Raw genomic sequence first — 72,089 nt, 5'->3', positions numbered from 1 at the left:
GCATGGTTTTCCATTGGCGCGGTAGCATGAGAATTAGGATTTGGTACAGATGATGTCGGTCAATGCTAAGGGTTCTGTCGTGGAACATGACACATGTAGAAAAAAGGTACCCTGGTAATTCTTATGTAGGCATTCTAATTGGTTCAATAAATGCGCTAATGGTCATAGTGAATTCATGTCATATGTACGGTTTTACGATTTTAACCCTAAGCTAAAAACCACCATCAACATTATGTCCCCTGCTTAGCTCGGAATGGGAGCTTTGTTGCGAGGTAATCATAAGATGGTGAAGGGAAAGGAAAAAACAAAACTGATAAGGTGTGGGAAGATGATCAAGAAGACCCGGCTAACCTTTTTCGAAAGATACGGAGAGTTTGTGATTCTCGTGTTGGCGGCCTTGCATAGAGTCTACTTGTGGTGTTGCTGGATAGACCGTGAAATGGTAGAAACGGTTGCTAGTTGAGATGTAGACTATCGGCTTGGCTTGGTCGCGCGTCATCTTGGTCGGGCTGGGAAACGCGGAGGTGATGACTCAGCGAATAGTTGGCGTTAGTCGACTTGGAAGGGAACTGTTAGCGTAAACTTGGCGCGGTGTTGGCACGACGTGACTTGGGCGATGGCGTGGCGTCTTGATACCGTGAAGCTTGCCATTGCGGGCATGGTTGCCTCTTTCAATGCCTAGTTCGAATAAGAAATCATTTCCTCATTTAAATGCCAAAGTATCACCCCTCATGTTTCCTTTGTTTGGATTTCATTAGGGTTTTGGTGAGGGGTTTTGTTTGAGGCTGATTTCCCGGCCGTGATGCAATCACGTTCTATTTACTCAGCCTCTGTTTCTATTTCTTCCTTTAGAGTTTCCACGGTATTTATGCCGGTGAAGCTGCATCGTCTTCCCCGTTTTATAACAAAGATTTCCTCTTGTTGAGTTTGTATCTCTTCATCATGTCAATCAGAAGTGAATCATCCTCGAGCCAGCTAGATTCTTTAGTCAAACGCATAGGGCCTGACTTTTGCAATGATTCCCCCATCCGGATCATCCGAGTCAAGAAGATTATACCGATATGTTTTCATCGACCGACAGATGTTTTATTGTTTGAAGATGAATGACAAAAGTTTTCTTATGTGTAGAGATATCCCGTCGGAGGATGCGTCACCATCGTTAATGAGGATGATTTGGTTACCCCTTTTCCTTCGAGACCGATCCCGCCAACCGCTGCAGATCTGAAGAACGCCAACTTAGGAATTCCTTGTCATGAGTATCCCAATGCAGGTTTGTCGTTCGGAACTTGCATGAAGTGTCTTTCCTCTAACTACCGGAACGTCGGTGGGTTTCTGGTGCGGAAAGAATTCGTGACTTTTTACACAGAGATATGGAGGATATATGGCCACATCGCCACCAGGAGTGTGGTGCAATATTGTTCGTATGCCTTGGTTTCTACAGTGAATTGTCTCTTGTCGATGGTCGCCGAAATGGAAAGTATGTCTATCCGTGCTGTCGCGGAATCAACTATTTAAAAGTGGGAGAACATGTTGTCTACCTGTGAATCCATGAAGTTCAACGTTAGTTGGTTGCGGCATCGTCTTGATAGAGCCGGTATTCTTGCTGGCGTGGTTCCTGCTGCGAAAGCTATTCTGTAAGAGGAGAAAGCTCTGGCCATGGAGTCATAGAATGTGGAAGAGTCAATCCAGAACTTGAAGAGTAGGACTGAAAGGTATCAAAGCCGGTTAAAGATGACACTTTCGAGGGGTTACAATCTGTTGGATGGGATTTTCTGAGTTATGTAGTTGCGAGATGTTTGGTTTCTTTCAGGGTATTGAGCATTTTTTTTTTGAAAGAATAAGAGAATTTTTTTGATTTGCTTCAATCAAACAAAGGAAAAGAAACTTGATAATTGAGATGTGGAAGAAAAGTGGAAAGATACTTGGCTATCCGTGCTTGTGATATGGCGGGGCGCAAGGTGGCGGTCAGGCGTAGCATGCCTTAAGCCACTTTCCGTTGATGACCGCTTCCAGTTTTCCTCCGTCTTCTTAATGACCTTGTAGTACCCACTGATGTCGGTCAATGCTAAGGGTTCTGCCGTGGAACATGACACATGTAGAAAAAAGGTACCCTGGTAATTCTTACGCAGGCATGCTGATTGGTTCAATAAATGGGTTAATGGTCATAGTGACGTCATGTCAGATGTACGGTTTTACGATTTTAACCCTAAGTTAAAAACCACCATCAACACTTCGTTAATGCATAAACATAAAAACACTTTTTTTCCTGGTAACCTACTTTCATTTTAAACTCTTGTCTTCTCCTCGTGTTATTTCTTTCACTTTCATAATTTTTTTAAATCCAAATTTTAGAATTTTGTATATTATAAGATACTTTCCTCCTAGCCAATGTCTTCTTTATACATTTGTGATTGATAAATTAAGTAGTAATCATAAAAATGGAAGTTGCAGAGAGAAGTTCAGTTAGGACTTTGTGAAAAAACTTTAGTCGAACTAGCCGAAGCTGATGGAAATAAAGAACATGAAGAACAATTCGGTCGTTTTGGAAAGAAAAATTCGTAACCGAACTTTCTAGGTTCCTAGCCGAACTTTCTGTTAATGTATTTCGGCTATTTCGAAGAAAAAAAAAGGTTTTTATCCAAAATTTCTGTAAATGTGTGTTTTGTTTTTATCTTAGGTTCGGCTAGGAACATTGTGGTATCGACATGGTAGTCTTGTTTCCTAACCGAACATTCTATAAATGTACGTTTGGCAATTTTGAAAGAAAAAAAAAGGTTCCTAGTCGAACTTTTTAATTTACTTGCCGAACTTTCTAATTCTCAACCGAACATCTTAGTTTCCTAGCCGAATTTTCTGTAAATATACATTTTGGTTTTGTCTTAGCTTCGGCCAGGAACATGGTGGTCTCGACATTGCCGAACATAACTCTGTCAAACACAAAATGGGAATTCGGCTAGCTGCTTTTGAGTTTTCCAACCGGAACCTAGTCCACGCACCATTAAAGGGGATGTTCGGCTGTATTTCTGTTTTTCTAGCCGAACCTTCTCCCTAAATACGTCAAAGAGGATGTTCGACTAGCTGTACTTCCATTTTCCTAGTCGAAACTATAGCTGCTTTGTTGATCTACCCTTTAAAGGTTTCATTTTCATAAATCACTCATTACCGAATCATTATGAAGATTGAGGATTCGTATTCCTCAAAATTGGCTTTCAAGTCACTTATTAATCTCAAAACCTAGTTTAAAAAAAAATCCCCAAAAATTTTATTCTCGTTCTTCCCTTTCAAATGATATTTAATCTTGATTCTCTTGCACTAAATTAAATCAAATATGTAATCTAATCTTAATAACATAATCTATTACCTTAACTAACTTAGTTATTAGTAATAAATCTAAGAGGGTATTCTGGCCTTTAAGAAAAACATTTAGATAATGAGTATTTTCAAATTACTTCTAAATAACCTACTAACATGGGAAGAATAGTCCCCCAGAAACATAGGAAACTTGTTTTGAGGCATACTCACTTTTTTGAGGCATACCTAATGGTGCCAAAATAGGGTCACTAGATAAAAAAACATCATAACTGTTAGAGCACTGCTCGGTCGAACTCGCATGCGTTGCTATCTCAAGCATGTTTGTCAATTTTAGTGATCAAAACTATAAGTCTTGATTTCTAGCCTATTTATAGATGTCTTGGACGAGGATATAGTTTGTGTAGTTGAGCTTAGACTTCACGTCGCTTATCACTTGAAGACGAAGAACTACTAAGGAGAGCTTGTGGAACTTCATCGAAAAATTTTATGTGGAGACTTAAACTCATCTATCACTTGGAGAGTCTATTTCTACTTTATCTCCTATATTGAGACATAAGTCGTGTTACGGTATAGTTTTCTCTATACACATTTGAGATTTCGAGCTGAGTATATCTCGCTTACATATTTCTCGAAATATGTGTTGGTAAGCTTTCGCTTCGACTAAGTTCATCTTATATCATGAGAAAATTTCCGAGTAACATCTTACATGGTTTGTGTGATACAATCATTTGGTGTAAGACTTGGAATGTTTCGATAATGATTATTTCAATATCTTGAAAATTGCTTTGATGCTAACAGTGTGTGAAAACGGCTATTGTCATTATAAAAGAATGTTTCAATTATTGAAATAAAGAGTTTAGAATCTTGTAACCATCTTTGGATATAAGCATAGCGCGTTCGCGCATTAGTGTATAAGTCCAAAACCGGGAGCCTAAAGTATGCATACTTGTGTGTATACAAAAAAGTTGTAGGAGATTGGGTAAGTATGCGTACCCGTACGCATACTGGAGGAAGTTCACGTCCGTGAATTTCTGTTGAGTTTGAAAACCAAAACCAAACTCATCCGGTTACCTAAAGTACGCGTACCCGTACGCATACTGGTGGAAAGTTCACGTCCGTGAATTTCTGCTGAGTTTGAAAACTAAAACAAACTCAAATCCGGTTACTTAAGTATACATACCCGTACGCATACTTAAGTGGTTACTTTCTAAAATCGGTTGTACATGAACCTAAAACATTTATCAATAAGGAATGCAATCTTTACAAACCATGGCTATAATGTTTATGTATCGATTCGAGTGAATCAAACCGATTTTTCTCCAATTGTGTTCTTGTATAAATCCATGAGAATATCAATTGAAAAACTCTTTAACTAGTTTCATTTGAGTCATTTGAACTAGTTATAGTTAAGATGAATAAGGTTGATGTGAGAGTAATCATATGGATAACCTCGGTTAACTATTTGTGAACCAACATGGTGTACACGTTTGGGTACGGTTACATAAACCTAAATGAGGGTACATTTCATTTGTGTATAACAATCTAAGTTCGATCTAATGGTTGAAAGATATTAGCTTGGTTGAATCAGGATTTTCATCTAACGGTGAATATTGAATGCTTTGTTACCAAGTTAACTTGGATTGCAAACCCTGATTTGAAAACTATATAAAGGAGAACTCTAGCAACTGGGAAACCTAATCCCCACACCTCATGTGTGCTACTAGTTGCATAACTAGAGTCGATTCTCCTTTAACCTTAGGTTTCTTCTAGAGACCCTGTAGGTTAACGACTTGAAGACTTCATTGGGATTGTGAAGCCAGACCCAATGATTCTTTTTGTAGTTACATGATCTGATCTTGTTGTTTCTACGTGATTGAGTGCAATTGTAAAATTTGCTTGAGATTTATATCTCCGATAGGCAAAATAGAAAAGTAATCACAAACAACTTTGTCTCATCGTTTGTGATTCCACAATAACTTGTTTCGCTAGTCGATTAAGTTTATTGTGAGGTGATAGATAATACTAGGCTGTTCTTCGGGAATATAAGTCTGGTTTATCAGTTGGTTCCTATTCACCTTGATTTATCAAAAGACGGGACAAAAACTCTTGGGTATTTCTATGGGAGACAGATTTATTCAATCTTATAGACTTTTCTGTGTGAGACAGATTTGTTTATCAAGTCTTCGACTTTGGGTCGTAGCAACTCTTAGTTGTGGGTGAGATCATCTAAGGGAATCAAGTGCGTAGTATCCTGCTGGGATCAGAGACGTAAGGAGAGCAACTGTACCTTGAATCAGTATGAGATTGATTAGGGTTCAACTACAGTCCAGTCCGAAGTTAATTGGCAGTAGGATAGTGTCTGTAACGGCTTAATACAATGTGGTGTTCAATCTGGACTAGGTCTCCGAGTTTTTCTGCATTTGCGGTTTCCTCGTTAACAAAATTCTGGTGTCTGTGTTATTTCTTTTCCGCATTATATTTTTTTATATAATTGAAGTATCACAGGTTGTGCTTTAAGATCAATCAATTAGAATATCCAACCTTGGGTTGTTGATTTACATTCATTGACACTTGAACATTGGTCTTTGGTACCGTTCAAGTAATTCTTCTTATATTCAATCGGGCTCGCAGATTTCTATTTGTTGATTGCGTTTGAATCAAGAGTTAGAGATATTAAACTCTTTGATATACTTTATTCTAGATTGAGTTTGAATGTCTAGTTGATTTTCTAGAAAGTGTATTGGAGTAAGTCCTCTCAGATTGCCAAACGAATTGTTGGGTGCGGTTTTTGGACCCCCCGCATTTTCAATTACCCCTTATCCGCCCTTTTTTTATAATGACATAACTACCATTAATTAATTAGAGTTAATAATTATGATTAGATTTAATGACAATGATTTATTAGTAATGTTAAGTTGTTAGTATTATATTAGTAGAGAAATTAGATCTTTGCGAGAGAGTTTGGTTTTTTGAGAGCAAGAAGAAGTGAAAAAAACCTAGAATTTTGAGATTGTTGAAATTCAAGATGGGTGATTCAAATGACGAAGGAGAATCTTCATCTCGTAAACAAAATATAATATATAGGTATATTTAATGTCCTTTTATAGGTTGAATTCCTCAAAAAATTGATTGTTCACATGCAAGTTCGCCGAACCAGAGAGATTTTCGGCTGATAACCGGTATGATACATAGATGAACATTTCGGCTCATTCGAAATATAATACTTGTTAGCCGAACTTCTATCTTGAGAAGAAACACAAGTTAAAGGTTCGATATATAAACTAAATAACGAATCATCCAAACCATTTATAAATAAAAAGTTCGGTTTATAAAGTAAATAATCTGCGAACCTTACATACATAGACACCCTGAGAAATTAGTGATAAGGTTCGGCTAATAAATCAAATTTTCGAATCAGCCGAACCTGGAAAAAATACATCTTTTACCTTATTGTATGGTTCAACTCTATTTTCATATTATCTAATCGGCCGAACTTGCAGTTCGCTAAATATATTAAACTAGGTTCTGCTGATAATTGAGATATACATATAAGACGAACTGTTCGTAAGCACCTTCAGGGTGTGATAGACGCATTTATGTGTCTAATTTGTCCTCAATGTTTCGTATTGTTGGTACTCGTTTTTGTCCTTATTATGGTGTTTTGTGTATTTTTAGGTATTTTTGGAAAATAAATATTGTTAGAAAAATCGGCTCGAAAAATCACTCGGAACACCCCCGGAGGACACTTGCTATACGGGGCACAAATTTGGTTAAGGGACACCTCAATTACTAAGGGGCACCCTAAAAAGGCAGCTGCTATTCGCACCCCACAGCTGGTTAGGGGGACACCATCTTCTTCATTTGAAACTTAAAAATTGGCGGGAAAAATGTGGCATCTCTCTGAGAATGTTTCGATCGAAATTTGAAGATGTTCTAGGTGGACTAAAAGGCTGAAACTTCATGGGTAGTTGCGATATGTCATAAAAGAGCTGGTATGGGTGTTTGTTTCGATCAAATTTGGCTGGAAAATCCGTGACAAGGAATCAGGGCAGCCCGTGCATGAGAAGAATAGTTCACGGGTTTTGGAAGATTTATGCGTGTTCTGCTCGTGTATGATGACTCTAGCAACACTCTGGACCGTGAAGAAAATAAATGAGGAGATTTTGCAGCTGTAGAAACATGTGAGAAGCTAAAACAGGGAATAAAATATTCCTAAAATATTTTTCTTCACTGCCGAGTTTAATGAAAATTTGTGAGAGTTATGGTGTGATATTTTGTTGTTGTTGAGTATATATAGGGTGAGGGGATCATAGAGAAGGGGGGCGGAGAGATTGGGAGAGAAAAAGAGCACCACAGAGCGAAAAATCAAATTTGCAGAGCTGCCATTTCTGCTGCTGCAAAACTGAAGAACACGAAGAACGCACCTGCACCAGCAGTCGTTTTTGAACAGTGACAGCAACTCATTCTGTGGGTCGCAGTTTACAGGCAGACTTAAAAACGCAACAACAACAGTATGGCTCTTTGTAACGGTTTTTACAAAAGTTATAAGCGTTGCAAACACGATTTTTATTATAATTCTCCCTTATTCATCATTTTTAACCCTTTGAGCATAAATGAAATCAACTTTTGAGCGTGTTTCCAACATGATGAGCGTCTAATTTTCTCGTAACCAAGGCAATGGATGAAGCTATTCACACATGAACAATGGGTAACTATTTCATTTTCTCTAATATTTAATTATAATTCACTCAATCACTGATTTTTCAGAGTTCTTAAAAGTTTACATAATTTTCTTCATTAGTTGTGATTCAATTAGATAGGTTATGCTTTGGTTAGATAATCTATGCTTAGGGGATACAATTAATTTTTGTGAATATGTTTGATTGTTTGTGGATTAAGAAATAAAGGATTAAAAGGATAATTAGAGTTATGAAATATTTGACATCATTCATGTGTAATAGTGGATTCTAGTGTCTTGGTTATTTTCCAATCACTTGAAATCAATTTTGAGTTAAGTTTTCTATATTTTTAAGTCTAGAATTCATTGCCTTCACAAGCCTCAACGAACTCTTTACTATAACATCATTGAAAATACCATCAATTTTTGGCGCCGCCGACGCGGGCTTATCTTTAGGATAGAGTTTTTAGATTTAGTTTTTTTTAGTTTTTTTTGTTCTTCTTTAAGTTTTTGGGTTTTTGTCTTTTCCTTTCAGATTTTGGGAATTTGGAGCGAAATAAATTTTTGCCAAAGCTTTTGGCGAATATTTAAAAACTTGAAGTAAAAGACAAAGCGAAAGGAGCTAAAGAAGAAGAATTTTTTTTATTTTATAGAAAAAGAGAGTGTTATTTTATTAGATTGTATTAGGAATTCTTTTTATTTTATATTTTTCTTTTTCTTTTTGCACTTTATTTTTTTGACCTTTGTTTTGGACTTTGGACATTTGGACATTAATTTTTTTTAAACCCTACGGAAGGGTAGATTAAATATTAAACTGTTTGCAGTGAAGAACGGTGATTACAATATCACCTCGGCCCCTCGGGTTCGTACACAATATAGGAGTTGTGGCCCGAGTCGACGACAACGGTTCATCCCCCGTCTGGAACGGGAGGTAAGTTTGTCGAAACACTCGTGAATCCCCTGTCAGCGAGTTACTGTATTCCTTCGTTTGCATATATGCTGAGGAACTGAAAACGACTGTTTTAAATTCCTAGTAAATGGCAAGGACTGGCCATACAAGATAAGGGTTCGGATTTCATCACCGTTATCTTCTTGCCCGCCTTAGGAAAATGAAACCAAACGCGAACCTAAGCTTTAAAATTTGGAATAGAACGAGACCTATAGGATAACGAGCTTAGTAGGAAAGTCGTTTGAAAAATATTGGTTACTCTTTTAGCATACTTCGAAGTTCATGATGGTTTCTGTGAGTTGAATGCGTGACTGCGCCGCCTTGTGATAGCGGTGAGGCCTTGGGTATCAAAGCTCCACTGAGCTTCCCTCGCCTCAATTCAACTTACTTTGACTCGGATTGATTCCAAAGGGGTTTGCTTAAATTGTAACGAATTCCCTTTCTAAGGATTAGAAGCTGGTCTAGAAACAATCTAAATGGAGCCATCATGCTTTTTGTTTGCTAGAATTCAGTAGGTTTGTTGTGGTGGAGTCAGCCTTGTTTGTGTTTGCATAGAACTTCCCTTCCCTTTTAGGGCTTTTCGTTTTAGTTTTGTTTTTCTAGTGTATGCCCGAGGTCATTAGAGAACGGGCTTGGAAAAGAAACACTCTAGGTCGTCTGATTAGTGATAAACCTAGTAGTTCTTCTTGTGAAGGCAGGGAGCTCGAAGACTCTTCTTTAGAGAGCCCCGTTTTTGGAAACTTCAGTTTTGAGAATCTGCTTCTTTGTGAAGAAAGTACTCCTAGTCCTTTGGTAGTGCCAGAAATGGCAACTTTAAAAGCTTTATTGAACCCAACTAGGACCTCTCGTCCGTCTTGTATCAAGTTAGCTGAAACCGAGGCAAATTATGAACTCAAACCTGGGACTTTACAGATGCTCCCAACCTTTTTAGGAAAAGAGAATGAGAACCCCTATTTTCATGTTAGGGAATTTGAGGAAGTATGTAGTACTCTGAAAATTAAAAACCTTAGTGATGATGCACTGAAACTTAGGTTATTCCCCTTTTCCTTAAAAGATAAAGCCAAATCTTGGCTGTATAGTTTGGATTCTGAGTCAATTGAAACCTATGAACAACTTACATCTGCCTTTATACATAAGTTTTTCCCAAGGCACAAAACATCGTCTATTAGGACACAAATTTGTACTTTTGCTCAACAAGAGGGAGAATCTTTATATAGGTATTTAGAAAGGTTCAATGACTTAATATCTCAATGTCCTCATCATGGTTTAGAGAAGGTTAGGTTAGTTCAGATCCTCTACGAGGGTTTAGATTATTCAACAACAACCATGGTTGAGTCCTTATGCACAGGTGGGTTTGAGAATAAAACTGTTGATGAGGCGATGACATTTTTGAATGAAATCGCCAATAAGACCCAACAATGGGAAAATAATAGGGAACCCCAGAAAACAATTCTTCTAAGTAGAGGAAATGTCAATAGGGTAGAAGGATCCTATGAGTCAGATGCTAAAATAGCAGCCATAGCCAAAAGGTTAGAAGCGTTGGAATTAGGTCATTCTAGTGGTACTAGTGGTAGAATAGAGCCTTTTTGGGAAGACCATACTGTTGAAGAGCAAGCCAATGCTCTTTATAACAACACTAGATTCGATAACCGTCAGAAGTTTGACCCTTATTCAGAAACCTATAACCCTGGCTGGAGAAACCATCCCAACCTTTCTTGGTCTAAGGGCCAGAATCAAGGTCAGTCTAGTAACTCTCAAGCTCCCCCAGGTTTTGGCTATCCTAAGAATCCTTCAGCCCCGGCACAGTTTCAGAACCCTTCGGATAAGAAGATTATGAGTTTAGAAGAGTCTCTTGCTTTGTTAACTCGTAACACTATGCAGTTTCAGCAATCTGTTGCTCAAGGTTTAGAAGAAAATAAGAGAATAGGTCAGGCTAACTCTCAGGCTATTTCCGAGTTGAAAACCCAGGTTAGTCATATAAATGAGTCTTTAAGAGAAAGAGGTAAGTTTCCTAGTCAAACTCAACCAAACCCTAGAGGAATTAATGAAATAGGTGAAAGACCATCCGATCATGTAAATGCTATTAAAACCCTTAGGAGCGGTAGAGAGATAGACAACAAGGTTTCCATGCCTAATAGTGAACATTGTAGTTCACCCTTCTGAGCCAGAGAATGAGAAGACTGATAGAGTCTCCAAAGAGACCAATGAGGGTCCTGCTGAGCCCGGCTTTGTTCCCAGAGCCCCGTTTCCCCAGCTGCTAGTTCCGACTAAGAGGGAGTCCAACTTTAATGATATATTAGAGGTTTTTAAGCAGGTTACTATCAACCTACCATTGTTGGATGCGATTAAGCAGATTCCGGCTTATGCCAAGTTCCTTAAGGACTTGTGTACACGAAAGCGTAAGCTTAGTGTCCAAAAGAAAGCCTTCCTAGCTAGTCACGTGAGTTCCATTATTCAGAATACCACTACTCCTAAGTATAAAGACCCAGGGTCCCCTACCATTTCTTGCACAATAGGTAAACACCGTGTTGAGAAAGCTTTGCTTGACTTAGGAGCCAGTGTGAATTTACTTCCATACCATGTGTACCTTAAGCTAGGACTTGGTGAGATGAAACCTACCCAGATGACACTCCAGTTAGCTGATAGGTCCGTTAAAATTCCTCGTGGTGTGATCGAGGATGTTCTTATTGAGGTCGACAAGTTTATTTATCCAGTGGATTTTGTTATCCTAGATACCCAACCTGTCCCTGACCCAGAGAACCAGATACCGGTGATTTTAGGTCGCCCATTTTTAGCAACATCCAATGCGATCATTAACTGTCGAACTGGTATTATGAATTTGTCTTTTGGTAATATGACTATTGAGCTGAACATCTTTCACATTAGTAAGCTACCCCAGGAACTGGACGACTCGAGCGTAGAAGAGGTGAACATGATAGGCACCTTAGTAGAGGAGTCATTACCAAACACTTTGATAGAAGATCCATTAGAGAAATGCCTAGCTCACTTTGGGATTGATTTTGATGATGATGATGTGATTAATGAGGTGAATGCTTTGTTAGATTCAACCCCTTTGTTAGACACTAGTAATGGATGGAAACCTAAGTTCGAACCTTTACCCGTTCCCGAGTCTACCCTAGTTCCTTCGTTGGAAAAGCCTCCCAAGTTGGACCTTAAACCATTACCAGATACCCTGAAGTATGTTTTTTAGGCCCCTCTGAAACTTTACCTGTGATTATAGCATCCGACTTGGATAGTGATCAGGAAAGTAGGCTAGTGACTGTCCTTCAGAATAACAAGGAAGCTTTAGGGTGGACCATAGCAGACATTAAGGGTATAAGTCCTATTGATTGTATGCATCATATCTATTTAGAGAGTGACACCAAACCTTCTAGGGAGATGCAACGTCGACTGAACCCTAATATGAAAGAAGTTGTTCGAACCGAGGTTCTGAAGCTGTTAGATGCAGGCATTATCTACCCCATTTCAGACAGTAAGTGGGTCAGCCCCGTTCAGGTTGTTCCCAAGAAATCCGGTATTACTGTAGTCCAGAATGATAACAATGAGTTAATCCCAACCCGAATGACCACGAGTTGGCGTGTCTGTATTGACTATAGAAAATTGAACAAGGTCACTAGGAAGGACCACTTTCCCCTTCCCTTCATCGACCAAATGCTAGAGAGATTAGCTGGACGTAGCCATTATTGCTTTTTAGATGGATACTGCGGTTATAATCAGGTTCCTATTGCCCCAGAAGACCAAGAGAAAACCACTTTTACCTGTCCCTTTGGTACCTTTGCGTATAGACGCATGCCTTTCGGCCTATGTAATGCCCCTGCGACCTTTCAGCGTTGTATGATGAGCATATTTTCTGACATGGTAGAACGGTTCTTAGAGGTCTTTATGGATGATTTTTCAGTGTTTGGTTCGTCTTTCGATGAGTGCTTGCATCATTTGTCATTAGTTTTGACTAGGTGTAAGGAAAAGAATTTAGTGCTTAATTGGGAGAAATGTCACTTCATGGTTCGTTCAGGAATTGTTCTAGGGCATATCGTATCTTCAAAGGGTATAGAGGTAGATAGAGCCAAAGTTGACCTTATTAAAACTTTACCGGTCCCAAAAACCGTAAAAGGTATTAGGTCATTCTTAGGGCATGCTGGTTTTTATCGTCGATTCATTAAGGATTTTAGCTTGATTTCTAGACTTCTTTGCAATTTGCTTGCAAAATATGTTAAGTTTGTCTTTGATGATGCTTGTTTAGAGGCTTTCGAGAAGCTTAAAACTTTATTCACTACCGCCCCCATAGTCCAGGCACCCAACTGGAACCTACCCTTTGAAATCATGTGCGATGCTTCAGATTATGCTATTGGTGTTGTGTTAGGTCACCGAGAAAGCAAGTTACTTCATGTAATTTACTATGCTAGCAAAACTCTGAATGATGCCCAGTTGAACTATACCACTATGGAGAAGGAACTGTTAGTCATTGTGTTTGCCTTAGACAAGTTTAGACCCTATCTCTTAGGTTCTAAGATCGTAATATATACTGATCATGCTGCTTTGAAATATCTTTTGTCTAAGAAGGATACGAAACCTAGATTGATTAGGTGGATCCTGTTGTTACAAGAGTTTTCTCCGGACATTAGAGACAAAAAGGGTGCAGAAAATGTAGTAGCAGACCACTTGTCTAGACTTGTTTGGATACCCTTAATGATTCCCTTCCTATAAGGGACAACTTCCTGATGAACAATTGTTCTTTGTTACCCAATTACCTTGGTATGCGAATATAGTGAACTATCTTGTTACTGGTCGAATGCCCCAACATTGGGGTAAACAAGAGCGTTCTAGATTTTTAGCTGAGGTTAAGCACTTCTTTTGGGATGATCCTTATTTGTTTAAGTATTGTCCAGACCAGATTATTAGGAGATGTATACCTGAGAGTGACCAGTCCAGTATTATTTCCTTTTGTCATGATCATGCGTGTGGGGGTCACTTTAGTGCTAAGAAGACTGCTGCTAAGATATTGCAGTGTGGATTCTATTGGCCTTCGTTGTTTAAAGACTCCCACAGTTACTGTGTTACTTGTGAACGTTTCCAGAAATTAGGAACCATTTCCCGTAGGAACATGATGCCCTTGAACCCTATTTTAGTTGTCGAGGTCTTTGATGTGTGGGGTATTGACTTTATGGGTCCGTTTCCTAATTCTTTTGGTAACCTATACATCCTTGTCGCTGTAGACTATGTCTCTAAGTGGATTGAGGCGGTTGCGTGTAAAACCAATGACCATAGGATTGTGATTGATTTCTTGAAAAATAATATTCTTACACGTTTTGGTACACCGCGGCCTATAATTAGTGATGGTGGGTCGCACTTTTGTAATGGACCTTTTAGGATTTTGATGAAGAAATATGGTATTACACATAAGGTAGCTACCCCGTATCATCCACGGACTAGTGGTCAGGTTGAGGTTTCCAATAGGGAGATAAAACGTATATTAGAGAAAACAGTTAATCCTAATCGGAAAGACTGGTCGTCTAGGCTTACTGATGCCTTATGGGCTTACCGTACTGCGTTTAAGACCCCATTGGAATGTCGCCTTATCAGCTTGTGTATGGAAAGGCATGTCATTTACCTGTCGAGTTAGAACATAGAGCTTATTGGGCTGTTAAGCAGCTAAACTTTTCTCTTGACAAGGCAGGAGCCCATAGGAAACTCCAGCTCAATGAGTTGGACGAGATTCGTATTGATGCTTACGATAGTGCGAAGGAGTATAAGAACAAAATGAAACTTGTGCATGATAGAAATATTTTAAGGAAGTCATTTTCTCCAGGTCAAAAAGTTCTTCTGTATGATACCCGCTCGCATCTTTTCCCTGGGAAGTTACGTTCTCGGTGGACGGGTCCTTTTATTGTTCGCACTGTCTTTCCTCATGGAGCTGTTGAGATCGAGACACCGGATGGTAGTAGTTCTTCGAAGGTTAACGGTCAGAGATTGAAACCCTTTTTAGAGCCTTTTCCAACAGGTGATGTTGAGGAGGTCTCTCTGGAGGACCCTGTTTACCCTTGATTGACCATCGAGGCGATTGTATGTTGTATATTAGTTTTTGATTTCTCTCTTCACCCAGGTACTATCTTTCCGACTTCTCTCTTTACTGATTCCTCATGTTACTTTACTTTTTGGTATTGCTCTTTCATTAGAAACATTGAGGACAATGTTAGAATTAAGTTTGGGGGTGGGGAAGAAACTTTTTATTAGCTTTTAGTTGCAAAAAATAAACTCCAGAGCCTAGAAATTTATGTTTATTAAGGTTGGCACTAACCGATCTAAGTGGATGGGAACATTTTGATTGTAGGAATTGAGGAACCAATCTGATTATATGGAAACCTCTAGAAGAGTCTATTCATAAAAGCATAGAGCTCAGGTGTTAGAAAAGAAAACATGGTAGTTTCGCCATATCCTCGTGATGGAAACATCGAAAGAATCCTGATCACTTCTTCTTTTTACCATTACTAGGGTGAAATAGAGTGACTGAGATGAAAAGAATTTGAGACCAGACCACCAGACCAACCGGAATAAATACAATAAAGTCGACCACTGGTACCCTTGTATATGCCAGCTGAGTTGACCTAGAGTTAGGATTATCGACCACTGGTTCCCTTGTATTTGCCAGTGTATTGATATTAGTCCAGACCAGTATCTCAGTCCATTAGGATAGGTTCACCTTAGTCAACATCATCCACATTTTTCTCTACATCCATCTTCTTAATCTATCCATGTGATTGGTTGACTCCAGTTTATGATGTCCAGAAACTATCTGAGTAGAGCTCTGTCACTTTATATGAATTTTAGTATGCTTGAGTGCAAACTCGTGCACAGCAATTGGAATTTCGCATCAGGGTACTTCCTCATGTAGTCAATAAGTATGCCAACCAAGGAGATTCTTTAGTGCCTTCCAAGGTTCTGCATAAATAGCTAGGGTCTGGAGTAATGGTTTTGTGGGCACACCTCTGGTAAATCCTCCCGAGATTAACTCGATTTTATTTATTTTTTATTAGTTTTGCTCGTGGACTAGCAAATAATAAGTTTGGGGGTATTTGATAGACGCATTTATGTGTCTAATTTGTCCTCAATGTTTCGTATTGTTGGTACTCGTTTTCGTCCTTATTATGGTGTTTTGTGTATTTTTAGGTATTTTTGGAAAATAAATATTGTTGGAAAAATCGGCTCGAAAAATCACTCGGAACACCCCCGGAGGACACTTGCTATACGGAGCACAGATTTGGTTAAGGGACACCTCAATTACTAAGGGGCACCCAAAAAGGCAGTTGCTATTCGCACCCCACAACTGGTTAGGGGGACACCATCTTCTTCATTTGAATCTTAAAAATTGGCGGGAAAAATATGGCAGCTCTCTGAGAATGTTTCGATCGAAATTTGAAGATGTTCTAGGTGGACTAAAGGGCTGAAACTTCATGGGTAGTTGTGATATGTCATAAAAGAGCTGGTATGGGTGTTTGTTTCGATCGAATTTGGCTGGAAAATCCGTGACAAGAATCAGGGCAGCCCGTGCATGAGAAGAATAGTTCACGGGTTTTGGAAGATTTATGCGTGTTCTGCTCGTGTATGATGACTCTAGCAACACTCTGGACCGTGAAGAAGATAAATGAGGAGATTTTGCAGCTGTAGAAACACGTGAGAAGCTAAAACAGGGAAGAAAATATTCCTAGAATATTTTTCTTCACTGCCGAGTTTAATGAAAATTTGTGAGAGTTATGGCATGATATTTTGCTGTTGTTGAGTATATATAGGGTGAGGGGATCATAGAGAAGGGGGGCGGAGAGATTGGGAGAGAAAAAGAGCACCACAGAGCGAAAAATCAAATTTGCAGAGCTGCCATTTCTGCTGCTGCAAAACTGAAGAACACGAAGAACGGACCTGCACCAGCAGTCGTTTTTGAACAGTGACAACAACTCATTTTGTGGGTCGCAGTTTACAGGCAGACTTAAAAACGCAACAACAACAGTAGGGCTCTTTGTAAATCTTGATGAATTGTGGGTTTGAATATACGAATCTAAGTATTGTGTTAAGCGTTGAGAAGTATGTCTTTGGAATTTGGATCATCTGTTGTATTAGTAATTTGAACTGGGAGATTTCGTTTGAATATAGATGTACGTTTTTGAATGGAATGTTTCATCACCTTGGCCCAATACCAGATGGGTTTGTTGTGCGCGTTACGTGCATTTGGAAGAAAATGGGGGTGTGAATACCGATGCATAACAGGTTATGCATCTACAAAGTTTGTTGCATAACTTGTTATGCAGTCCCAAAAATGGTTGCATAACACGTTATGCAGTTTCTTTTTTTGCCTAACTTGTTATGCAGTCCAGAAAAAGGTTGCATAACACGTTATACAGCTACTTTTTTGTTAGTGTTTAAACCAACAAAAAATAAGGTTGCATAACTTGTCATGCACCTACAGTAATATCTACATAACATGTTATGCAGTCGTGACAATGGATGCATAACCTGTTATGCATCCGAAAATATGGCTGCATAATGCAGTATGCATCGAGAAAGCTGTTGCACAATCTTTTATGCATCGAGAACTAGATGCATAACCTGATATGCATCCGTAAATATGGATGCATAATGCATTATGCATCAATTTTGTATGTACGCACTAAAATCAACCAAAACAATGGTTAGATAACTTGTTATAGATGCATAATTTTTTATGCAGTCGAGAAAATGGTTGCATTATTCGTTATGCGTCTACAAAATGTGTTATGCATCTTTTTTGGTGGCTGCATAATGGTTATGTAGTCAGTTTTTGAAAATTTTGCTTAAATGATGATCACCTCCGATTTTTTCGTGAAAAACAAATTTTGATATTGTTGTTTGTACTCGTTGCGTAGCTTTCTTAAAAATATTTCCAACGGTATAAAATTTGTACGATTCCAAGGCGCGTTTTTTAGATATGTTATATCCAAGTTGGTTGCCAATTATAACCATGAAAAATTAGGCTGCATAACGAGTTATGCCTGAAAAAATAGTATGCATAACGAGTTATGTATTGACTCTTAATAATTTCGGATAATTTTGGGTGTCACGGTATCTAAAATTAATTGTGAACCTGGCAATAAGAATATTATTTTTGTTGGATCAGCGCCTAATTTTCCCGTAAAAACAAGTTTCAAACGCAAAGTAGTGCCCAAAATTTAATGGGCTAGGGACTGCCATGCTCGGCCTGTCTTTACCCATTAAACTTGGTCAATTTACACTCCTAGGATGATTGAACTTGGTCAATTCTTGGTTAGAATCTGTGTTTCATTGATTTAATGCAATTATGAGAAATGATAACCCTCCTCGGGAATAATAGTAACCAACTACCCTCCATGTAACTCCTCCCGTATTTCCTCACTGGTCATGAACTACCTATCTGCAGTGTGCTACACGTGAATCACTTGGAATATTCATAACTTTGCTACTCATCAGTAGAGTTGGTGTTCTTCCAGGTGATCTTGATACCTTAATTTTCGCTTTCATGGAGATATATAAAATGAAGAAGAGTTCATTGTTAACAACGCCGTAATTCTTTTTCGTATTTACTCTTTTTTTGAGGGGAAAGATTTCTTTTTCTTGTAGCACAGATCAATTACTTCTCATATTTCTTCGTAATTACCGTATATCGTGTTGGGGTATAACCACAAAGAGTTCATTTTTGTTAATTTCTTCGTATTTGCTGTACATTTCCGTAGTAATATGCAAAAGGCGTTTATATGAAATTGAAATGCTTAAAAAAGAAGGTTATTATTGGGGCGTCATATTCTAATAGAGGGGCTTTACTTGGATTCTTAATGTCCAAAAAGATGGTTATGGGATATGGTAACACATATACAAAATGTCTAGATTGTGCTTTAACTAAAATAAAAACTTAAAAATCGTAGAAGTGATTTTATGTCCAGGTTTGGATTAATTCCAACCGTAAAATTTTATTCGCATGTAGTTTTACGTCCAGGTTTGGATTAGTTCCAACCATAAAAGCTCATTTTACGTCCAGGTTTCTTTTAATTCCAACCGTAGAATCCGATTTTACGCCCAGTTTTCTTTTAATTCCAACCGTAGAAGTGATTTTACGTCCAGGTTTGAATTATTTCCAACCGTAGAAGTGATTTTACGTCCAGGTTTGGATTAATTCCAACCGTACAATTTTATTTGCATGTAGTTTTACGTCCAGGTTTGAATTAGTTCCAACCATAGAAGCTCATTTTACGTCTAGGTTCTTTTTAATTCCAACCGTAGAATCTGATTTTATATTTAGTTTTCTTTTAATTCCAACCGTAGAAGTGATTTTACGTCCAGGTTTGGATTAATTCCAACCGTAGAATTTTATTTGCATGTAGTTTTACGTTCAGGTTTGAATTAGTTCCAACCATAGAAGCTCATTTTACGTCTAGGTTCTTTTTAATTCCAACCGTAGAATCTGATTTTATGTTTAGTTTTCTTTTAATTCCAACCGTAGAAGTGATTTTACGTCCAGGTTTGGATTAATTCCAACCGTAGAATTTTATTTGCACGTAGTTTTACGTCCAGGTTTGAATTAGTTCCAACCATAGAAGCTCATTTTACGTCTAGGTTCTTTTTAATTTCAACCGTAGAATCTGATTTTATGTTTAGCTTTCTTTTAATTCCAACCATAGAAGTGATTTTACGTCCAGGTTTGGATTATTTCCAATCCTATAAGTTTATTTTACGGCCAGTTTTTCTTCGCACAAAAATTTTGTCCCAGAATTCACCAATTATACAACAAAATTCATTAATTTAATTTTTATCTAATTAAATTAAATTAAATTAAAATTAACTATATAACGGTTGTTTAGTCATTACAAAATTATTTTAGATAAAGTGTTTTTGATATTATTTATGGGTGATCTGTTTTTGTCCTATTAGGTAACGCCCCAATAATAGCCTTCTTAAAATAATTAAAAAAAAAAAAAGAAAATGAAATTGAAAATCCAGTCCTAAATTCGGTGTTGTAGAGAAGGGCTATTTTATTACCCCTTTGCGGATTTTTAATAATATTATTATCAGGAAAAGAAACGGCTATTTTGTCACCCGCAGTGATATGTGGGCGCACGCGTCTACGTCTGAAGAAGCATACAAAGCTGGAGATCGATTGGTCACTCTCTAAATGAGTTTTACATGTTTGACCTTATGCTTTCAATGAAATTGCTTTACCAAACAATCCTAATCCACCCCTCCAGGATGTTATATTTGTATAGCCTGTTGTCTTATCATATTGACCAAAATGCCCTTTCATATTTTTATATGATCATTATTTTTATCGTATTTTTGTGTAGGTTAGCCAGAGACCGACCATTTACATGCTTTCATATGCCACTCACTAAGTTGTCTGGTGGTTGGCATGCTCCCTCCCACTACGGAGGTAGGGGTTCGAACTCTGTAATTGCTGAAATTCACTCCAATTTAAGAAGTTTGGATAGTTTAGGGACCACTCGTCTAGGGTATCAAAAAAAAAAAAACATGCTTTCATCAGAGAAATATAAAGTTGAAAAAATCAAAGAAATATAAAGTTGGCAAAAAAAAGAAAAATGGGTGTTTTTGCGTTTTATAAATACTCGTATTATCTAGTTAAGTTTCTATTATCTAGAAATGCCTTAACACTTTATTGTCACATTATTTCACACATTGGACGTCATTTTTGCGAATAAAAACCCGTAAAGGATTTGAAGCTAATATTTTGGGGATATGTTACTATCACATAGCTCTACGTCCTACCAAAAATGAACGTGTTCCGAGATGTATATCACCACCATCTACTACTTCGAAAATGAGCCATTGAAAATCAACGGATTACTGGTCGTCGAAACTAAGACCGATAGAGGTTTTATATCCTCAAAATAATAGCTTTAAATCCGTTACGATTTAATTTTTATTCATAAAAATGACGTCCAACGTGTGAGATAGTGTGATTAATAAAAGTGTGAAGGAATCCTTCCTTTTTTTATATAATGAAAAAATACATAATTTAACCTTTTCTTTTGGTTGGTAACCTAGCAACAAGCTGGGCTCCAACACCTTTTTGAATACCAACACCTAATCTATGAAAAATAAAACTTCTTATATCACTACTAGCATCATTATTAACTAAACAATTATTCAAACGTTTGAAAACACACATAGTATCCTCACCAAGCTCCCTAAAGTAGTGAAGGCTAAAACATCCAAACCATAGCCATGTAAAGCACATATATCCAAATATTTAGTACGTTTACGTAATACGACTTTCGAAATAGCTGGTCCGGGAATGAAAGAACGAGTATCTTCACCAGTGAAGGGCGAGACATCTGTAACTAATATCTATACACACATCTTGGCCATTCTCCTAGTTAAGGACAAGGATATTCGCGGGATGTAAATCCTTATTATCACATGACAAAAAACCCGAAACAACCTCTTTGCGCGCGGGCACACCAGCCTTGTAATAAATGTCCGTGATTACATCACATACAAGGTCTTGTCGAAACTTGAGTCCAACATCTTTGGCACAATGGAGCGCGTGATCGCCAAAGATATCCATAAGTCTATTGCAGCTAGAGCACAAACCATCCTCCACAAACAAGGGGATGCCAAGTCGGTAGCAAACTACCGCCCTAAACTGTCTGGGCCCAAGGCATTGGTCATGCCCGCTAATGGGTACTGCCAAAAGATAATCTTGTGCATGTTTGACCCGGTTACGTTGCCACATAATGGAATTTCTTGCAGACATCGATATTTGGACATGGATTTGCTTCTTAACTACATCAAAATATGTGATTTCCAAGGAATACATGGAAGGAGGGTAGTATCATCGACACAATTGGAAGGCAATCCACATACCTGAACGAAATTCTGAAGAGCCAACTGATAAGCAGAACCTTTATATGTTGAGAATAAGCTACCAAGTATCAACTTCTGCATCGAAGCGGTCTGACTCTGGGAGGCAAGGTAACAGTAGGTGCGAGTGTCTTCCGTAGTGTAGATACCAAGGCCACCATCTTTGATAGGCAAGGTGGCAAGTCTATGCTGCAAAGTCCCATAACCGGCTCCATCACCAGTGACTAAAAGTCTCAGATACTGGAGTAAATGGTCATCAAAGAGATCAGCGGCCTGTTGTAGAGCTGCAGGATTGGTAGTGCGCATTGCAAAATATAATCTGGACACACCGGCGCAATTGCGAAGCAATAACATCTCACTTTGAGGGTCTTTGAGTTTTTTGATGGCAGACATTAGTTGGACAATCTTGTTCACCCTGATCAACACTGTGTCACTCATGAAATTCAGATTCATACTCACAGGCCCCCCAACAGTTTAACGCCATTACTAGGCCTACCAATATCATTGGGTAAAACACCTTCAACAATGCTTCGAGGATCAACTGAAGGCTAAAATACTTCAATTTTATTAATATTAAGATGTAAACCCCTAGCCGGCCCTTCAGATTCTATTATACTCAAGGCTTTGGCCGCCTCAAGCGTATCACCAGTAATAGTACCATCATCAAGGTACCAAGCATGTAAATCAAGCTTGCAACGAGATGCAATGAACTTCACGAGAGGATGAAGTGTCAGAGCGAACAAAAGGGTACCAGGAGGATCACCTTGTTGGACACCAAGCACATAAGACAAAATATATTGGTCATAATACAATCTAGCAGGCCTAGCGTAAAAAAACTTTACCCAACGTGAAATACCTGGACAGTGAAGTCGAACCTCCCTGATGAGATGAGTTATGCACACCATGTTGAAGGCATTAGAGAAGTCAATAAACAACATTGACATCCTATGTGAATGACCTTTCAGCTCCATTAATCCATTTACAACATGTAAAATACTGTCTCCCCCGACCGGCACACCAACACCAAATTGATGATCCCCAAATAAGATGTCATGACCTTGCCGACAAAGTAAGCAGCCACCTTAGACACAAGTCGACCCCAAATAATACCAACGGAAGGTAACAAGTATTTTCTAATTAATCCTTTTCTTTATTGATTTTTTTTTACTTGGACGAAAATTATGAAAATAAGTCTAAATAAAAAAAAAATATTTTTATCCTTGAATAATGGGTTAAATGGGAAGTTGAGTGATAGTATAATGGCCAAATTGTCACTATTTCATCACTGCGGTCTTCCGACTGGTACATTCCAAAATAACTCTTACTCTAACATCTTTATCCTTTGCCATGAACCCAATATCCAGTAGTTTGAAATTTTCAACGAATGCCGTTAAGATTATCCAACCATATTTTTCAGAAGATCGCATATTCACGAATTACTTCTTATCCAGCACGTTAATCTTTTTTCCCCTTCAACTCTAAAGTCGATCGTGGCGGAAAGACCTTGTGTCTGTAAAGTGGAAAATATTAGTTTTATTCCATTTAGCAAATCGCCTTCAAACTAGCGGTGTACAAATAATAAATAAATAATATACGACTACAAATACCGAGGGATCATTTTAGAAAAGAAATCCTTAACCGTATACTATATGTGTTTTCCTTGTTGAACATTGTAATTAAAATCTTGAAGCGTTTTATAATAGAAAAATGAAAAATGAAAATTTTGATGTTTCAGCTTTTAAATTTTGAGACAATTGCTGGTGTTATCGAAGAGAGTAGCCAAAGATAATATTGGTATAAAATTTTGGATGGTCATTTTAAAAAATTAAAGTTCAATTAGTATAACAGATATTCAATAAAAAAAAAATTCTCGAAATGATTAGCATGCATAAATCGCATCATTTGACTCGATTATTCCAATAAATAAAATCGTCCAATGTTCAAAATACATCACATTTATGGTTATAAGAAAAAGGCAGATCATTTACAATTAAAATAAAAAAGTACAATATATTTTAAATGACTTACTTCAATTAATCACAAAAAACAAAAGTTAAATGAAATTCATTTAATTGTGCCTGCGGCTCAAAAAATGAACTGTTCACATCGTATCAAAATAAGCCAAATACACTATATCCAGAAGAAAAAAAATAAATTTACTAATATCTTAAAGTGTTTTAGAATAAAAAAATGAAAATTTTGGTGTTTCAGCTTTTTTAACTTTGAAATGTTTTTGAAGAAAATAACCCAAAACAATATTGGTATAAAATTTCGAATGATCATTTTAGAAAATCACAGTTTAATTCATATTGCACGGATTCAACAACTTATTCTTATTTTTCGGAATCTTTAAATCAATGACGAAGATAAAATGTAAAGGAAAACTGATAATTCCAATAAATAAAATTATCAAACGTTCAGAATACAGCTCATTCACAGTTATAAAAACAAAAGGCAGATCATTCACAATTAAAAAAAATTACAATGAATTTTAAATGACTTACTTCAATTGACGACAAAAATGAAAATTGATAAATTTACATATTGTACCAGCGGTTCGAAAAATAAATTGTTCACCTTATGTAGAAATAAGCCGAAGACAATGTATTTGGATGAAAAATGAAATGAATTATTTGATTTATTAATTTTAATTTTAATATAATATGAAGGGTATTTTAGGAATATAAGTCACATTAATTTGTAGTTAAACTATAATACATGACACAATACAAAAACCCTACTAAATCAGGTTTTACATAGAGGGCCCATCCTATATTTACCATGACAGCTCGTTTATTAGTAACATTTAAGGATTATATCAACCTTAAATTCCTACCCACTGGATCATAAGAAATGAAAAGATTAACGGGCAGAAGCTAATGTACAATCAGAAAAAAATGAGCCATTTCTAATCATGTACTGTAATCAATATTATAATTCATTCATCAAACGGAAAGGAAAAATCCAAACAAGTCCCTTCCTAAAAAGAATCATCAACCCACAACTCTAAATTCTCTCCGTTACTTGGTTTCTTTCTTTGTTAGTAAATTTTTTTGGAGACCCATTTTTATTTGGGGGTTTTCTGAAAATCCATGTCCTTCACTTCCAATTCTCTCCTTTACCCTAAAATTAGTCTCTCATTCCTACATAAGTCCCCTTTTCTTCCTTTGTCTCTTCAACCCATTTTCACAGACCCCTCTTTCTCACTCACTCTCTCTCTCTTTTCCTCACTCTATCTATCTCTGCGGATGCAAAGCATTTCATTTGCCGTTTCATCGATAGTTTTTTTGAGAAAATCTGGTTTGGGTTTTCTTATATTTGATGAAATTGGTCTACAGAGAGAAGTGAGAGTGAAAAGAGAGAGCTTGGGGGGATTTACAGTAAAAAGAAATAAGAAATGGCACCAAGTTTTGATTGCACGGGTCTTCTTTGTGCTGAAGATAGTCTTTTATGTCTTGATGAATCTGATATTGGGGATGATGATTTTAATGATGGGTTTATTGTTTCTAAAGATGTTATTACTAATCAAAACCATAACTTTTCTAATGGGGATGAGGATTTTTCTCTAATGGGGTTTCCTTTACTGAGTGAGGAGTGTATAGTTTTGATGGTTGAGGGAGAATCTGATCATTTACCTAGAGATGATTATTTGATTAGATTAAGAAATGGCGATTTAGATTTAAAGATTAGACGAGAAGCTATTGATTGGATTGGAAAGGTGGGTTCTTGGTTCTTTGTTATTTTCTTTCTGATTTTGACACTGATAATCTTAGATTGTTCTGTGATTTCATTGAGCTATTTATAGTATTAGTTTGATGGAATTGATATTCACCTAATGTGTTTTAAGTGTTTTATATAAAGATGGGGACTTGGGGATTCTCTATCCCTTGTTCTGACTTTTTTTTTTTGTTGGGTTATTTGAGAATAGATATGAACTGGATCTAAATAATTTTCTATTTTGATTTGTAATCTATTGAATCTTCTATCTTTGATTCATATATCTATAGAGGTTTAGTATTTACATTGTTTTTATAGTGAAGTGCTTAATTTTTGATTGTTTTGACTGCACAGGTTCAAGCCCATTATAATTTTGGACCACTGTGTGCTTATTTATCAGTTAATTACATGGATCGGTTCCTTTCAGCTTATGAACTTCCTGTAAGTAAATAGCAACCAGTAATAGTTCTCACACATTGCCGAATATATGCTAATTTACTGATTGTTACATTGCTTATTGAGTTTTTGTGTTGTTCTGTGTTGTCTGTCTTTCTATATGTGTAGAGAGGTAAAGCTTGGATGATGCAGTTGTTAGCTGTAGCTTGTCTATCTCTAGCAGCAAAAGTGGAAGAAACTGATGTTCCTCTATGTCTAGATTTACAGGTGAAGATTATGTTTATTATTGCAATGCTGAATGTGAAATATTGAAACTTAGTACCTATATGCATCCTGATTAGTATTCGGTTCATAATGTATCAGGTTTGTGAATCAAAGTTTGTATTTGAAGCTAAAACTATACAAAGAATGGAACTTCTCGTTTTAAGCACTTTAAAATGGAGAATGCAACCAATTACACCATTCTCCTTAATAGATAATTTCCTATGGAGGATTAACCATGATCAACGTCCGCCTAAATCATCGATCACTCGATCGATTGAACTCATATCAAACACAAATAAAGGTTTGTACATTTGTTCTTTTTGGCTTCTAAGCATCAAATGTGATTAAAATTGGTTATGGTTCTGATTTTTTTCGTTGTGGGCATGGAATGCAGGGATCGACTTCTTGGAATTCAGGCCTTCTGAAATTGCTGCAGCGGTGGCAATGTCTGTATTAAGAGAAACCCAAACAGCATTTGACATTGATAAAGCTATATCATGTTTCATTCAACATGTAAAAAAGGTAAATCTTTTTTCTTTAGTGTGGTCCCATTTGAGACGATTTAGAACTGAATATATGATCAAGAACAAGTAGACGAATCCGAGTTAGTGAATTTTTTGTTGTCTATCCTTGTTTCGGTTTGCAGGAAAGAGTTCTCAAGTGTTTTCAAATGATCAAAGATGTATCGTCATCAGCATCAATACCTTCTTGTATTAGTGGAATTGTTAAAGTTGGAAATAGTTCTTCATTACCATCCGCGCCTCGAAGTCCAATTGGGGTTTTGGATGCTGCATGCTTGAGCTATAAAAGTGATGAATTAACAGTTGGGTCATGTGCAAATGAATCACATTCAACTCATGCTGCTAAGAGAAGAAAATTGAACAACAGCAACCCATATGAAGTAGTAGATTTGAAGTCATGAGAGAAATGGGGTTTTCTTAGAAAGGAAGTCATGAAAGTAGGATTTTTTTTTTTTTTAATACTTGAACCAAAATCAATTCAGTTTGGTTTGGTTGAAATGGAAATGTGTGTGGTATGGCCCCCTCCCTAGAACAATAAATCACTAAGCTGGGAAAGATTATGAGTGGTGGATGATCTTAGAAGGCCAAAACAAGAACCAAATAAACAAAAAAGAGAGATAGAACCAAGCGGCAGCATAAACTTTTTGTGGCAGGGTAGCAGTGGGGAATGGACAATGCTCCCATGGATGTTAGAAAGAATGAAACAGTGATCATTAGCACTATGAATTTCGAACAACCGTAGAAGAATTTTTGAACAACCGTAGAGGATGGAGAGAAGAAGAGCAGAGATACTATGTCATCTGTGTAGAAGATTACAGGTTGATGTTGTCTTCCATCAGTGACTAAAGAACCGAAAACATACAATAACAGAAAGAAAACAATGTGAAGGGGGTTTTGTTGTTTCTTTTTAGCTTTTTTTTTTTTTTTTTTTTTCTTTTTGTGAAAATATTATGAGAGTCTTATAAAAAAAATCAATCCCTGTGAGAGAACAAAAAAAAGATACTACCCTGATAGGATATTTGTTTTACTATTAAATTAGTTTTTTCTTACAAAAATTTGTGGGGTTCAATATAATGAAATTTAATTTATGCCATCTGAAAATATGGATATTTTCATGAGAATCTTCAGGTGATGGTAGTGCTATACTGTCATCACCAGTGACCCCTTCTTTCTTTGTTTGACTTTGACTGACTGTGTGTCTGGCTGGCCTCCAATCCTGGGTTTTGCTGCTTCTTTCTCTGGCTCGGAAGACCTTGGGAATGCAACATGCCAACTCCCCAATTGATGAGATGAATTCGATGAGATCGTGAGAAAGAATCTCAAGTGCTTACAGGGAAAGGAGAAGAGAAAAGAAAAGAAAAGAAAAGGCCCAATGGGGACCCTTCCCTCGCTCCCCATCTTAAAAGTTTGGGTTTTTTTTTCTTTCTCTTTTTTAAATAAAGATAAAGCTTCTTTATAAAATGATGGGGGAATTATTCTCTCTCTGTCTCTAATTTTAACACAATCTTTCACATTTTTCTATTTGGCAGTCAGTGAGGACTGACTTGGCTATAGCATACAACATGCCTTCTCCACTCCCTCTTTTTAGATAACATCTGAATTCCTGTATTTGCTTTTGGCTGACTCGGCTGACTACGCAACATCTGACTCATCTGCATGTGATACAATTTTTTAATGTAAAACTTCTTGGAAAACACATATTATATGGGTTCAATATTAAGAAACCCCACAAAATGGATCTATCATTATCCACTTCATATTTTTAGATTTTGTGATTTCTGCGTCCAAATCTTTTAATTTTAGAGTCGGATTTTGAATTTTCCTGAAAAGCTGACGTCATCAATTTTTTAATACCAAAACTAACCTAAAGTAAATAAAGTATCTATCTTACAAAAACAAATGCTTTTGTAGCCATCTGACGGTTATAAAGATGTCTTTTAGAGACATTGACGGCTCTTGTTCTTTTCAAAATGGAAAACATGAATCGTGGTTAAAAATGAAGCTCATTTTTAGGCCCTAATCCGATGGACGAGATCACTTTTTTTTAACCCTTCGGTTACAAAATCTAATTAACAACAATCCTGATGAAAGGATTTTCTTCGGCCAATTTTCCACCCATTGTTCGCCGGTTATACAAGCCATTATCAAAACCATTGTTTGCAACATTCAATCCCTTAGATTCATACCTGATAATCAACTTCTTATGTTACGGGAATCTGTTGAAATGTTTGAGTACAAAAATCTCGAGATAGGTTGTCATCTTCCCAGGTTTCTACGTTTATTTCTTCGACATACTCTCTCAAGAATGCTAGGTAACTACTATCTTAGGATGGATTAATTTTATCTAAGATTTGTATTTGATTGGTGTGATTGGATTGTAAACAACTCAAAGACCATCACACGGGTTCTGTTTTGTATATTCAGATTTGGGTTTCTAGAGTTTCTTAATATTAGTTGATGGTTAGTCAAATTTGTATACCCAAAACTAAACCAAGTATTCTATTCAGGGAAATGAAGAAGAACACGATACGCATTGAGTATCAATTTTTAGTTTTCTCATTAATGGAATAACCGTTTTCCAAATGAAGGAGAATCACAATGCCCCGCTATATCCCAATCTTTGTTATCAGTTTTCTCTCTTACTGAATACTTTATGCAGAAGAGAACAATAGAAGAAGAAAATTGGCGATTAGTCTTGCTAAAGAAATAGTAAGTATATATGTCTTATTAATCTTCAGTTTATTATTTCAAACTTATGGGTCTAAAAATCCTCATGGACTACAGGGATATTAATATATGTCTTATTAATCTCGGGAATTAGATAAATATTTGTCTTATTAATACCTTATGACAGACAACCAGAATCAATTTTTTTTGGATAAGTTAGTAATTTCGTCCCCCATTACATGCCAATGTTTCTGAAAGAAACCTTGGGATAACCATCCGTACCTGGTGCCCCTCATTATAATCAAAGTATTCCAGATTTCATCCTTTTATGGAATTTCTGTTAGTTCAAGGTTTTCACAATCAAAAATAACATAACTCTAACAATTATCAAAGCATTGATCTATAACAGGATTAGAGGTGTATCATTACTAGACTCAAAATGATTTTTTAAAAGATTGTCTAGTTGTTCTTTTCCTTCTATCCACAAGCCAGTACCGTCTCAAAGTTTGCTAATGTTATTAAAACTTCTCCTTCCGTGAAGCCTTAATGTGAAAGTACTTAGTATTCCTAACATAATCTTTTAAGAATTTGTCCCTACTATTCTTTTGCTAATATATGTGTTCAATTTTATCCCAAGTTTCTAATTCATTTTCAAGATTTTTTAATCTTTTTCCTATAAACTAGATTTCATGGTTTACTATTTTACTATTTTCAGCATCAATCTTTTTGAGGACCAACTCTTTATTCTTAAAAATATTTTTGAAATGATTTTTGTTCTAAAGTTTAAATCCAAATGCTAATTCATGAAAGGATATCAAAAAATTATTATTATTCCTAATTTTACACACGGACCAAGCATTACTAAGAAAACAATCAAAATCCTTATCTTCCATCCAGCCTCAAAGAAGTTTGTATGGTCTTTCTTATTTTGGGAATAATGGATTAGAGTCAAACAATATAGGTGTGTGATCAGATGGTACCACGATTAAATGTAAAACAACAACATTAGAGTAACTAGTATACCGGGTTTGATTGACTGGCACCTTGTCTATTCTTTCCCTAATATTTTCCACACCTTCTTTGTTATTTGACCAAGAAAAGGGCTCCCCAATATAATTAAAATCTAATAACCCGATTTCTTGTATTGTGTCTTGAATGAAACTAGTGGCACTATTTATCTCATCGTTCCCTTCTTCCTTTTCACTACTATCTAAAATAAAATTTACGTCTCTCATTAAAACCCATGGCACTTCCGAACTACCACCTAATTGTTTAATGAATTTCCACTGCGTATATTTTCCCTGGGCATCAATAACACCATAAATATAGGAAACCAAGCAAATGAAATTCCCTATTTGAACTCTTATGTGATAAACATTATACTTAAAAGCTACCAATTCCACATTTCGATTATTTTTCCATGCAACTGCAATACCTCATGATCTACCACTTGTTGGTATGATAATCCAATCATCATAAAAAATTCTCTTTAGAACATTCCATTTTTTTCAAACTTCATTTTTGTTTCGGAAAGAAAAACTAAATCAGGTCTATGTTTTGAAGACAAGTATTGAAAATGATTTTGAGTTTTTCGGGTTATTTCCCCTTGCATATTCCAAGATAAAAACTTCATACTTAAAAGCAAATATTGTAGTGTAAAAGGGAATTTAAAACAAAATTAATGCAGATAACTATGTCGAACGAATTACGGAGAATGACTTCAATGCACCCTAAGGCCAAGCAATATGGTGAGAGATTTCCCTTAGCTATAACTTATTTAAAGCTAGGAAGTGGGTTAAAGCCAACCTCATAACATTGTTGTGCCATCCCTTCGCTATACTTTCTGTGCAAATAGTACTACACGAATATCCAGTGTACGTGTAGTAAAAAAGAAAAAGGTAAAAGTAAAAATAAATAATAGGAATGACAAATATGTACTATTATTATGGGCCTAGTTAATGGAAGGTCCATCCTTCAAAAGAAAAAAGATATTGGACCCAGGTTTTTAATTCCAGGTCTTGTACACGTGCGGGACCAGTTATACGTAATTTTAAAATACCCATGCTGCCCTAGATAAAGTAAAACTGTATCTTTCATTTTTTGCTAAATCATAATTTATGTTCTTCATTTTCTCTCTTTGTTTCTGTCCGGAAGAAGAGCTATGACAATGGAGACGAAAATCCAAAAAAATGTCTTTCATCGATTGATCAAGTATCATCAAGCAAGATTTTCCCATAGATTTACTCCTCTTTATCTTCTTCATTTTGATCATCTCGAACACCCAAAATGATGGTGAGATTCTTGTTTTACTTTCCTTTTTACTTTTTTTAGGGTTTTAATTTTTCGATCTATTATTTTTCATTCAATAGTTATTTTATTTGTATAATTAGTTTATTTTTTTGTTCTTAATGAAAACTGAATTTTAGATCTACTAGTTACAAATTGGTAATATATATTTGAGTTTTTAGAGTTTATTTGTAGATCTATGATTGTAAGATCCAGCAGTACATATATGTCGTACTGAAGATAATATGATCTTTGTGTAGATATATGATGTACTGAATATAATATGGTTGGTGTGTATCTATCAGATCGTAACATCCATGTTTGTGTATTTGTTTGTGTGCTTTGTATGAAGATAAGTATTAGTTTGATAATATAATCATTCGGTATCCATTTTTGTAATTGATGATATTTTTGATTGAGTAGATTGTGAAGTTCAACCTACTTTATCTTTTCAGTTGATTGTCTTTTTATTTTTGTTAAAATCATGATTTTCTTGTTGTTTTTAATTGTATGACCAAGGAGTACATATATGATGCACTGAGTATAATACGGTTGTTGTGTATGGATAACATGTGTAACATCTTGAAAATGTGTATATGTGTGTGCACTTTGTACGAAAATATAAGTATTAGTTTGATAATCTAATGAATGGCTATCTTTTGTGTATTCTTTTTTGCTTTTATTTTTGTTTTGGATGGATTCGCGTTGCGTTTCAAGTTAGTTACATGAGCTGCGTGTATACTGACTTTGCAGGATGGAATAAATATTTTGGTGTTACCTTAGATTCATTGAAGGGGTTTCGTATTTCAGTTGACGCGGTTTAATCAGTACATATTGTTTGTACCGTGTTTTTTTGTCCTTGCTTTTTTATTGCTTTTGCATCATTTATAGGTGTTTATTTTTGTTTTCATGAGTATTGTCTTGGACCTTTATGTTATGTTTATCATTACAGATATTACCATTTTTTGTTTACAAGAGTTTGAGGGGTATCGTCCACTCGCTCATTAATTTTTTATAAAGTTTTCAGTTTATTTGTGTTCTTTTTGTTAATATGTATTTATATGATTTGTAGTTGTTTTTTTCATTCGTTATATTATCTTATATGGTTATTTTTATGTTTATTTTTTCTTAAGTTGCATTCATGTTTCATTGTTCTTCGATTGATGAGATTATCATAATTTCAGGCTAGGTAGTTCTTCAAGTTTTTGCTATGAATCATAAGTGATTCATCTTTTTTGTTTCAAATTAATTATCATATTTGCTCAGTTGATTTGGGTATTATCCAACAATACGTCATGTTTTTTCCAATGGGAGCGTTTGTAAGTTTGATTTTTTATTTTGAGTTTATGCTGTCATATATATTTGGAACATGTATTTTGAATACTGACAAACTGACTTATGAATTCAGTGAATTGCTGCAGGTGTTGGTATCAGTAAGCAGTATAATAGATATGTACTCGAATTTGTAAGCAGTCCAGCGGATACATACTCTATCTGAAAGCATTGTGGCAGATATATATTCAAATTTGTAAGCATTGTAGTGGATATGTACTCGATATTGCAGCTCAAATCCATTATAGAAGTCTCGACATACCCTTTTTGGTTGCTTATTTGGGCGTTCAAAGACAAACAAGGGGTAAATCAACCACATACCCCCCCTGAAGTTCCACCTAAAAGATGCATATCTAGCCACAGGTAAAAGATTGTGAACCTCGGAAGCGCCACTCCGCGCGTTTGTAAACTAATTCAGAATGATGTTGAGTTACTAATTAATAGTGGCAAAATAAATAGTGGAGATCCAAGTAGATATGAAGGAAGACATCGAATTATCAAAAACTTACGATTGTTATTTACTTTAACTCATTGTGAATTGTTGCATTCTTGATATACTGTTTCTGCATGTAATAAATATAAAATTATTTGTATGTCAATAGCAGGTGCTAAATATCTACTAAAATTGATTAGCTTTTTTCAATATAGTCAATATGTATTGATATTCGATAATCAATTTTCTTTTGTGTAGCCAATATAAACTGTCAGTTGATATCGATCTAGTTTTCTTTAGTTTAACCATGTATATGACATTTCATAATATCAAATTTGACATAGTTTTTTTTAAAGTACGACCAATATGTACTTTCAGTACAATATACATGTACTGTAGGATCATAATGTAAAAATAGACCTAGTTTTCATTGTTGTTAGCCTTAACATGCGAATGGAATCAAAATCTTCAGAATCATCGAATAAATTAGTATTGTTCATTGTGTTACTTACGGTACACTAACAATTAAAGTATATATCAAGGGTACATGATTAACACAAAAAAAAAGAATTGAAGATAGACAAAGAGAAAAATTAAAATTAGTAATGTTCATTATATTACTTATGGTACACTAACAATTAAAATATACATCAAGGGTCCATGATTAAAACAAAAAACAAGAATTGAAGACATACAAAGAGAAAAATTAAACATAGAACTAGATCATCCATTGCAATGCTACCAACGCCAAGACCACCAGCGCCACTACTAAATTATGGCTCCCGACACCACTACTTGTTGGATCATATTGTAAAAATTGGTTTCATGTCAGAAGGAGTATGTAATACAATTAGACCACATCTATATAACTTTCTACTGGATTTCGTGACAACCTTACCTGCACAATTAACTAGTTTTGTTTCAGTATAGCATTTATGTATTACAATCATAATGTATAAAACACATACACTCATATATGTAAGCATAAACATGGGTTTTTTTATCAGTATGAGTGTTGTGTAATGGAAATTATAGTAACTAAAACACACAATTATATAAGTAAGCACAAACATGGGTTGTCAATAGGGAATACTTCTAATCGCTTTCGCAATCTTAGATCCTTTGGTACCGTAAACATAATTAAAATGGATCTTTCTTCCATCCATAGTGTTTGTTCCTCATTTTACCTTTTTCTGGCCTAATTTTATCACTATCCTTCATCATTTAAACATCAATGTAAGCACCAAATTGTTTCAAAACCTTATTATCATCATTATTTTTCTCGACTCCTTCGATCGAATCATATATGTAAGCATAAAGAATCATAAATAAAAGTATAAACAGAGTTTTTCAGTATGGAAGATACGTACTCAAATTCATACTGTCTAACAAACATACAATCATGTATAAAAGCATAAACAAGGTTGTTTAATTAGTATGAAATTATGCAATGCAAATTTATAGTTCAGAACACACCTGCAATCATATATGGAAGCATAATGTAGTTATTTAATCAGTATGGAACTTATGTACTGTCAATAAACAGTGTCTAAAACACATACAATCATAAATGTAAGCATAAACATAGTTTTTTTTTTTCAGTGTGGGATATATGTACTCAAAATTCATATTTTCTAACATATGTACAATCATAAGTGAAAGTAAGCTAATGCCTATTTCATCGGTATGGGAGATACGTATTGATGGATCATTGTCTCATAAACCAAAAATAAAAAGCAACATACTGATTATATTCTAACATAAATTTTTTTCATCAGTATGGAAGATATATATTGGTGGATCATGGTCTTTGGAAGAAAAAATAACAAGTTGCATGCTACCTTTTCATATTATATTTCTAGCATAATTTTTTTTCACCAGTATATCAGTTTTGTACTGGTGGATCATCGTTTTAGAAACCCAAAAAAACAAGCTGCATATAACTTTCTCATGATTTTCACCAGTATGCGAAATATGTACTGGTGGATCATTGTCTCATAAAAAAAAATTACAAAGAAAACTGAAATAGAATACACACTCTCGTACCTTTCTTCTTCGATGCTGATACTCATTTGTTGGTTTTTATGTTCACATACTTTGGTTTTTCGTCTTGATGATCTCCAAAATCACCTTATGCTGACCAAGGATCAGTACTATATCTTCCTCTATTACTTATTCTTCTTGAATCTTTGTACTGATACTTATCATCTTCTCCAATTTCTGACCTAAATATGAAATCAATTTTTGTAGATTTGGTTTTGCTTTTTCTGAAATTTAGAATCTAGGTTTTTATGATTTGTCTTTTTGTTTGTCTGAAAACATAATAGGGTTTTAGTTTTTGTGATTCTTCGATTGGCTCACTTGATAATCTAATGGTAACTAGATTTCAGTGGTTTCGTTTTTCTGAAAATCTTTTAGTTTTTGTTTTGCAGGGTACGGTGGTCATTTCCTTGTTTTAAACAATTCTGGACCATAACATAACTATATAATCCGGCTGGACATGATAATACATAACTATATAGGCCTTGGACCAACCAACCAATTTTCCCAAAAAAAAAAAGGTGAAAAAATAAATATTAACGTAAAATAGTGAAAACCAAAAACGAAATATTACACGAAAACTCATTTTCCGTAAAGTGAAACAGCAAACGGATACTCAATCTCCATGAGATTTACTTATGCTATAAAGCTCATCAGATCTGGTCAACTTTATACAGTAGCTAAGGGATATCGTTATTCTAAAGCGATATGGAAGACCATAGTAGTTTCATTTCGCTACAATTAATATATAGTGTGGCGAAATCACCAACCATAGTGCTTGGCGTAATAAGTTCAAATAGAAATAAAAAAAGAAGTCTAAGGAGAGTTTGAAAAACTAAAATTAAAGAAGATAAATAGTGTATGAAACATACATTTTCAAAACCTCCAACACTCGGCCCTTTCTCTTCCAAACTTAAGTCCTTTACTTCTTTGGAAACCATTTATTCTTCATTTAGAACTACTTCAGTTACCTCAATGGGAATTTGATTCTCTAGTTCATTATCCTCAGCCTTATTTTCGGTAACTTCCTTATTTTTGTCTGGAATAAATAACATAACATAAGAACAATAGTAAAATCACTAGGTAATGATACCAGTAATCTGAGTTCAAAACTTGCCAGTAACAAATTCTTTTACCGATAAAAAATAACATTTTGGAGATTAACCCATTGAATAAGGGATGTCGAATTTTACTTCCTAAGGGCAATTCCTATGGAATGAACAAACTCAGAATTTATTCATTTTTCTCCCACCATGGAATGAACAAACATGAAAAATGAAAGTTCAAATCAACAAATCTGTTGATTTGAACATTGAGTCGGAACATCCAGCGCACGTCTGTGGTAAAGACGGGCGCCATCGCTACCAACGCTGGCGTCATCAGGAAAAACGCCAACGTTTGTGCTTCCAACGCACGTTATTACTCACAGCGCCAGAGTCTGTATTAGAAACGCCAGCCTCTGACCCAATGGTGCCAACGACTCAATCTGAACGGCTGAAAATCTTGTGATCCAACGGCTACATTTTTTGAAATCTATAAATACTCCTCATTTCAACTCTAAATTCACACATTCTACACATTCTTCTCTTCACTCTCAATACTTGATTGAACATGTTGGCCCCGGTTAGTTCGGAAAGTTCCGTATGCTAAAGAAGAAGATGAATCTATTTGCAGAAACTATGTTTTTTTATCTACTCAGCTTGCTTCGGCAAACTATCCATGGGTGAATTTCTGGGCGGTTAATCACGATAGGTTCTACAGTGACACTCGTAATCCGAGTCGTGTTCTATATGCGACATAGAACATTGTTTTGGTACAATTAATAAAGAAGTAAGTGAGTTTATAGCTTTAACCATACAAGTAAATCGATATCGCCTGAGAGGTGAAACTGATGCTGAGATAGTAACAAGATCTTTGGCTGAATGGCGAAGATGGAAAAATGTGGCTTTTCCTTTCGAAAAATGTTTTGAAATCCTTAAGGTGTTGAACAGTTTCAACCCCTTCTTTGTAGTACCTAGTACTTCTTCTCATTAGTGAAGCTAATGTAATGTAGTCCGTCGTAATTTAATGAAGCCAATGTAAAACGCTTACTTTTAAACATATACAATTTTATTTAATTAAAGACTGTCGTACTTTTAAAACTAAAACTACAAATGTAGCAGAATTAAAAATTACAATAATCTCTCTAACGTCGCTCATCTCTAGCTCCCCCATTGTTATTTTCTAAAGCTAATAATTCAGAAAGTCCTGGGGATAGACCTGCGTAATCACCCAAATCCAACATAGTTTGTAAGTTTCCAAATGTTGATAGACCTGGGGATAGACCTGATAGACCCGCCTGACCTGGGTGAACAAAATTAGACAATTGGTAAGAACTCTGTGTACTCGGTCCTCCAAGCATATAAGAGGTTTTTTGTTGTGGTGGTGTTGGTGTGTAGCATTCATTTGGGTTGTAGGGCACATTTCAGTTGTAGGGCGAGAATGATGATGAAATGCGCCTAGGTTCAACCCGAAATGCCTGAGGTTGAGATATAGGCACAATGTGTGGTGAAGTAATATTGTGTTGTGTTTCTAGCACCACATTGTGCTGTGTTTCTCGCATCATTGTTTCTTCACTTTCGTGTCATGATGATCTGTTGTTTTCTTCACTTTCGTGCCATGATGATCTATTGCTCCTGGTGGAATCGGAAGAATATGACTGCCGTCCATCATCATTTACATTTGGACTTACAGTTGGAGTCAATCCATACATTGTGTCTGTATGCCATTTTCTTACTTGTTTCAAATGCATCGCCTCTACTTTCCTATTCCGCCAATGCAAATCGTTGAGTTGAATCCGCAACTCTTCCTCAGTGGCAGGGACATTGTAGTAAGGATAATCACGGTCCATACCATGGGAAACAATGGGGATCGTGGTTGGCTCACCTTGTGAAGTAATACTTTGCAGCTCCTAACGAATTTCGGGCATATTTAACGAGGATGATGAAGAACTTGCACCCGTCCTGGGATAAGTCATAAAGCTTGGCTCTTCTAGAGGTGGTTGGCTAGGAACGATACTTGGATTATGAGACATGTTTGATAACCCTGGGAAATCAAACCCATAGACGTGTATGTTATGTGTCCCAATCACAGGCTTCGTAATTGACTGGTACCAGTTGACATACTCCGCTTCACTAATATCCAACCTTGTATTTAGTTCATACCTCTCCCAATCGGTTACTCTCAGCCAATAAAAATCTGATGCAGAGTTTTGCATCTGTTGTTGCGGGTTAATTGGAATTGCAATTATACCTTGTATTTGGTACTATACTCTTTCTCCCAGATACCAAACCCCTCTTTTTGATTCCATACTGAAAAAAACTCTACGCATAGAATAATCAACAATACTTACTCCAACATCATCACTATACAAAAGTAAACCAGCATAATGGCGAACAACTACGTTGTTGTGGCTCCGAGTCATCTGATGTAATCTATAATGAAAACTGGAACCCAAGGCGTCGCCGCCAGCGTTCTTGTCTAAGTTGTTCTTCATATACATGTCCAACATTGAAAATCTAACTGTCCCATCTTTTAGGATTGGTTTACCAACACAGAAGTAGGTATAACACCAATACTGCAAATTACTCCATAATTTTAGTATTTTGATTAAATAATCTACATCTGTTCATAAAAATTATTTAAATTTAGTAATAATAATAAATATCAAAATAATAATTTTGATATTTACCTCTATGATGCTCCAGAAACCAGTGAAGTTTTTATCGCCCATGGACGCTTTATCCAGAGCACAGTACAATTCTGCTAAAATTGCAGATCCCCGATCATACTCTGGTGCTTTGTCGAGATCTTATAACGCTTCAAGCCAACCAACATGAGCAACAAAAGTTGAGTTTGGAAAGAATTCCTGACCCAGTACCCATAAGATAAACATCCTTTCGAGTTCAGGATAGTCATCTACATGTTTTGGGTTTCTGGCTTTGGAGAGGAAAATCTTCAAGGCCGCACATCTAATCCCACCTCCTTTCAAATCTTTATAATCTTGATGCATGTCTGATTCCACAGACGAGGGACAAAGCGTCTCCCATTTACTATTTGACATCCATTCGTCTTGGTTGAATGGTGGCGGGTATCCCTTTCCACTTGGAATCCCAACAATGAAATATAAATCAAGGGGAGTAATTCATATTACAAGTACAATATCAACTATGATTAATTCTTTTGATTATTTAATAATTATTTATTTTTTTTAATTTAATTTAAGTTAAAAAAACTTACCAATTTCGAAATCCATAAAATGGAATGTGTGCGTCGTCATCCACCACCTTTCTACCACTGTTTTCGGATTTTTTTTTTTTTATGTTTTTTAGGCTTAATTCGATAAAGCGCACGCCAAGGATATATTTCGACCCTTTCTCTGCAGGTGGTAGACCAACATAAAAAACATTTAATTCTGAAAACCCACCTCTCGTGATATAATAATCCTCAGACCGTTCACGATGCCCCGACACATGACCTGGGACTAATAATGGAGCAGCAACTATATTTGGCGAAACAAACTCTGCTTCTCGATTTTGAGTATAATCTACACCTGTATGAGGCAACAGTGCCGATTCATTTTTCCGATCTCTTTTCTTCTTTATACTATTCGCCGCTCTTCTCACTATGTTCATATTGTATAGAAAATTTTGATTTAGAAGAGTTTTAGAAGAAGGAAATAGTAGTGGTGTGACTGAAAATGAAATCAATAAAATGAATTTATAGAGTTGAAATTCGACCGTTAGAAATATAGGCGTTAGAGAGTCGACCGTTTGAGACTTTGTGTCTAACGCCCGCGTCAGACCACCGAGCGCCCGAGTCGGGCCTTCCAACGCCTGCGTTTTGTCTACAAACGCCAGAGTCTGTCTTTCGGTCGCGCGCTTGTTGGTCCAACGCACTACGCTTTACCATAGTAGAAAATCCAATTTAGCCATCCACGTGGCTCAACAAATGTTTGAGTTTCGCCATTGCCACATGAATTGCTCTAATGACCTTACAAATACGAAAAAGAGTACTCCCCTTCAAAATTTTCATGTGCCCCAAAAAGAACGTTCATCTAAAATCTCCCGAAACCTATCCCTTTCCGTGTTCATTCCTTCAGCTGAAACTCGGTAGACTTTCTTCACTCGTCTACACCACCACCACTCTCACCACCACCAGTGGAATCTCAAAGCATCACACACTCCAGTAGCTCTCTCTCTTTTTCTGGATCCCTTTCAGGTCTTGAATTCATACTCTTTTTCTTTCGGATCTTTGCTTCTTTGTGGTGAATTTTACCCAATTGAATTCAGTTTGGTGACTATAAATGGCATCAAAATCGTTGAATCGAGGAAGCGGAGGTGATAGATCAAGTAAAGTATACTCAAGAAAATCACAGAACAACAACAAAATATCTAGTAAGAACCTTCGTCAACCTACATCTTCTTCATCTAAAAAAACCCTAGAAAAAAATAATCAGCAACCGCCTCAGTTATCTCGTTTCGATGCAGCAGCTTCAGACGATTCATCTAATCTGAATCGCCGGCAACTCACTTCTCGTGGTGGTGCTGATACTGCTCTTCCTTCAATTTATACGTTTCCGTTGCAGTTAGAAAACCGTGTTATTATTAATGTTTCTACGAAATTGAAACAGGAATTAAGAGAGATTCGGAGGAAACTAATTACTGAACTTGATCAGGTACGTAATTTGGTTAAGAAGTTAGAAGCTAAAGAATCACAACTTTCTAGTGCTAGTAATAATTATAGTAATTCACAGCTTTCGAGTAATTATGTCGCTGATAATAGTGGTGGTGGTGTGAAAAGAGACAAATTTAAAGCACCATTACCTCGACTGAGTGTTTCGTCGATGGAAGATAGTCAATTAACTGATAATAATGCACAAAAAGAAACTAACAAGAAAGCGAAATTGAATAGTGGTAAAAAGAGAAGTGGAGAAGGAAATGGAGGGTTTGGGTTGGACAACAATTCTAGTAAAGTTTTTAAGAACTGTAGTGATTTGCTTGCGAAATTGATGAAACACAAACACGGATGGGTATTCAATACACCAGTTGATGTTAAAGGTCTTGGTTTACGTGATTATTATGTGATTATTAAGAAACCAATGGATTTAGGAACGGTGAAAAACAAATTGAACAAGAATGGATATAAATCTCCCAGTGAATTTGCCGAAGACGTGAAATTGACATTTGGTAACGCAATGACATATAATAGGAAAGGGCAAGATGTTCATATCATGGCTGAAGAGTTGTTGAAGATATTTGAAGACAAATGGGTGGGCATACAGGCTGAACTTAATCGTAAACCAAAGTCTATAATTGATCATGAAGTAGGTATTCCTAAATCTAAATCTATTGGGAAAAGAAGTTTTTCTCCACCTCATCCTCCGGAAACGAAAAGGAACTTCGATAGATCAGAATCGCCTATAGTTCCTGTTAATACCCAATTGAAACCTTCAGATGCCGTTGGCGCAGGTCGAATTTCAGCACCAAAGAAGCCTAAGGCAAGTGATATCAACAAAAGAGAAATGACTTATGAGGAGAAGCAGAGACTTAGTACTAACCTACAGAGTTTGCCTTTGGATAAGCTTGATAATGTTGTCCAAATTATTAAAAATAGAAATTCATCGCTGCTCCACAATGACGATGAGATTGAAGTGGACATCGATAGTGTGGATACAGAAACTTTGTGGGAGCTGGATCGCTTTGTAACTAATTACAGAAAGGGTTTGGGTAAGAAGAGAAAAGCTGAAAATTCTATTCAACCCATAAAAGAATCTGAGCAGATAGTTGAGGAAACGGTAATATTCTAGGCGCTATTATTTATTCACTTTTTTCTATTTCTTTTTACCGGTACGAGATTTTTGATCTGTTGGTTCATTCTATAGAAGCCTGATCCTCCGATGGTAGAGCCGCCAAAGGATAAAGAAACAGGTAACAGTAGCAAAGTATAAGGATCACCTCTAATTCTCATGTTTGTCTTGTTGAATTGGTTAAGATCTGATAGTATTTTTGTATTATACTTGCAATCTACAGCTCTTGATATAAATGAAAAAGATATGTCTTCTTCATCTCCTGTTCAAGAAGAGAGGCGAGAGGAGGCTGCAACTAGATCTAGTAGCTCTAGTAGCTCTAGCAGCGACTCTGGATCCTCTTCAAGTGGTAAATTTGTCTATCCTCTATAGCTAGACAAGTTTATCACCATGTATTTTATATTTTTGATTAATCTGAGTTTATCTGCCTGATCCATTTTTTACTTGTCTCCATATGCATCATCCAGATTCAGACACCGATAGTTCCTCCGCATCAGATAGTTAGACATTGACATAAGCGTTGCTTGGAATTGCTTCAGGTAATTCAATATCATTAGATTTGTGTGATTTACTTGTTTTAGGCAATTTTCTGTGATGTATCAAGTCCGAAATAGTGTCTCACCTTAGAGATTGTATTAGGCTTTCAGGTTAACGCATACTTGCAGCTCCTTATTGTCGCATGCTTTTGAGGTCTTTAATAGCAGTATGTGCTTTTCATGTGTTTGTGAGGTACTTAAGCGTGTAGCACTAGAGAGTAGAGACACCATAAGGTCAAGGACATAGTCAGCAGTAGGATACATTGTGTTTCTTTTGGATGTTCTGATTTGTATTAGCTAGCGGTAGCTGAGAGGAGGGAAACACCTAAAGCACTACCTTTGGCTAGTATTTACTTAGTTAGGGGGCCATCTGCGCTTTCCCAAGTAAGCATGAAAGATTGCTATCATATTGGTAACTAGATTTCCTTGTCAGTGTTTGCTTTAAGCCGTACTGAGTGCGTACACCTCAAAAGTATATGCTTTACTATATGATAGTCACATTTTAAAATCCAGTCCTAAGCTGAATATCTAGGGTACTTTGGATGCCTATTTTTGTGACAACATCTTGGTGTTGTTCTATTTAAATATCTGCAGATTTAGGTTATGTAACATCGGTAAGGTCGTTGTTCTCTGACATGGTACCTGATAGTGCTGAACCTAACAGTGCCTACAAATCAGCTAAATTTGTCATGATAAACCATAGTTATATCTTTCAATCTATTCGTGATTGTAACTTGTAAGCTGTATCTCTTAGCTGCAAGGACCATTAGAGGAGATGGACCAGATGGTCAATATAGATAAACAAATGTTCTATAGGCACTACCTGAGATCGTAAGATTTATATAGATCAAGATTTAGTTGAAGAAATTGTTCGGGTATGCCACTATGTTCGTGCAGTGTTTTGGGCACGACAAATTTGTAGAAAAAAGCTTCATTGATGTGTTGTACTAATCGAGTTCCGATGTGTTTATTTCCATAAGTTTTCTGCTATGAAAATCACAGTACTAAAAAAATGATAGTTATAGAGACTTAAATGAGTTTGAACATGAAGTTGAACTTGAAAGTGATGGTTCACTGAATGTACTAGTTATAGACTTCATTGTTTTCGCAACTGCCAGTTTTTGCTCCGGATACAGTTAATTTCCCGTTAAACCCTATAGACATTGGTTTATGCACTTAATGACTGGAGCAGATGCGAATTTGCTTTTCCCGTATGATTGACAATCATTAATAAGAACCTGCCCAAATACCTAGACATTAGCATATGCACTCGATGACTGGAGCAAATGCAAACTTGCTATTCCCTTATGATTGACAAACGTTGATAAGAACCTACCATATATGTGGTTAATGAGGATCAACAACATTTAACCCAAGTATGGAAAAATAAGAGGAGAAACATTCCATCTTAGGAATTTTTTGGTCATGCATCACCATTGATCCATGGATGTTATTAATGAATTTCAAAGGGGGCTTAAACTGTAGTTTGAAGGTGGGATACTATTTTCTTGTGCAAAATGATGACAAAGCTGATTCGAATTGCATCTGTGTTGTACATAACTTAAATCCATAATGTTCACTCTGTTATGGTCTGACAGGTTACTGAAATGTGGATAGATGATGGCTGAAATCTTGACGAAGCACACTGCTGCAGATCTGTGCTTTAGGGTTGTTAACAGGTTTGGGACTTTTGAAGCCTCATTTTTGACAAGTTTGTGACTTTTGAAGCCTCAATATACATGGTGAGATCTGGTGCAATGGGTGTGTTGTATTTGTAGATTAGTTGGTCAAAACTCCAACCAATTTCCTGTATTTGTTTTCTGTATGAATATTTGTATAACGTGTATTCAGATTCAAAAGGGAGTATAGATGTAAGGCTGCCTATCCTAGGATAGATGTAAGAGGGTCAAGCTTGATAAAGATCTTCAAGATGGAGAGTAGTTGAGTTCAATAACATCCATCTAGATTGACATTAAGCACCCAGCGTTTGTACATGTATTGACCTTGTGATGGTAACCACGCAGCATAAATCTTAGTTTGGTTAACAAAATTTTTCCTAGCCTGGCTCACAATATTCTTTCATTTGTATGAAAAGCGACTGTTCACTTTTCTTTTCTAATTCGATGTGTCTAGACTTGACCTGCTAATCCATGTGAAGGTAGCAGCTGCTCAAGAATGGCCTCAAGGCTATTTAATGTATGGTGATGGCTGCTGCAATGTTTGGTCTCATCTTTGCACATAAAATTTTGAATCGGCCATCTGAATAAAGCAGATGTTTACAGTTATGGGTATACAGTTATGCAAAGCATGCTTTTTTGGTCGTCACGAGTTCACTTGATTTTTTTCTGAGATCACATGTCGACAGAAACAAGCGGCCATAAAGTATGCTTCGTCGAATTGACATACGTGTCCCTAACTCACCCTCGACGTGACAAGTAATGAAGACATAAAAGAAAACAGAAATGAAGTTTTGTAAGAGATATCAAGAATACATGAAAGAACTGGAGAAAGATTTGCCTGGGGTTCAATTCAAGAAACATAAAAAGATATTTAAAAAATGTAGAAGGAGACAAATTCCCATCTCAGGCTCATGAAAATGATGACAAAAAACAACAATCAATTTCTCATTGTCCTAATCGTTGCTCTGGTAAGTAATATATAACTCTGAATTAAACATACCTTTGATTCAATATCTGGGACTGCTATTATTTGTGGATACTCTTGGATTTGTATGTATTTGAGAATGATTTGAGGATCCGGAGCACAAAAGACGCACGTCATTTCTATAACTTGTTAGATGTTTTTGAGATGTCAATATTCCAATTTGCTTGATCACTTTAATGTGAAAACATCATCTGCAGTCTAAAAAAAGACTCGCTCGTAGCACCTATTTGATGTTTGGGATCAATTGTGAACTCGGACTGTCTCGGAGACTTTTCTGAGTAACGTTCTTTGATCTCATTCTTTTTATTGACTTATTATTATTTAGTACATCTAATCGGGTTTTTTAATGAATTGTTTGATTTCGTAGTTTGTGATGGGACATTCTTTCCATCTCTCCACGATGAGATGTCTGCAATTGTGGGTTGTTTCAACCGGCGTGCACAGAAATTGCTGCAAGTACATCTATCTTCGGGTTTCAAAAAGTATTTTACATGGATTAAGAGAAAACTTGTGAAAGGGAATCATGTTGCTATGGTTGAAGAAGGCAAAGAGTTGGTTACTTATGCAATGATCAACGCCATTGCCATACGGAAAATTCTTAAAAAGTATGACAAGGTAAGTGTCTTTTATGGGTGAAATGAACCGTGTAATTGTTCAAGTGACGATTTCTTATTTGGCTTGTTTATTGTATTTATTCAGATTCATTACTCAAAGCAAGGGCAGGCATTTAAATCACAAGCGCAGAGTATGCATACTGAGATCCTTCAATCTCCATGGCTATGTGAGCTAATTGCCTTTCACATTAACTTGAAGGAAACCAAGAAAGAGACGAGGAATCTACCCGGATTTTTTGAAGAATGTTTGGTCACTTTTGACGGTGGGAAGCCATCGCTCTCTTTTTCCTTGTTTGATTCCGTCAAACTTGATATCGACTTGACGTGTTCCATATGCTTGGTGAGTTCATTGGTCTTTTCTTTTTCCAGGTTCCCACCATTCATTTTGAATGGTCTATAGTCTCAAGTCTCAAGTCTCAACAAAATGAAACTGTTTATGCAATAATCTGTGCACGACATCTTACGTTTTTGTCATCATTGAAACTTAGGATTCCATCATTTCTGTCAGTGATTGTTAAGTGATACCGAAGTATCCTACAGAAGAGAATCAAGATTTATTCGATGCTCATTTGAGACTGGTTATTCATTTATTCACCCATTATTACCAATCAAATCCACTACACACTGACCAAGATAGTTGGATTATGCTTGTATGAGGACACTGTATTCGATGTGGTTTCTCTTACGTGCAGTCATATATTCTGTCACATGTGTGCTTGCTCTGCCTCGTCAGTTACAATAGTGGATGGACTGAAGGCAGCGGATCCGAAAGCCAAATGCCCACTATGCCGAGAGGTAAATCATGTTTCTGTTCCAAATTGTCTTATTGCCACATTTCTGTCGAATATAGGTTATACGTTACTTGGGAAGCTGCATGTTTATATGATGCAAAATTTCGAAATGGGATTACAGGAAGGAGTATTCGAAGGTGCTGTGCACTTGGAAGAACTTAATATCTTATTAAGTAGAAGGTACGCTTCATATATATGCTGTTGGTGCGAACCCACTACCGCACTCCAGTTCTAATTCCATTTGAAACACAACCTTTAAATTATTTCGGTTAATCTCTGCAGCTGTCCTGATTACTGGACCGAACGGCTTCAAACGGAAAGAAAAGAGAGAGTTCATCAAGCAAAGGAACACTGGGAATCTCATTGTAGAGCTCTCATGGGAGTCTAGTGTACAGACTATTCGAATTCCCTCGTTTGTGATTCGCCATATTCTTTTGTATTCCTAGGATAAGAAATTACCTCGTTTGTGATTCGTCATATTCTTCTGTATTCCTAGAGTAATCTTTGTCTAAAGGGTAAAGAACATGTTACCAACTTAGGTTAAATCACTAGTTAGCTTATATGGTCCATCGTTCCTTTTCTCTTATTTTGTTTTCTTTTTGTTGCTTCATGTTGTTGGCGGGTGCATTTATCCGACAAAACAAAGCCTTGTATAATGTTTACAATATAAGTGAGTATCTTAATGGAGTTGAGCAAGGTTGTTTTTCTTATAACTGCGGAATTGGTCAATGACTAAGAACTTAGTGAACCTAAAACCAGATATATATGCAGTACAAAAGCTTAACTTCGATGGCTTGCCGTCTCTGCCCATAATAAGTTGTCGCATCCGATTGCTAAAATATGCTAAATTCAACGTAAAGATTATTTCATTAAATATCTATCTATCAGCCATCAAGATACCTGATATGGCGAACCATGCTCCCACGGAATTGGTTGATCCTCATTATATCACGATGCAAAAGTCAACTTTTGTGCTATTAGTTGCTTCTTAATTCATCCGGTTACAAAAGTCCAACATCAGTTGATTCTCACATCTCCAATGATATATGAGATTCTCTTTGTATCGCAAAAAAGGAACTAAAGGTCCAATCGCTGACATGCCATAGTTGAAAGCAAATGCGAAAATCTTCATCTTTTAGGTCACAGGTGGCCAATGCGTTCGTATTCCATATATATTCCAGACAAAATAAAAAAAAGTCCAACACCCATATGGATATGTTCTTAAGCAAATAACTGGTCAAGGTAAATGCTATAGAAACTTGGAAAAATCCAAAGCATAATTTGTCATTATAATTCCCAGTTGTCTACAAAAGGCTTGCAATAAGCAGCAAATCTAATAATTAACTCCAAAACCAAACAAAATTGAGAACTTGTAACCTAAATGTCAGTGGCATGTAGGTCTCATTTCATTTGTTTTACATACAGCATGAAATGCAGCCTACTGCGTCATTAATTATATCATTCTCGTCTTAACCACAAAAATAGGCTAGCCAAACACAAAAATAGAAGCAGCATCCTTATATTTTACTTGCATTGTTTATCTGCAGCAGCAAGTACAGTTTAATATTGAGTAGCCTCGTATATTATTTGGTCAGCTGATGTCTCATATTTCAATCAGCTTTCAACCTCAAAATTTCACTGGCTGTCCTACGCCGGAAGTAGGGCATGTGCTCCTGCAAAGTTGAGGATAGATCATTATAAGAAACTCATACTCACTAACCCACCAACATCTGAATTTATTATATAAAATTCCATAAATAGAAAAGTCAATAAAGGAGAAAACAAGCTCAATAAAACTTTTTACAGTTGTATTTCTCAGACAAGACAGTGTTTGGATGTGTAAAACGATTAGCATCCCATGTTTGGCATGCTCTCTCGGAAATAGGTAAGCAGCAATGCCACGACAAGTCACAAGTACACAGAGAACAAAAGAACAGATGTAATACACCTCATGGCGTCATTTCTTAAGCTCTCATATTATATGCAACTGAAGCCTGATAGTGCTTATATGGTACCTATTTTTTCAGTGTACGCTGAAGGTCGATTCTATTGCAGATCTTTCTATTGCTTTGTTATGATCTTAATCAAGTGGCGCTTACCAGGCCAAAATTCAGAACTGCTTAAAATAGCAGCAGTATTCTACACAACGGTTGGTAAAAAGCGCCCAATTTCACTATTCAATGAGACATACTTCTACATCAACTAGGGAACCTAGATGAGGGTTGCCTAGGTTAGTTTTAAAAAGTAACTACACATCCGAGACATGTTTGACAAGTAGCCTTCCAAACAATTGGGAATAGGATACATAATAGAAGGGTGTTCATGAGGAATTCACGGGAAAGCCGTTGCAGTTTGGCCTTATCATATTCCAATGTAAAAAACCGTATCAGTATGCAAAGCCGTTCCGGTTTGGCTTTGCATCAGTATGCTGCCGACTTACCAACCACCTACACAGTCTTAGTAACTGCACACTGGGATTTTGGTAATAAATATAACACAAAAGATCATAATAAGTAAGAACGTTAGCAACCGTTATATGTTTACTATCCAGTGATGTAACTTACCTGACTAAAACGAAGCCCAAGACCTCTGCTGTAAAAATCGGAGTATTTAATCATGAACATTCCACAATCCCACCTGTTGAATAAACCCCATGTAAATAAAACGAAAAGCACAATTAAGATATCAACAAATTAGGGGATGACGTTAGTTGCCACACCTTAACTCTTGTCAATTCAAAGAGGCTTCTAAGAGCACAATAGCATTTTTAAAGATTTTACGTGTGCTGTTCTAATAGATGAATTGCCTTGTGAAATGTTTTGAAAACTCTTCCTAATGTTCGTAACTTCTTAACACACCTGTCTTGTTAAGTCATTTCGCTACTAAAAAGTTAAAACTACTAAAGAAGACATTCCTTTACAATTTTCCGCAGGAATATTGCATTTTTTATAAGAAAAACCACATACCCATTTTGTTGTTCAGGAAGATGTTTAACATATTCACGTTTCCAAGAGCTCACATCAATATCTTTTCCACTCTTATCCTTTACTTCGTCCATGAAATACCTAGCCTGACCAGCAATAACATTGACCACACTGAAGGTATTAAAACTTTCAATTAAGACCAGTTATGAAATTGAATGGAATTCTGCTGAAGTACAATAAAAATGATTGAACTATTTTTTTTATCCAAGATGTGCCAAAAGTACTTGATAATAGAAAATAAAATAAAATTGTTACTTGCTGGAGTACAAGTTGCCCCACATTTTAAAAGAACAGAAAAATGCCACAATTGCTGCCAAACATACCAGATTTTCCAAGACTTCAGTATCGACGCCTTTAAGAGAATCAAGATATTGGAGCTTCTCTTCCTTCTTATTAATCACTGCTAAGCACCAGTGTATTTGTTGATGTATGGGGACAAATATCTGTAGAGCATTAATAAGTCATTACACTTACAAAACCTGTGACATAGAACAAGTTCATCAATAATCAAAATAGTATTCGGAGAGAAGTGAGGAAAACAGTATACTTTGTCACACTCAATAAGACCGTATCCGATCTTCCTTTGGGTAGTCCACCTCTTGACGGCTTTGTAGTCATATCCTGTCCTCCCACTAGCCAACTGAATTGGGACATTGGAGGATAACAGAAAAGCAGGGAAACAAGAGCTCATTCTTAATAAAGAGAACTCTTACAAAATTGAAGTCATCATAAAACCTAGACACTAGTGAAGAGGAACAAACCATGATGAGAATAGCCTAACCTTCACAATCTCTATATACGATTTTTTTTTCGACAAAGAAAAATCTTTGTAAGCAAATACATGGAGCAGGAATACTTCTCAAGGTATGTGATCAAAAAAGTGGTACTTAACATCAAGAAACAAAGCATCACTTTTTATATTTAAAACACATAAAGTCCAGATAGTAGCAGAAGTAACAGGCCTAATGGGCAAACTTGGCGCTAACAACATCTGGAGGGTATATCAGTGCACAACTCATACCTTCTTATAAAAGAATGTGTTGAAGAAATGGCATTTCAGAAACTTTTTTGGTTCTCGCCTCTCCCGCTCCTTCAGTAATTCCAGATAAACATTTATTACCTACAAAAAAAGAAAAGATATGCACATCAAGGAGAAATTCAAATTGTTAATATCGAGTGCCTTATAGCATAAAGCAGCTTCTAAGACATGAGAAAACTAGGTAAAAAAGCTTTTCCAAATTAGCCAACTGAGTGAGTGGGAGTTAATAGCGGTGTTTAAGAACGGCCCATGATAATGCTTTTCAAAACTGGTATTAGTGTAAGAAGGGTCATTCAAATATAAGAATTAGCCCTTTGATCATCTCCTTATGAATTCCATTAAAGTGGCCATCAATTAAGTTTGTCAGTGTGATGCTTAGTAACCTTCTCTGATACATAACATAATACCTTTGACGTCTAATTTCATATAATGACCTTCAGAGACTATCTTTATCATCCTAAAGATAGTTACAGCCATGGAACACAGTCTTCTTTTTCCTTCTTTAGTTTTTTCACTTTTTCTAAGAGGAAATAGAATACAATCGAAACTGATCAGTGGTCACTGACTTACCTCATCATTCAACCAACCACCTGGTGTCAAGCATCGTAGAAGTTCCCCAGTAATCTCAATATTAGAATTCTCATGTGCCACCAGAACTTTCCGCCTGTAATGTCACGACTAAGTTAGGAACTCTTATTCCGCAAATAAATGCTATTTACTAGAGTCACTAACTGGAGTTCTATAAATTCAAACTAGTTATACCTTTTTAATGATGAAAAGGCAGCATCAACTTCCCTATCCTCCTCATCTGTAAGAGGTGTAAAAAGTCCTTCAACTACATCCTAAATACCATTGGCATTTAAAGAAAAAAACAATGATAATGAGTATCACAATGATAAAACCAATGACTGAAGCGCAATTTACAAAAGAGTAATTCAAAAACACATTGTACCTCTTCAGTTTTCTTTGAAGGTCTTGGGAAACCTGATAATCTTTTGTTCGCTAAATCAATTTGAAATCCCAAAGATTCCAACTTAGCATTCCTTTTCTCTGCTGATTTGTAAAGCGTTTTGTGCACAGGCACGCCCGCATATTCCAAATCTCGATCCACGTACAAAGCTTCCAACAATTTACCAGTCTCATCAACTTTTGGTTCCTGATTGCTCACATCCGACACCATCGAAGACGACCCAACAGGATTATTAGCGAATTCTTCATATTTCTCAAACAAATATTTATCTCCACTAGTTTCAAAAGGTTGTTGTTTCGGTTCAGAAATCACTGACCTTCCATCTACTACTTGAACAACTCCATCCTCTATTACCTCTACTTCATCAACATTCAAATCATCCTTAACTATATCCACCTCCCTCTCCTCCTTCTCCTTCTTACCCGAACCCCACACATTTCTCTTCGCCTCTTCCAAGTGACTCAAAAAATTCCCCATTTCAGTATCTCTACCTAGACTCCACGACAATGATGATAAAACCCTAGGTTTTCGAACAGGGGCATGTACTGCTCTACCTAAACGCTTACTAGGTTCGGGATATCTACGAACTCTAGAAGCTATATTTGTTTTAGTTTCAACAACAACAAGAGAGGTCTCTGAACTAGTAATTTGCATAGATGAAAACCTAGGTTTTTTCAATACTTGAAAATCAATAACAGAACTTGGAGAAATTGGAGATTGAAAAGAATTTACGGCAGAATTTAAGTTGAGATAATCGTTACCACGCTTACGGTTATTGATGGTTAAGGCACCCATGGTGACAAATCTTCAGAAATTCGTGTTCGAATCTTCAATCTGAACGAAACCCTAAGAAAGAATACTCCCATTTAAGGTTTATCATTACAATTAGAACAAAATCAAGACCCCCCTTGACAAACCCTAAATGAATTTGAGTAATTTGAAGGATTGATTAAACCCTAGAAAATGATTATTTTGAGTGAAGAAGGAAATCCTAATTTGGAGAATCCGGAGATCGGGAGGGAAAAAGTAATGAGATTTTACAGAGACAACTCCCGCCTCGAGCAAAATTTGGGCGTAATACCAAGAAGAAAGAGAGTGAAAAAAAATACAACCTACTATCGAATTTTTAAGGCCTGTTCGTACGCACATGCCAAGAACAAAAAGCCCTTTCGCATACTAGGGTGACATGGCAAACTAATTGCGCTACTATGGAAAAATCAATAAACGATAGACATTATAGCGAATGATATTATGAATAACGCTGGCGAGATTATCGTTGGCGTTATACATTAAATAGAGCGATGTAAATAGTATCGTTGGCGATATTAATTATATCGACCACTGGATATTTTGCAACGGCTATTTCCCCCTACTGGTTCATATATATACGCCCTCATGTTTCTCCAAGATACTCACACCTACTTCAACCTATATTTCACCAATTTCTCTATCTATATTTTCATTTTAAATTTCATAATCATCAATGGCGAGATCCAATGAAGAGAGGGATATTATTATCGATCGGTTTAGATTACAACAAGAAATACATCGAAGGAGGTTGCAAGAACTTGACGATGAGGAAGCTGAAGATAATAAACTCATCGACATTTTGATGCTAGTACATACGGGTCAAATACATAGAGTTCCAGATCCAAAGGAAGTGTTCTCAAGAAAGTATACGTATCGAGGGAGGGAATTTTACCATCAGAAGCTGATGCACGATTATTTTCTTCCAAATTGTGTGCACTCTGATCGAGATTTCCAAGGTCGATTCCGTATGCCTCGGCATCTGGTGATAAAGATTATTAAAGAGCTTTGTTGAGTAGAACCTCAATTTAGTTATCAGTTTGATGCACTGAATATTAGAGGTCATAGTCCTGAACAAAAAGTTACTTCGACTTTAACGATTATAGGTTATGACAGACCGACGGATGCGAACGATGAGTATCTTCGTATGGGTAAAACAACTCCATTCACTTACCTTTCATTGTTTTTTGAAGTAATTATTAATCATTTTGGTCCAACATATTTACGAAAACCAACCGAGGAAGATGTTAGACAAATATTGAGGGAGAATGAGGAAAGGGGATTCCCATAAATGTTGTGTAGTCTCGATTGTATGCATTGGGTATGGCAAGGATGCCCTGTTTATTGGGCCGGTCAATATAAAGGTCATTATCCAAAACCAACAGTTATCCTTGAAGCTGCTGCTTCTTACGATTGTTGGATATGGCACGCTTTTTTGGTCTCCCGGGTTCACAAAATGATATCAATGTTTTGCATAAGTCGCCTTTCTTTGAAGATTTGAAGCATGGAATTTGTCCCCAAGTCCGTTTCATGAATAACAGCCACCAGTCAACTCATGGTTATTATCTTGCGGATGGTATCTACCCAAAATGGTCCACCTTGGTTCAATGCTACCGTCAGCCTCCTGTCGGTGCATTAGGCCATACATACTAGCATTTTAACGATGCCCAAATGGAAGCGAGGAAGGATGTGGAACGCGCTTTTGGAATTTTGAAGAGGAAGTTCGCTATCATTTTTGTCCATATCGTGGGTTGAGTCCTCGTGAAATGCACAAGACTATGCTCACTTGCATAATTCTTCATAACATGGTAATTCAGGAAACCCGTCGTAATCCGGAGTGGACTAACTATGAAGATGGATATTTGAGGCCGGAGATTCAACCACAAAGAGGCGTCCCTGCAAGGAATTATGCTCAAATGACTAATTACATTCAGAACCGAAATTTGTATGACAGTTTAAGAGAAGATCTGAGATTGAATCTTTGGGCAAAGCATGGAAAACAATGAGTTATGTATTTTAATTTAAGTTATTTATTTTAATTTAAGTTGTGTATTTTTATTTAAATTAATGAGCAATAGACTTATTTAAAGTTAATGAGCAACAATATTTCAAATTAATCAACTTTTCATTTCAAACTAATATTAAGTAGAATGCAACAACAACACATATCAAATTAAAATGCAATACTTTAAATATTAAAACTTAATTTAATACATCAATCGTTTAGAGTAACTACTACATCAAACTCATCATCACCATTGTTGTTAGTAAATCCAGCTTGTTGTTCAGTCTATGCTTGAATTTTGTCAAATTCAATTTGCCACAGATGTTTTTACTGGGCGTTCATAATTGAAGTGTTAGCTTGAAGAATGTTATGCTTATCATAGTCAAACCCAAATTTTTCTTGAAAAATACGACTTTTTTTACTCACCCTGTTTTGAAATTTCCTATCAACTGCTCTTTGTTTCTCGACAGTCTTTTGATGTTTCATGAATTCCGCCATGTTAAATCCACCAGAACTCCCTCCTTATTGATCTAATTTTCTAGCTATTCTTGCATTGTTCCTCCCTAGAAGTTTTCTCTTACCATCATCATAATTATTAAAAACTAAGTTACCTTTTGGGTTTCTTGCAGTATCTGGTGAAGAATTTGAATTTGGTGTTGAGGGAGAAGAATTATACGGTGACCTTTCAGGTACTTGTTGATTAGTTAATAATAAATCTTGGATTATATTTGTTCAACACCTTCAAAATATGATAACAACTTTCGAAAGAGAACTGTTTACCATGTTTTCGCTACCAATCTAAACGAACATGTCTTTCAAAATCAACATCCACCTGACCACTCTCCTTGCCTGCTCTCTTGACTTGCATTATCAATGCAACATAAGCGGCTACTTCCCTGTTGATTACACTGAAGTGTTCTGCCAATCCTTTTGCATCACGAGAATTGATGTTCATGGTTTGTTTTTCATATTTATGAAATATATTATCCCACATGGTGTTACCATGTTGTTGTGCACCATCGATAAAATATTGGGTAAAATAAACATAATTACGACAAATGCATTCATCCTCTATCAAGCTGTATTTTGCACCACAAACTTTGTTTTTTCTAGCTTTGCCTTTGTCTTGACTTTAAGATTTTGAATCCATATTACAAGAAATAAAGAATTGTAGAGAAGGTATGATTGTTTTAGATTTGAAGAAGAAGTTTGAGAAATTCTATAGTGATTTAGAAATTATGGTGTGAGTTGAAATGAGATTGAAATTAGGTATTTATAGGGGGGGAATAGTAGCCGTTGGATGAAGATCTGATAAGCGATGATTAGAGAGTCGAGCGATAGCTTGACTAGCGCTGGCGATTTATGACCAACGAGCGATGGAAACTCTATCGCTCGCTGAAACTTTGTCGTGTATGCCTATATGTTATTCTTAAAATAAAGGATGAGAGAGTTCTCTATTCATAGAAAATTTACCTGATTTTGCTGTGAGAAGTTCCTGCAATGATGATAATAAATAAGCAGTTGACTAAATACAACCCACAAAAAAACTAAATACAGCCTAGAATTAAAAATCTAAATATTTATAACCTAATTTGTGAGAGTAACTAATACCTTCCTTTATCATATTTCTATGCCTCCTTAAAAGTTAGAAAATGTTTAACAGATATGGATATCTAAACACGAATTAATAGTTTGAAAAAGCGATTAATATGTATCTTTCATTACTGATCTGATTATTTTTATTTTTTTTGTTAAGAAACTTTGATGTGATTGAATTGAAGGTTTAATTTTTATCAAAAGGCTTAATATTTTTTTATTAATCTTCACAATATAACTGCTTTATAAGATAGCAAAATCAAACGTATATGGTTAATGAAAAGAAATTGATCCACCAGCAAATCAATGGATATATATAATTAGTTGTTTAGATTCGTGGTGAGATCCCATGAAAATGAATAGCAAAGATGTATTTTTTCGTAACTAAAAGATAGAGATGATAAAGGTGGGTGTTAGTTACCCATATATATTTAACGTCTAGATATCTTGAATTTTAAATGGTGGTTGCATTTTTTTTTTTTTTGGAATGAAAGAGGTAACCCTCTGTTTCATTGATAAGATAAAATTGAATACAACAATCCCAGATTCATCAAAAGTGAAATACATGATAAAATACAAATGTCTTGTACATTTTAATACACCAACATATATATTAAGAACATGAATTTCAAAGAAAAATCTGATGATTTTTGAGGGATGGTCATTGAATTAAGATTCGGCCATTTGGAGGATTTGAAGAAACTGTCTTCTTCACCATTTTCGTCATTAGGATAGAATTGTCTCAAAAGGGAGTAATACGCACACAACATCATTACGATTGCTTCCGGTAGCCATTGATCTTCACAAAAATGGAGAATCACTTTCTGCCAGGATGAATTTCCCTATTGATATATATGAAACGATTGTACCAATCGATTGAAACACCTTCAAGGCTATGAGAAACTGCTTTACAAACATCTAAAAAGCATATATAAGCCATTAGAGAAGAAAGCCTGTAGAAAATAAAATAGAAACGGGTTAATAGAAAACCCTAAATATCGCTTGAATCAGCGATATTTTATTTGATAATACTAATAATATATACAGATACTACTTGCAACCAAATCTGTGAAGAAGATCTGAAAAATTCAGATCAAATCCAGCAGATTTGGATCACAATGAAAAATTTAGGGAAGATTTGGAGATCAGAAATTGGAAAAAACGGTTACAAAGTGAAGAGAGGATGGAGGCCATCAATGGTGGTTGCATTTAAACCATAATTCATCAATCTTACCTATTAAACCAATCTAAAGGTAAAATAAATGGTGTTTTTTTTAATTCTTAGCATTCGGATGGATTTGCTGGTATTTGGAAAGTTAACGGTGGATTCACCGAAGCTTCAATTTGTGGTTCACACCTTCATAAACATTAGATTACCAGCAAATGGTGTATTCAATCTAAATCGCCATGATTTTTGTTACCTTGAGAATCAACCTTCATATGTTTTGAGAATCGATGAAAATTTAATCAAATTCTTTCCAAATTTTGATCATATTTGTTGTTAAACTTTGAGAACACGGAGAGAGAAAGAGGTGGTGAATTAATTTTGGTTTTGAATTTTTAATTAATTTTGATTTTAGGTAATAGAAATATTTAAAGGGTATATATGACTTTTAAGACACATTTGGTTTCTCCTGTCCATACTTAGAATATTAAAATCCTATGAAGCCCCCAAACCAAAAAAATTTCAACACCCAATAATAGAGTTCTTAAAATATGGGCGTCGACGTTGACTAGGATCAAGAGAAATTTCGCAAATCATCTAGGTTTTGAGTTCAAACTAAGTGATTCATCAAACATGGTTTTCTCTAATTCTCTTTTTCTCCACCCATAATAGTCGACTTATGGAAGAAGAAATGTGTTTAGTGAACCATTTCTGTAAGAAAAATATTATTGGCTCAAATTCCTGAAAATTCTTTTCCAGTTTTTGTTTCTTCTCCCAACGGGAAATACTTCCGCCTCACCGGTCATTCCCATCATCAAAATTCATGCCCTCTAAGCCACTCCATCAGTCCTTAAAAAATTTCATCAGAATCGAGCTCCACATAAAGCTCAAAAACATAAAACTGCATTAGGAAAATTCTATTACCAATGCGGACTCACTTAATAGCCCCATCTTTGATGTTATTTTGTACAATGGTAAATAAAAGTTCGTTCAAAGACTTGTAGAGATTTTAAATTTCAGATTCAAATATGGTTTTGGAAATAGTTGATTAAACTAATGCAAAGTGAATAATATAATAATAATTTTGAAAGACTAAGGCTAAGGATTCCACCATAATGAATGAAATGAAGGTAAATAATTATGCACGAGTTTATAAATATATCTGCTAAATAATGAAGTACACTATCTTATTTTCTCAAATTTCAAACCCTCAAATAATAGTTGTAAATAATAAGCATGGTACATCAAAAGAATTAACTCAAGCACGCAACATCAAATTCAATGAAAACTATTTAAGAAAAATTATTTTAAGCAATATGATAATGAAGAAAAGAAAATAAAAAAATAGTTATGAAACTCAAAGCATAAAATTACCAATCAAGAATATGGCTTTCTCCGTCGCCTTAGTCGCATGAAAATTAGTTCATCATGGTGTAAAGTTTCTCAAAATATTGATTCATTGCTCAAAATGCTTACAAATGATGAAAAATAGAGAATAATAATAGAAGGAAAAAAAAAGTGAAACTGCAACTTCTTTTTCTTCGAACCCCAAGCTCTCCATATCCCCGTAGTATCTCTCCCCCACTCCTATTTATACATAGCACTTGATATCTTCTCAAATATCTTGCATGACTCTAAAATGTTCATCTTTTTAATGGAAAATATCTTCTAAAATAAGTTTTAATTTATTCTTCACAATATTTGTTTCTCCAACTTAAACTCTCTATTAATAGATAAGTCAAATCTTTGAAAGATATTTTTTCTCTGATTACATAGAATATTCTCTTTTATTACACAAAATTCTCATACAAATTTGTTTTCAAAGGAAATAAGAAGGGTGCCACATATCAAAGACGTGGGAGCCTTTAACAATTTTCTAGGGCGTCTTTAGTAATTTTCTCCGGGGGCGCAAATATCACTTTTCGAGCAACTTTTTCCATTAGAGTTTGTTAGAGCATAGCTCGGTTGAACCCACCAAGCATTGGTATGGCAGGTTTGGTTGTCATATTTTAGTGAATCAAAACTCATTTAAAGAGTCGCTTGATTATATACTAGAGTCAACTTCGTATAGGTTAGCTTGAAAGTGTCAGGATATGAGACTTACATGTATTACATGAAGAATTAAAGAATGTGAATAAGTATGAAGCTACAACGACAACATCATCCTTCCTCTTGAGGTTAGTAATATTTGACTTGAACTGTTTCATTCCCCAGCGTATCTTTCAAGTCGTGCATATTGAAAACATAATTGCGAAGCTGTGTATGAAACTCTAGTTAGACATAGTATTAAGGAATACAATACGAGGTTTATTGCTTAACCATTAAACTTTGTATATAAGACATCGACATGATCATATGAATGCTATTGTGATTAGGTATGGGTATGAGTGAAGATTTCATCCCAGGAAACAATGTTTTACATTCTTTTAAAGGAAGTAAGTTCATAAACTCGTTTTGTGAATCGAAAGGGAAATCTCTAGGCTTATTGGTATTGTTATTCATTGCAAATCTATTTTGAATTACCAATATGTGTGTTTAGTATAACCGCTCATAAACTTGTTTATGTATCTTGGTAAAACTATTCACAAGGCCTGACTTATGTATTGGTATGACTTTTATTAGTGAAACCGTTCCTAAGTAATCACTCAAGATGGTATGATCCATGCCTTGTAGATAACAACTTTTATCTAGTCATTGGGGAACCGATCCTAGTAAGAGGTGCAACAAATTTACAAGAGAGAATCGATCCTTGTACGACACGTTTATAGTAAATGGGGGAATCGATCCTATGAACATGTGCAACAAGTTTGTAGTTTTTGGGGAACTGATCCTATAGACATGTGCAACCGAATACAGGTAGTTACCATAAGTTGTGGGGAGCCGATCCTAGTACCTAGTCAACTGAATTTTGGTAACTAGCATGGCTATGCACAGTACTCACATGAAGGTAAAACCGAATTTGTTATGGTAGAATCGTGTAGCCCATAATTGGTGATTTGATAGGATAATCAATCACATAGTTCTTGGAATTCAGACGAACCAATTCTAAACTTGTTTGGAAGTGTGGCAAATCGTTTCCAAGATTGTAAGTATGAAAAAGGACTTGAAAAGTAAATATGTCGACATAATTTGAACGTGTGCAGTAACTCTTATCATTAATTGTTCAAAGATATTCCTTAATAGCTAAAGGAGGATCCCATGATCGAAATAAATTGAGAATATTTTAATTAAGGTTTCTTAATTTTTATATGCTATTTAATTTCCAGCAATTTAATGCATATCTTTAGAAAATAATAATTAGTAATGTGCATTTACTGATTATATATTTTTCTATTGGGATTTCGGTCAATATTTGGACAGTGCATTTCCAGGAGTTATGAAAACCGATTTTGTGTATATTGCATATCTTTGAGAATATTCGGTTTTGGAAATTCCTTGGTGTCCAAACTTGCTTGTCTATAAATATTGAAGTTTGCATTTCTAGCAAACTAATCCTCAAATCCAGCAAAACTACCTAGTTATGTTGTTACTGGTGGAGCCGCCTATTCGAAGAGGAAAGTGACCTAATTAGGCGAAATCTCTTACGGCCGCTCGGTTAAAAAACTTCTTTGGGATTGAGAAGCTCTATTAGTACCGTTTGTGGGAAACTAGATAATTGTGGTTTATTATTAGTTTCCGATTGATTTGATTGACTAACGGTTGTTAAACTTTGATTGCACCTAGTTTGTTTATGCTTGAGAATCTTCTCTTCTGATATAAGATTCACTCAAACTAGATCGAAGTTTTGACGGGGAACTTTAGACTGTTTGTAGATTTAAAGACATCTTGTGATAATCCATTGTTAACAGATTTCGTTCTGTGCGTGATTTATCACAAGAGATTCAAGTTGATTGTGTGCAGGTGTTTATTGAAGATCTAAGAAGATTTGAAGACGAAGAAGATTTCTGATTTGGGTTCATAATTTTTGGTGTGCACAATACTTGTTTCGGTTAAAGAGGATCCAACTATAATCAGTGTATCCTTGTGGTAAATTGGATTGATTAGTTGAGTAGATCGGCATTAATCCAATTCTTTGTGATTCAAAGTATTGATTGCAAAATCTTGACAATTACTTTTGGTAGTTGTTATTAGATAGATCTAAGGACTTGACAAAGGAGTTTATTGGGATAAACGGAAGATCCTTTTGTCGAACTCACATCACTTGGTTGAAAAGAGTTGTTACCAAACATATTTGCTGTTCCTTTACTGTTTGGAATACGAACAAAAGGAATTGTTCCAAGTACGTGACTTATTACAAGTTGGAGGTGTGGGAACACAGGCGGAACTAGGTGAACTATAGGTTTAGTTGCTTGGTCTCAACTATACGAAGTTGGTTTGATTTTGTATAGCGGCTTAATCCTGAGAGTATTCAATTTTGGACAAGGTCCCGGGGTTTTTCTGCATTTGCGGTTTCCTCGTTAACAAAATCTTGCTGTGTCTTTTACTTTTCTATTTCCGCAATTATAATTATTTTTATTATAATTAGAAGTAAAATACACAAACGTCAATTCCTTTTTACTTGATAGCAATCCTATTGTGTTTGGTTAAGTCTGAACCATTTATCAAGTGAATAATCCGTTGTTGTATTGTCTCGATCTTGTATCCATAGTCAATCATGTAAGTTATCTTGTTGTCTTTTTGTCTCGATCTCGTATCCATTGACGATCACACGAAGTGTGAACCGATTAGTTGTATTATCTCGACTCAGTCTATAGACAATCACTTTCGGAGAAAGGACTTATAGGTGGAAAAGTTTTAGATTGAGGTATATTTGGGTACCCTCGTCTTTTCAATTGGTATCAGAGCAGGCAAACACGAAAAGATCTAACAATCTGTGTTTGATGCGATCTAACCTATAAAACATGAGTCAAAGTAGAGTTAAGCGAGAGGAAAAACTAAAAAAAGACTCAGTTAACGTATCACAAGATGTTGGAAGTTTTGATTTTAAGAAATGTTTAAAAGAGGCTTCTTCGTTAAGTTCTACTTGCACTTCTGAGAATAAGTTTGAATATTCTCAAGATGAGATTAAGTTAAGTCCTGTATTCGCAGTTAATGATTCAGACTTCGAAAAATCTCTTCTTGATGATGATAAAAACATTGATTCATCGAATATAGAAACATTTCATACAAAATAATTAAGCGAAAAATTTCTCTCATATTCAAGTGAACAAATTCATGCATTAGAGAGAGAAGGAAAGCTGATAGACAATATAAATTGTCTGAAAGCTAAGAATGATCGACTTTTTATTGATATTGCCTCCACAAGTCTAAATTTGATTCTCTAAAAAGGGAAGCTTCATTAGAGTTTCAATCTCTGAAAGAAAGGCTTAACAATTGCCTTGAGGAAGCAAAGAAAAATGATTCTCAACATATACAGAATCTTGAGGAGAAAGCAAGTGCTAGTGGATCGAATTTTTAATAGTGGTAAATAGAGTTGTCATTCACTCGGACTTAGTTGAGATTGATTCTAGGCTTAAATATAAAAATAAGAAATTATATACAAAATATGTCACGAGACGAAGAATTCACTGGGACTCGGGATATCATTTTTTTTCATATTCAAGTGGTTCAGAAATTAATCCTAGGAAATTATAGCTCCATACACAAGAAATATTAACTCTATTCTTTGCCAAAATTGATTTCGTAAGACATCAATTGTAAATTACAAGCATAGTGTATCAAAAGCACCTAAGACTAAGCATATACTATCAAACAAGAAAACAATTGATTAATAAAAATCATAAATCATTTATAATCGGTGCAAAAAGTAAATAAGGAATTAATTAAATTTACCACATGATGAAATTCAGCTTCATCCCTCGTCCCAGCGATGGGGTCTAGCTTCTCATGATGAAAACACACTCAAAAAGATAACTCATAGCTCAAATGGTGTTTTGATTGGAAAAATAGTAGAAAACAGAGATTTACAATGGTAGGTGTTGCAAAATAACTGTTACAAAGAACGATAAATGGAAAATGCCACTGTAGCAAATACAACGCTTCAGTATGTGTCATTGTCACTGTTGATGAACGACTGTTCTTTGGCGTCTTATGTTCTTCATTCTCTCCTTCAATGGCAGCAGCAGAGGCAAGCTTTGCAACTTCCTGTTCTACGCTCTGTTTCCTCCCCAATCTCCCCGTCCTCCCTCTATGCTACCCAAAGTCGTATTTATACTCAACAGGGCCAAGAATAACTCCTCATTACTCTACGAAATCTCCTATTATACGACAGTGAAGAAAAATATTCTCGGGAATATTTTCTTCCCTGATTTTCCTTCTCATGCGTCTGCAGATATGTAACATACTCCAAAAAGATTCTACACGCACCAGATAACATCAAACACGCCTCTACCATAAGATAACTTCCCAAAATAACGAGAAGCCCCGAGAATATTTCACAAAAAATATATGGGCCATGTTTTCTTCAAATGAGAGAATCGACCTTCCTTTTCTGAATTAAATACAGTGATCACCCCTGTTTTAGCGTAACAGATCAATACCAATCCAGTTCAAGCCAAGAATCTCGCCAAATATATTCATCAATCTTCACAGATTAAATGCAGGAAAACACGAGTTTTTCCCCACTCCCTGTTTTGCTTCCAAATGATTATCCAACCCAACTGGATCGATTCCAGCGACCATACCACTCCTGTCTAGTCCAGAGGAAAATACCCAATGATTTTCAGCCTTTTAATCTACCTAAAACACGCTCAAATCGCAAACCCTAATTATGTTCTTTCGCTACAAAACCTTCCCGCCAAAAGCGTAGTTTGAATTGGAGAAGATGGGTGCCCCTTAACCGTCTGTGGAGTGTAAATAACATGTATCCAACTGAGATGTACCTTATAAATTAAGGTGCCCCTTATCCAAAACTGAGAGTCCGAATAACATGCGCCCTCCGGGTGCCAAAATCAACTTTTCGAGCCAAATTTTCCAAAAATGCCTACAAACACATAAAATACCAAAATTAGTACAAAATCGAGTGCCAACAATACTATAAATTGAGGACAATTCAGTCATAAAAATGTGTCTATCAAATACCCCCAAACTTATTATTTTCTAGTCCTCGAGCAAATCTAATCTAGAAAAATAAAAATGACTACACTTAGCACGTGCAGCAAGCCGTTAAACCGCTAGGTGGCCCTAGCGGCCAAGTGTTGTCTCGGGGGGTTACCAGAGGTGTACCCACAAAACCTTTACTCCAGACCCTAGCTATCTACGCAAAACCTTGGAAGGCACTAAAGAATCTCCTTGGTTGGCATACAAACATTGACTATAGGAGGAAGTACCTTGATGCGAAATTACAATTGATGTACACGAGTTTGCACTCAGCATACTATAATTCATATATAAGTGTCAAAGCTCTACTCAGATAGTTTCTAGACATCATAACCAGAGTCAACCAATCACATGGAAAGATTAAGAAGATGGATAAAGAGAAAAATAGATGGTTTAAAGTGAACGGTGTTTCCCATATCTGTCTGAAGGCCTCTGCCAAGATGAACCTATCCTAATGGACTGATATACCGGTCTGACTAATATCAACACAAATGGCATATACAAGGGGACCAGTGGTTGATAAACCTAACTCTAGGTCAACACAACTAGCATATACAAGGGCACCAATGGTCGACTTTATTGAATTTATTCCGGTTGGTCTGATGGTATGGTCTCAATTTTTTTAAGGTATCCCAATCACTCTATTTCACCCTAGCAACGGTAACAACTTGAATCATGTGCCCCACCAAATCACTTAAAAAAATAAAAACAGAAGGATTAGGATTCAACGAGATGTGGCTAAACTACCATGTTTTTTTTTTAATTCTAACACCTGAGCTCTGTGCTTTCATGAATAGACTCTTTAGATGTTTCCATCTAATCATATTGGTTCCCCAACTCCTATAACCAAGATGTTTCCATCCACTTAGATTGGTTAGTTCCAACCTTAATAAACATAAATTTCTAGGCTTTGGAGTTTATTTATTGCAACTAAAAAGTTTCTCCCATACCCCCAAACTTAAATCTAACATTGTCCTCAATGTTCTAAAGATAAAATTAAAAGCATGAACAAGGAGAAACTGTTACCACTCGAAAAAAAAGAGTTAATGAAAGATATTACCGTGTTGCATGAGATTGGGTTACCTCCCAAGAAGTGCTAAGTTTAAAGTCTTCAGCCAGACATCGAAAGGAATTAATCACCTCATAGAATCATAAAGCAGTAGCCGGAATAACTGTGGGTCATCTGGATCAAAAAGTGCTAACCACAAGAAGAGGAAACTACAACAATCCAAGAAGACATCGAACATTCCCTTGTTTAAGACAACTACATCTAGTTGTGGTTCAGGTTCAGGCTCTATAAAAGGGTCTAAATAAAAAGATTTCATCGGTTGGATTTCCTCAAAGGCATTCTGAAGATTAGGCTGAAGAGTCTGGAAATACTCAACTAAGAACTTAGAAGTGCATAACAAAAGACTGAATAATTGGGGATCCTCTAAGTCAATCAGATTTGACTTACACAGCTGACCACAATGAAAGAGGTGGTCTTCCTTAAGAAAATGTGTCGACTCTATTTTCCTAAAGTAATTAGGTTTAGTCTCAAAACTTAATAACCTACATATTTGAAAATCATATGTTCCCACAATTGGAAGAAAAGTTTTTGGTGGGAAAACAAAGTCAATCTTGGTATCATATCCTGGGTTAACCACATCAACCAGAGGATGGGTTTCTAACAACTGAGCTCTCTTATGGACACAACTAGGTTCAGGAAAATGTGTATGAAGATAATCTTGTAAGATGGTTGAGGCACAAATGTCAAGTCCTACACGAGGGAACTTTTTAAGAGTTAAAGGTAAGGCACCAGGAAAGTGATAATCACCCTCAAACTTAGAGTTTTCAGTGTCTCTAGGTAGACTAGTCACAATTTCCCTAATTTCTAAATCACTAGATTCCTGGAAATGGTCAATTGATTCTTCTAAGTTGTAATCAATTGCATCCTCACTCATTTTTACGAGTTCACTTTCTTTGTCTAAGACTGTTGTTTCTAAATCGCTAGACTCAAAATAAACTCGTTCCTCTAAACCATCATTGGCTTCGTAATCAAAAGGAAGTACAACTTCGTCTAAAACGGTATTATCTCTAGTCAAATCCCCGTACTTTTGAATAGGTGGATAATAATTAAAATTATCGGTATTTGAACCAGAAATATCATTATCATTATCAAGCTTAATAGGAGTAACAAATTCCTGATCACCATGCCTAAATACTTCAGATTCTTCATCAACATTGTCCACATCATACTCATCATTATCATAACATGGAAATGTCTGAAACTCATCTACACAAGGAGTGTCACCAATTCTAACCTCGATATCTTGATTATGCAAATAACTATCCTCATTTTCAAGAGTATTATTGGATACACTATATTAGAAATTCAAGTCATTTCGAGCAATACTTTCGTTCGTCTCTAACTCAAGTCTACGTGTCGACTCAACTATCCTCTCAAGGGTATCTTCTAAAGAAAGCTCCCTAAGTGTTGGATTTAAGTTTTCACTTAAACTATTGAGGATATCTTCCAAAGAAGATTCAGTCGTTGCTGCAGTTCTTTCGTCCATAACTACGTTGTTCACCTCATCTAATTTGTATGTCGATTCAGCTAAATTCCTGAGAGACTCTTCTAGAGAAGGAATAGGAACTGAAGGATCATAAAAAGGAATACTTTTCAATAGTTTGATTTTATCCTCTAAAGACGAAGAACTAGTATTATAATCTTCTTGCCCGTATGACCGATGTGCGTGTGAATAGTAATTGGGCTAACCATGGTATGACCCAAAACCTTGAAAAAGTTGGCGTGCCCAACCACTATTCACACTATGATCATAAAAGAGTAATGTCCATGTTGTTCAGTTGGATAATTATTGTATTGGCTATACCAGTTCGACATCCTAACTGCAAGGGAATTCTAAAAAAACACAAAGAAGGCTGACTCGACCACAACAAGCCTATTTTATCTAGCAAACAAAAAGAATGATGGCCCCTTATATTGTTTCTAGACCAGCTTTTATTCTTTCGAAAAAGAATTTGTTACAATCTGAGCAAACCTCTCTGAAATCAATCTGAGTTAAAGTAAGTTGAATAGAGACGAGGGAAGATCAGTGGAGCTTTGATACCCAAGGCCTCACCTTCGTTACAAGGCGGCATATTCAACTCACAGAAACCATCATGAACTTCAAAGTATGCTCAAAAGAGTAACCAATATTTTTCGAACGACTTTCATAATAAGCTCGTTACCCTATCGGTCTCGTTCTAGTCCAAATTTTAAGGCTTAGGTTCGCGTAGGTTACGTGTTCCTAAGGCGGGCAATAAGGAAACAGTGATGAAATCCGAGTCCTTATCTTGATTTGGCCAGGCCTTTCCCTTTACTAGAAAATTAAATCCGATTTCAGGTCCTCAACATATATGCATACGAATGCATCAAGTAAACCCGCTGACAGGGGATTCGCGGGTGTTTAGAATTCTTACCTCCCGTTCCAGAAGGGGGATGAACCGTTGAAGTCGACTCGGGCCACGACTCCTATGTCATGTACGAACCCGAGGGGTCGAGGCGATATCGTAATCATCGTCCTTCTCTGCAAACAGTTTATTTAAAACTACCCTTCCGTAGGGTTTTAAAAATAAAGTCCAATGTTCAATGTCCAAAAGAAAAGAAGAAAAAAAATGTCCAAAAATAAAATATTACAAAAATAAAAACCGTAATTACAGTTTCTAAAAAAATAAAAATAAAATTATTTACAAAATCTTCTTCTTCACTCCTTTTGGATTTCTCTTTTCTTTTCTTTTTGGGCTTTTCCTTTCTTTTCAGCACTTCCTTTTTTCCTTTAGCTTAGCTCCAAATATGAAAGCAAACAAAAATACCAAAATGCGTAAAAAAGAACGAATAAAATAAAACCTAAAAACAAATCCGCGTTGGCGGCGCCAAAAATTGATTGAATTTTTAATAGTGGTAAATAGAGTTATTGTTCACTCGGACTTAGTTGAGATTGATTCTAGGGTTAAATATAAAAATAAGAAATTATATACAAAATATGTCACGGGATGAAGAATTCACCGGGACTCGGGATTTCATTTTTTTCCTTATTCAAGTGGTTCAGAAATTAATCCTAGGCATTTATAGCTCCAAACACAAGAAATATTAACTCTATTCTTTGCCAAAATAGATTTCGTAAAACATCAATTGTAAATTACAAGCATAGTGTATCAAAAGCACCTAAGACTAAGAATACACTATCAAACAAGATAACAACTGATTAATAGAAATCATAAATCATTTATAATCGGTGCAAAAAGTAAATAAGTAATTAATTAAATTTACCACATGATGAAATTCAGCTTCGTCCGTCGTCCCAGCGATGGGGTCTAGCTTCTCATGATGAAAACACACTCAAAAAGATAACTCATAGCTCAAATGGTGTTTTTATTGGAAAAATAGTAGAAAACAGAGATTTGCAATGGTATAAAGGTGTTGCAAAATAACTGTTACAAAGAACGATAAATGGAAAATGCCACTGTCACTGTAGCAAATACAACGCTTCAGTATGTGTCGTTGTCACTGTTGATGAACGACTGTTCTTTGGCGTCTTATGTTCTTCGTTCTCTCCTTCAATGGCAGCAGCAGAGACAAGCTCTGCAACTTCCTGTTCTACGCTCTGTTTCCTCCCCAATCTCCCCGTCCTCCCTCTATGCTACCCCAAAGTCGTATTTATACACAACAGGGCCAAGAATAACTCCTCATTACTCCACGAAATCTCCCATTATACGACAGTGAAAAAAATGTTCTCGGGAATATTTTCTTCCCTGATTTGACTTCTCATGCGTCTGCAGATATGTAACGTACTCCAAAAAGATTCTACACGCACCAGATAACATCAAACACGCCTCTACCACAAGATAACTTCCCAAAATAACGAGAAGTCCCGAGAATATTTCACAAAGAATATATGAGCCATGTTTTCTTCAAATGAGAGAATCAACCTTCCTTTTCTGAATTAAATGCAGTGATCACCCCTGTTTTAGCGTAACAGATCAATACCAATCCAGTTCAATCCAGGAATCTCGCCAAATATCTTCATCAATCTTCACAGATTAAATGCAGGAAAACACGAGTTTTTCCCCACTCCCTGTTTTGCTTCCAAATGATTATCCAGCCCAACTGGATCGATTCCAGCGAGCATACCACTCCTGTCTAGTCCAGAGGAAAATACCCAATGATTTTCAGCCTTTTAATCTACCTAAACACGCTAAAATTGCAAACCCTAATTATGTTCTTCCGCTGCAAAACCTTCCCGCCAAAACCGTAGTTTGAATTGGAGAAGATGGGTGCCCCTTAACCGTCTGTGGAGTGTAAATAGCATGTGTCCAACTGAGGTGTCCCTTATAAATTGAGGTGCCCCTTATCCAAAACTGAGAGTCCGAATAACATGCGCCCTCCGGGTGCCAAAATCAACTTTACAAGCCGAATTTTCCAAAAATGTTTATTTCCCAAAAATGCCTACAAACATATAAAATACCAAAATTAATACAAAATCGAGTGCCAACAATACTGAAAATTGAGGACAATTCAGTCACAAAAATGTGTCTATCACTAGTATTTCTCGAGCGGAACTTTTAGAGGAAGATCGCGATGCCGCTCTTGAAAAAGTAAATTTGTTGGAAGAAAAACTTGTTGATTATGATGCAAGGATTAACTCTCAACAAAAGAGCTTTGAAGAGAAAGAAGGTGAATATCTCTCACGAGAAGAACGCCTTGACGCTGATCTAGCTGGTGCTCTTGATAAAATCAAGACGTTGGAAGATGAAAGTTTGGACCTTAAAAAGTTCAATATCAGTTCAAACAATTTAACATCAATGTTAGAAGCAAGTAGAAATCATCGTGATACACGAGGATTGTGCTATAAGGTAATAAATGCTTCAAATATTAGCAAAGAGGTAAAATTTGTCAAAGCTACAAATTCTTCTCAACCAGAAACTTCCACTGATGTTAAAGATGCCTCTATTTCTTGTAAGGGAGAAAAGTCTGTCAAGCCTAAGAATTATGTTCAACCAGCAGTGATAGACACATTTTTGTGTCTGATATAATCTCAATTGTATATATTGTTAGTGCTCGATTTTGTATTTATTTTGGTTTTTTATGTCTTTGTAGGTGTTTTTGGAAAAATAAGATTTTGCAGCGAAATTGGCTCGAAAAATGTTTTTTGCGTTCATGGGTGGACATTTGCTATTCGGACCCTCACTATGTATAAGGGGTAACCTAATTACTAAGGGGCATCCCATTTCCAGGCAGCTGCTAATCGCACCCCTACTATGGATAGGGGGCGACCATCTTCTACATTTGAAATTCAAAAGGCGGGAAAGTAGATACAGTTCTGGCAGATTTAGGGTTCTTGATTTGAAGGATTTTGAGGTCGATTAAACCTCTGATTTTGATAGGATAGACTCCTTATGGGTCTAGGAATATGATATGGGTGTTGAAATCGATTAGACTGGGCTCAATCGACGGATTTTTATCACAAAAGAAAATATGGAAAGTCACGTGTGTGACCTGTTTTAGGGAATTTTAGAGAGATTAAAGTGCTGCAAAACCTTCCCAAAGATTTGTATCTATCTAAGTAAGAGTTTAGAATAAAAAGGAAAGCTCAGAAACGCGTAGAAATTCTAAAACAAGAAATTGCCGCAACTTTGCCGTGAAGAGAAGGAAAGAGATTTTGGAAGATTCGGGAGAGATTTAATCGGTATTTTTGATATAAATAGATTGTTTGGGTCATATAGAAGGGGTGTAGAGAGTTTGGGGACCTGAGGAGAGCCAGAGAAGAAGAAATTAGAGTTTTATCAAACTCTGTTTCTGCTGCTGCTGCTGAAGAGGAAGAACGGGAAGAACATTGACGCACGAGAAACAGTCGCAGAACAGTGTCGTTGTTTAACAGCTGAAGAACATTAAGCTGTGCAGGACAGTCGTATTCTAGGGTCTTAAATTTCTGATCCTGTAACAGTTGATTAGTAACGTATTCTTCAGTATTGCAACACCAACTGTAACAATGACTTCTGTAACATCTATACACCGTTGCAGATCTGCTGTTTTATATATTCTCTTCAATAAAACCACCTTTTGATCCATGATTTATTATTTTGAACCTGTTTTTGATACGAGGAGCTAAACCCCAACACTGGGATGGCGAAGAAAGCCATATTTCATGCGTGTGGTAATTATGTTTAATTCTTTTTTATGACTTTTTGCATTAATTTAATCGTTTTATGATTTTTATTAATTAGTTGTGAAGTCGTATGATGATGTATGCTTGGTCTAAGTGCTTTTGATGCATCATGCTAGTGATTTACAGTTAATCTTTTTAAAATCTACCCTGGCAAAGAATTAGAGTCAATAAACTAGAGCTATAATTGTCTAAGAATTGATTGTTGAACCACATGATATGAGGTTTGGTGGAATTCTAAGTTCCAGTTTCTCCGATATTGATATCATCTTTTTGTAT

At 36.0% G+C, this 72,089-nt stretch overlaps 3 protein-coding genes and 1 pseudogene across 4 annotated transcripts; 3 read left to right on the top strand and 1 right to left on the bottom strand.

Annotated features, from left to right (window-relative positions):
- Positions 1-24,773: 24,773 nt before the first annotated feature.
- LOC113349673 (cyclin-D4-2-like) lies at positions 24,774-27,633 on the top strand. Its single transcript, XM_026593685.1, has 6 exons — positions 24,774-25,551; positions 25,905-25,991; positions 26,115-26,213; positions 26,310-26,511; positions 26,605-26,732; positions 26,857-27,633. Exons 1-6 carry the CDS (start codon positions 25,231-25,233, stop codon positions 27,130-27,132), a joined length of 1,113 nt encoding a protein of 370 aa, XP_026449470.1. The 5' UTR covers positions 24,774-25,230; the 3' UTR covers positions 27,133-27,633.
- Positions 27,634-40,574: 12,941 nt separating this feature from the next.
- On the top strand, positions 40,575-44,922 carry LOC113349671 (transcription factor GTE4-like). Its single transcript, XM_026593684.1, has 5 exons — positions 40,575-42,324; positions 42,412-42,457; positions 42,560-42,685; positions 42,804-42,875; positions 44,471-44,922. The coding sequence occupies exons 1-4, from the start codon at positions 40,834-40,836 to the stop codon at positions 42,839-42,841; spliced, it is 1,701 nt and encodes a 566-aa protein (XP_026449469.1). The 5' UTR covers positions 40,575-40,833; the 3' UTR covers positions 42,842-42,875; positions 44,471-44,922.
- Positions 44,923-45,210: 288 nt separating this feature from the next.
- LOC113349672 lies at positions 45,211-47,648 on the top strand (annotated as a pseudogene).
- A 552-nt stretch (positions 47,649-48,200) lies between these two features.
- Positions 48,201-53,042, bottom strand: LOC113349670 (ubiquitin-like-specific protease ESD4). 2 transcript variants are annotated; one of them, XM_026593683.1, is made up of 9 exons: positions 51,917-53,038; positions 51,727-51,806; positions 51,535-51,628; positions 50,947-51,045; positions 50,473-50,565; positions 50,249-50,368; positions 49,908-50,011; positions 49,506-49,578; positions 48,201-48,614 (listed from the first exon to the last, which is right to left on the bottom strand). In XM_026593683.1, the coding sequence occupies exons 1-9, from the start codon at positions 52,727-52,729 to the stop codon at positions 48,552-48,554; spliced, it is 1,539 nt and encodes a 512-aa protein (XP_026449468.1). In that variant the 5' UTR covers positions 52,730-53,038; the 3' UTR covers positions 48,201-48,551. The 2 variants fall into 2 exon arrangements, 1 of the variants encoding a protein (XP_026449468.1); XR_003360315.1 differs by having other exon boundaries at positions 48,204-48,614; positions 50,205-50,368; positions 51,917-53,042.
- Positions 53,043-72,089: the final 19,047 nt, after the last annotated feature.

This window comes from Papaver somniferum, chromosome 2 (genome assembly GCF_003573695.1).
Source record: "Papaver somniferum cultivar HN1 chromosome 2, ASM357369v1, whole genome shotgun sequence".
Lineage (NCBI taxonomy): Eukaryota > Viridiplantae > Streptophyta > Magnoliopsida > Ranunculales > Papaveraceae > Papaver > Papaver somniferum.
The sequence above is the reverse complement of the archived record's forward strand: the minus strand, read 5'-3'. Positions and strand labels throughout refer to the sequence as shown.

What these genes read in the sequence shown, in the direction of transcription:
- LOC113349671 (XM_026593684.1), top strand. Translation starts at nt 40,834, where the DNA reads ATGGCATCAAAATCGTTGAATCGAGGAAGCGGAGGTGATAGATCAAGT. An exon ending in AGCAGATAGTTGAGGAAACG is followed by an intron (nt 42,325 to 42,411) that starts GTAATATTCTAG and finishes TTCATTCTATAG; the next exon opens with AAGCCTGATCCTCCGATGGT. An exon ending in GCCAAAGGATAAAGAAACAG is followed by an intron (nt 42,458 to 42,559) that starts GTAACAGTAGCA and finishes TGCAATCTACAG; the next exon opens with CTCTTGATATAAATGAAAAA.
- LOC113349673 (XM_026593685.1), top strand. Translation starts at nt 25,231, where the DNA reads ATGGCACCAAGTTTTGATTGCACGGGTCTTCTTTGTGCTGAAGATAGT. An exon ending in CTATTGATTGGATTGGAAAG is followed by an intron (nt 25,552 to 25,904) that starts GTGGGTTCTTGG and finishes TTGACTGCACAG; the next exon opens with GTTCAAGCCCATTATAATTT. An exon ending in CTCTATGTCTAGATTTACAG is followed by an intron (nt 26,214 to 26,309) that starts GTGAAGATTATG and finishes ATAATGTATCAG; the next exon opens with GTTTGTGAATCAAAGTTTGT.
- LOC113349670 (XM_026593683.1), bottom strand. Translation starts at nt 52,729, where the DNA reads ATGGGTGCCTTAACCATCAATAACCGTAAGCGTGGTAACGATTATCTC. An exon ending in CTTCAAAGAAAACTGAAGAG is followed by an intron (nt 51,807 to 51,916) that starts GTACAATGTGTT and finishes AATGGTATTTAG; the next exon opens with GATGTAGTTGAAGGACTTTT. An exon ending in GCCTTTTCATCATTAAAAAG is followed by an intron (nt 51,629 to 51,726) that starts GTATAACTAGTT and finishes GTGACATTACAG; the next exon opens with GCGGAAAGTTCTGGTGGCAC.